The sequence below is a fragment of the Ixodes scapularis genome, unplaced genomic scaffold, assembly GCF_016920785.2.
Source record: "Ixodes scapularis isolate PalLabHiFi unplaced genomic scaffold, ASM1692078v2 PGA_scaffold4__175_contigs__length_147842914, whole genome shotgun sequence".
In the NCBI taxonomy this organism is placed as follows: Eukaryota; Metazoa; Arthropoda; class Arachnida; order Ixodida; family Ixodidae; genus Ixodes; species Ixodes scapularis.
In genome coordinates this window covers 75,736,564-75,808,652 of record NW_024609879.1, presented here as the reverse complement: position 1 = coordinate 75,808,652, position 72,089 = coordinate 75,736,564, and the positions used below count along the sequence as shown (strand labels likewise).

General features: G+C 45.7%; 1 protein-coding gene and 1 pseudogene across 1 annotated transcript; one reads left to right on the top strand and one right to left on the bottom strand.

Moving 5' to 3' along the window:
- Positions 1-66,474: 66,474 nt before the first annotated feature.
- LOC115323948 lies at positions 66,475-67,294 on the bottom strand (annotated as a pseudogene).
- A 1,470-nt stretch (positions 67,295-68,764) lies between these two features.
- LOC115323942 lies at positions 68,765-69,514 on the top strand (the record flags this gene model as incomplete). Its single annotated transcript, XM_029984425.2, has 1 exon — positions 68,765-69,514. A coding segment is annotated over one exon (750 nt), but the record flags the coding sequence as incomplete, so codon positions are not given.
- Positions 69,515-72,089: the final 2,575 nt, after the last annotated feature.

Genomic DNA, 72,089 nt, shown 5'->3' with positions numbered 1-72,089 from the left:
AGCATCTACATACACAAACAACGAACAGAGACACTGACAACCCGACACTCCTACTCGATTACGAGAGAAACCTACTCGGTATATATAGCAGACTTTTTGTTTCAAACGAAGGTCCGGTGACCCCCCCTGTATTTTACATGAACGTAACGATATTACACAATTATTACTTATATAGTACGGCGACATAAATATAATTTGGGAAGGTACACATTTCTCTTAGTCTAGATTATAGCTAAAAGACACCCTATATTTAAAAAAAAATGTTTCGAGCTAGCCAAAATGTAGCAAAATCTGATTTCGTTTTCGGAAGTTCGAGCGCTCAAGGCTGGAATGCGCTAGCGAAGTGTGTGCTTGCTTCTGTCAAACTATAATCCGTTGTATGACGCTCTCAAAGCTGCTGGCTGCAGCCCCCGTCTTGGTTTAGGGTTTGATTTACACGCGCTCCCGTGGAAATGAAATTATGCGCGCTCGAGTCGATTTTATTGACAGCGTGAAGTATAAACCGAATGTAAACGATTTTGCGAGCGACGAGAACAGCGACGGCGACCCGCTTCGCTGACGCTCGGTCACTCGCGCGACGACGCAAGCCGCATGAAAGCGGAACAATGTTTTCTAGAAATCCAAAAACCGAGTGACGCGACGAGCGATAGTAAGAAATCTTCGTAATACGTCGCTGACTCGTCGCTGTCGCCGTCGCTCGCTAAATCGCTTTATGCAGTTCAGCCTTTATACTCACGCTAGTGCCGACCTGCATTACCCGCTGAGCCCAAGCAAGCGATAAGGATATTCAAATATGTCACAACAGTGGCGTGCATTCGCTAAGAAAACATATATCTCAAATTCCTGTAGTTTGACGTCGGGATCCGTTACTTGTTCTGCTGTCACCTTGGCGAAACGGTCACTAATGAGAAACTAGTCAGTTTGTTTTATCAGAAATTATAAAAACCTTATCTAGCGACTGTTATGCACAAAAGCACTCTGGAATTTCATATAAATAGTTTAGAATAAACTGAACACAATCGGTAACTTAATTTTCCAAGCATAATAATAAAAAAAAAATCTTAGAAAACAATGTATTTTTAAGGTGTTTCAAATAAAAAAAATTGAAAAAGGAGCCTTATTTCAGCTGCACTATCACGTAAATACTTTGGGGAAAAAATATCTATTGAGAAGTAGGTTTTGCAATCTCTAATTTGCTTCTTTCAACTTTCCAGTTACTTTATGCATACTTGCAGATTGTATCCTGACAAATCTAGACAAAATTGTATAAAAAGTAACAGTCTATATAAAATTTATAGCTTAATTAAATTCACATTTGTTTGATAATGTTCAATCTTAAATATAAGTTTTAAATTTCACATCTATTATTACAAATGATTGAATTACATGCTGCTTGATGCATGCTGTGCCGCCCCCCCCCCCCCCCCTTTTAAATATATATATCCTGTATATTTGCTGGTTAGTTGTTGTAAACCTCTTAATGTCGTGTTATTTGTTTGTTGTTGTAGGTGTGTGAATGCATATGTTGTACCCCACTCCTACTTGGGCCTTCAATGGCCAGTAGTATCCTCTAAATAAAATTAAAAAAACAAGTGAGCAGTAAAAATCTGGAAGACAAAAGTAAACACAGAGCCGTGCAAAAAGGCATTCAGTATATGAAACAGATACAGATATGGGCCTCTGGCGGTCCATCGGTTCAGCCTCCACACCGCCTAAAGACGGCAGTGTTGCAATATTACGAACCAGCGCACAGGTAGACAGTTACCAAAAATCCAAACACAAAAAACTCACATCAGCGCTGTGCGAGTGCATATTTTTGTGTATTTGAATTTTGAGTAACTGGTCTACCTGTGCGCTGGTTCGTAATTATGCCGTACCAACTCGCCCAATCTGCCGTATTAATAGTGTTGCAAAATACTTAGATCAACTATAATGCTAATGACTGCAGTGTATAAAAGCAAGCTACTCGTCGGAACGAGCTTGACGGTACGAGAATAAAGAGAATGTTTTCACAGTTAAACTCAGAGTCTGTTGCACCGTCTCTCCCGTCCTCAAGATCGAAAGTGCTACAGATTGGTGACCTGGACATGATGATTGACTCCGAGCACCTGCTATCCAGGGGAATGTTCTTCGTGGCCAAGGGCACGGCAATGGCTCTGCCTTTTCGGACGAAAATGCAGTAGGCACATATTCAACTTTCTCAGCCTCCACATCTGCAGCGCCTCCGCAACCACCTCTGCTCTGTCGCATCTAGCACCGGCATCTCCCAGCAATGGGCTGCGACCACCTTGCTTGCCCCACCGGCTTGGCAAGTGAATATTCATCGACATCTTCACACTGTTCACAAGGCATGTTGCTAGCCGACCAGGGTCTCCTCATCGTTGCCATGTCAGGCATTCGCTCTCAGTTCGGTTCCTCATCTTAGGGGATGTTGCATCGGCCCCGCAGTCGGCCGGCATCCCCCTTTCAGTCCGAGGCTGTACACTCCAAACTGATCGAGCCGGACTGAAAGCACGACAGGGTCGATTTCCCCCGTCTGCTGCCTCATTTCCTGACCTCGGCGTCAACTACCATGCACGGCTTCCAAACGCTCTCTTTCCTGCTCTCTAGTATGTCATCCTGCTTGCGGTACATGTCAACAGCAACGACACCTCTCTGGAGCCGCAATCACTTCAACAAAATCGTGCCATTCCTCACAGTGCAGAGCTGAGGGCGATAGCTCTGCGGCAGTCTATCGGTTCAGCCTCGGCATCGCCAAAGATGACAGTGCTACTCATACTCGTCACCACGAGCTCAACGACATGAGAATAAACAGAATGTTTTTATTGCTCGGAGTCGGTCGCAGCATCTTTTCCGTCCACAACATTGTATACTCTATAGGTAGTAAGCAAGAGACACACTTCAGATGAAAAGAACAAATGCTCAGATCACACATGCCGCGGGTGTCCAAAATTATCCATCATGTTGAATATTGTTTTGGTTTTTTTTAATTCTAACAGAAGACAAACATCATTATCGCGCAATCAAAATGAATACTTACGAAACACCTAAGTCGCAGTGTAAGTGCTCATCGCTGAGCTGCGGCTGTGGCATATATGTATTTATTTAAAAGTGCACCGATGATAAAACCTTCAGGTTTGGCAACAATACCGAGATTACAACGGTTGTTGTCCATTATAAAATACAAAAGAAATAAAAAATACCGGAAACAATGCAAGGTACAAATCTGCACAACAGGCTTCCGAATTCAACTACTTCGTCGTACTGGAGTTTGTTACAGTAATAACAGCTTTGGATGGGCTGTGAGGACAGCATTCACACTGAACTGGGTGCCTTAATTGGTGACTATCACCAGTGTTGAGGAGTTGCCACTCCAGAGTTGGAACGATTCCGCACTTCCACAACCCTGGAATCGAATGCAAATAAAATGGTGGCAGCACTGGAATGGAATGGGAATGAAATTAGTAGTTACATTTTGCCCAGAATAGAGTAGGAATGGAATAGGCTTTGTTCTAATGCGAGCTGCTTAGATGCCGTCAAAGGGGCTTTCGAAACGGCATTATTGCACTTAGGTAACTGACGGTTTGGTTATCTGACTGCTTATGTTCTTTCGAGGATGAAAGTGGCAACCCCAGTGAAGCAACCCAAACTGTAGAGTTGTAGGCTGACAAGGGCAATTTACTCGATATTAATCCAGGGTAAGGGTTTTGCACCTCAGCGTTCCAAAAACTACCCGTGCCCAGCACTTTTCAATCTGTGTTGTCACGTGACACGACCCACCGGAGTAACTCGGATCTATTTGGGTAAGATTTGGAACACAGCCAAAGTGTCGTTCCTGGTGCTGCGAGATGCAACCATAAGGCTGTTGGGACCATGTGTGATTACAGCACCAGTTGCAGGCCACCAGGCAGGGACAATGTCACACCGCCCGCACTTCGTTAATACACGTGACTCCTCACTTATTATGTATCCCGTAAAAGTGGAGGACATATACGGTTCTTTTGTGGAAAAGATGGGCGACTTAGTTTTCCTCTCTGTTACGAGGCTTTTACACCTGGTGGTGCGATCAATATCTGCAGTGCCCCCATACCAATTGCCACTAGTGCTATGTGCAACCAAAGCTCAACTTAGTAAAATCAATGATTGCGGGTAGGGTTTTGAATTTTGCAGTTGTCTACGCATTTCACAACGCCAGTTTTACGCCGACGTTATTTTCCGGTAACTTAGTACTAGCTGTCAAGTGCCATTTTCACAATTGGGAGGGATTGAGAGGAATGGAATGCAGCAGTTCAGCCATTCCAGGAGTGGGAATGGGCCCAGTTTTTCCTTTCCAGGAGTTCAAAGGAATGGAATTAGTATTAGAAAATTCCAATTCTCTGCAATGGAGTTGGGTGGAATGGGGAATCTTTTGTTTGTTTGCACGCCTAGAATGTTTGAGATGACTCGAGAATCTTGTTTGTTCGAGCTCGGAACCTTCTAGATACCTACGGGCTTACAAAAAGAGCTTTGCATGGCTGCTCGAGTCAGTCGTCCTTTTGTCGCTGTCAAAGTATGTGCGGTCTTTGTTACTTTATGTTTCTCGGCACAAGTTCGCTGCATTTAACATTGATCTGAAGTTTTATTAATCAAGTTTGTTTTTGTTCATGACATATTGGTGGATGTGCAGGGTAACGCAGTCTATGCCCATAAAGCGTACCATCTGTGAACACGATAACTCTGAAGACGACGATCGTGAAGGCGACGTCCTTGAAATCATCCGAGGACGACTCCAACTCTGACACCAACGACGACCTCAACTATGGCCTCGGAAGCGACCCGGACAATGAACTTGACAAAGCCCCTGGCTACCACACTTAGACGAAAACATCATGACGACTTCTACGCTGATGATGAAACGGACGACAACTCCAAAGACCAAACCCGGCTACAATGTCAACAACCAACCTGACAACGGCCTCGATGACAAACAGTCTTCAACCGTGGTGACGAGACTGATGACGACACTGATGATGACCCAGGCGAAGACTCAAACAATTTCATGGAAGACGATCCCGACTACGGCTTTGACAGTTATCCAAGGGCAATCCGGACGATGACTTTAAAGGGCAACTCCGGCCAAAACTCTAAATTAAAGAAATTACTGGTATCGCTGTAGTGACACAAAATACGACCCCAGCCAAAATATTACGTCCGTGGGATGCCGCATTCTCAACTAATGCCGATAATAAAAATGTGACCCGCCGCGAGCCGCTGCACCTTAGCGGTCGGCTAGCGGGTTGCCGATCACTAAAGCAACATTGGGCCGTGACGTCAGTATCGTTCTTTTTTTCCTCCAAGCGTTACGCGGAGTGCGCTTCTTTGAGCCGCTACCACCGCTACTTGGACTTGTGATTGTCATGTTTAGCCATTGCTTTTATCTGTAGCCCGTGTAGCTTCGGTATAGCCTTTTGTTTATTTGCTTGTGAGGACTCAAAGACTGGTTTTAGCGAGCAACTCGTAGCGCCCAGTAGTGCTGTGGGCTGCTCAAACAACCCGCTGCACAACCCGGAGGTGCTTTTTCACAAGTTTCCAACGTATCAGAAATTGAAGAAGGTGTGGGTAAACGCTGTTCAACGAGTGGACTTTGGCTTTTACGCGCCCAAGGAAAAAAGAATGCAAAAACAGACATGTACAGCCCTAACGCAGCAGCCCGTGCCGGAAAGCCTCAAAGCTTCGTGTCTGTTACTGACCCGCAGCGCGAAAGCGAGAGGGCACCCAGTACTGTACTTCACTGGCAGCGCGTCGTAGAGCAACGCCGCTCCATCCACGGAGCCCCGATGACAATTTAGGCCTAGCGACAGAGTACGGAAGACTGCACACACGGCGACAGCCGCTGAGTACGGTACTGAACGAGTTCACTCGTTTTCCAGTCGCTACCTTTTGGGTATACTAGCGACAAGTACGGCATGGCACACGCACGGCGGCAGCGGCCGCCGAGTACGGCACTGTACGAGTTTACGGGGTTTCCAGTCACTCGCTTTTGGGTATACGCACTAACTCTTCCTACATGTGCTGGATAACTACCACATATACAGAATTAAAATAAAATCAGCTTACCTCCTACCTTTAGACGGCTAGCGCAACAGAAGTAGCTGCTGATCAACCTGCATACTCGTTGAACAAGAACGATCCTGACGTCACGTTCACATAGCGGCTGATTTCTAGTGCTGACAGGGCCTCGAGCGGCTAGTTTCGGTTTTGTTGGCCGTGCCCCAAACAAAACTTTGAGGCGTCCATATCTTTAAAACTACGCACAATAACGAGGAAAAAATTAGACCTTGCAATTCAGGGACGCTGACTGCACTAAAAACAGTCATAATTGCAAAATTGAAAGTATGGTCCGGAGTTGCCCTTTAACGACAACCACGACTACAAACTTGACGGCGACCTTGATGATGAACCCGATGACAATACCTACGGCAAGTGTGGTATCTGTCACGAAGACGAACAGGACGACGACGCCTGGTATGTCACTCAACGAACGGAGGAAGTTTGCCAGCTTGGTAGCATTTTGATGCAAGCCAAAACTTCCTGACGATGACTGCTACAATCTTTGTCACCACGACGCCCAGTTTCAGCCTGGCTACCCACTGTGAATCTAAACACCAATTCATCGTCGCAGCAAGGAACTGTTAAAGTGGTGCTTCGACCTCAAGGTTATTCGCTACATGAGACCCAAGTTGTAAGTCGTTGGCCAATGGCACATCAACATTGTCACGCTGCCCTCTGCGACCCGTAGGCGATTCACGTCTTCCGACTCAACTGAACTAGGTATGCTCGGTAGGACTGTGAAAATCTGCTATTTACGAGACTGTATTTTGACCTAGTCTTGTTTAAGCTGTTAATTTAATTTTGTGTTGCATAAAGACGATGAGTCTTTCACAAGAGGGGAGTAATGCCACGTGCAAATAGCCGAGTCAGCAGCGTGATCGACTCACATGCCGCTGACCCCGCCAGCGCATGTCCTTCTTTCTATTGTTTGCGTGACTGGAATGATGAGACGACTCTAAATTTTTTTTGTTCGAGCTCAGAAACTTTTAGATACCCACGCGCTTACAAAAGTACCTTCGCTTGGCTGCGTGAGGCAGTTGTCCTTTCGACACCATCAAAAGTCTTTGTTAATTTATGTTTCTCAGCACAAGTTCGGCGCATTACACACTGATTTTAAGTTTAATAAAGAAGTATGTTTTTATTTGTGACAATATTTAGATGAATTTTGATAATTCAATCTTCTGATATTTCAAACTAAAGTGTGTGGCTTCCAGGGCCCGTTTGCTCAAGCGCTAACCGCGGCTAAAGTTAACCGCAGTACCTAGGAGAGGGATTTTGAAATCACGTGACTGGCTCGGCAGGAATGCAGGGAAACATGGCGGTGCCCCGGTGAGTGAGCGCCGCTCGCTTTGAAACTAATATGTCGTTGTAGCTGCAATATTGGGCGCGTTAGTCAGCAATGAATGGTGCCAGAGGCTTTCGCTTTGCCTTACCTCATTTAAATCGCAAAGCATGAGCATATGACCTCGCCGCATTTTTTAGATAGTCTTTCGATTCTGGCCATTCCTAAGCCTAAATGAATGCGATAAATGTTAGCATGGCAATATCTTTGGAAAGTGGATTGCCTTGACTGAATCGGCCGGGTATTAATAGCACACAAAAGCAGACAGCGTCCCAATAGACCATATTAAACCTTTCTCTAAATTTCCCAAGCACCGAGGTGCATGCTACAAGTGTAGTTACACTCGTTGCACGTGCTGGCGTCTGAAGTAGTAACTGTTCTAAAGCAAAAAGTCTAAAACAAATTTTGTCTTGCACGTGCGTTGGTCAAATATTTATTATGATTATTTACTTCGAATCTTTTATAAGAGGAAGGCCAGTGCGCGCAGACCGCAGAATTATACTTCCAGCGTTCTTCTCGATGCTTGGGTAATTTAGAAAAAGGTCTATAGGGATGCTGTTTGCTTTTGTGTGCAATCAATACCCGACCGATAGAGTCAAGACAATCCGCTTTCCAAAGATGTTGCTAAGCCGACAATTACCACATTCATTTAGGCTTAGGAATGGCCAGAGTCGAAAGACTATCTAAAAAATGCGGCAAGAGCCTTGCTCATGCTTTGTGATGAAGTGAGGTAAGGCAAAGCGAAAGCCTCCTGCACCATTCGTTGCTGACTAACGCGCCCGGTATTGCAGCTACAACAACATATTAGTTCCAAAGCGTGCGGCGCTCACTCACCGGGGCACCGCCACGCTTCCCCGCATCCCTACCGAGCCAGTCACGTGATTTGAAAATCCCTCTCCTAGGTACTGCGGCTAACTTCAGCCGCGGTTAGTGCTTCGAGCAAACGGGCCCTGGAGTTTGAAATAATGAGAGTCGACTGTAAAACACCATTTTTGCTACCCCAAGTAGCAATTTATTTTAGTGTAATTTCTGGAATCTTTTATTCAGACCGAACACTTCTTTTTCAATAAGCTTGTCGGCATAAAATTTAGACTATTTTTTATAGCCTAAACGTAGCAAGCGTTCAAAACAAATACAACCTAGTGCATCAGATACACAGAAAACACAATATTAGCAAATGCTACTTTTATTGAACACATCTGGAGTTTCTGTTGGATACATACAGCGCTGTGAAGAAGTACACCATTCTTATATGAAAATAAGCTTCCCACCAGTGAAATTTCTCAAGTTGGACAGCCTTGTTGTAAGTCAGGCACGTTAAAGAGAACCCTGCCCAAGTTTTCATAGACACTCTTACGAAGTTGTTTCATCCGTACAATAGCGACTTCAAGGTATATGTGTAGAAACTTCCCAAAGTGCAAACATTATGTGAAGAAACTGCATTTCAAAGTTGACGTCCTCGCAACCCCCCCTATCGGTAGCTGCTCTACCGGCAACAATGAAAAGAACTATAGAAAGACCGCTGAGGCCACATAACGTAAGACATGGTGTCCAAGATTCGCCATGGACAGCATTGTTGGTAGTTGGACTTGTTTGTGCTCACTCTTTTACCCAGTCTGTCGATTGACAGCTATTTAGAGTGCATGATAGGAACTATTTGTGCTGTAGACATAAAAACATGTACATGTTGCCCCCCCCCCCTTTGAATTTGGCAGGCGAGACCACTCGAAAATGTTTGAGAGTAGCTGTGTAGAACTGACATGTTCTAACATTCTGATGACACAATTATTCATATTAAAAGGTATGCTTAACCGAAATTCGAAGCTTGCAAAACAACACTGGGGCGGCAGGCGGGACGCTGCAAAACCCCCAAAACATCACACATAGAGCATTATTTCTAACGGATGGCCGTATTTTTGGAAACATGTGGGATTCAACAAGGCCGACGAGACATGTGATGTCGCGATTCTGATTCCCTCTCCTCTAGGCTTCATCCCCTTAAGCAGGTGAACCGAAGCGGGAATGAGAGAAGCGAGGCCGCTTCCCCTCATTCTAAAGTGTACCAGGAGAAGTATGATGTCACATTTCTTGTTTGATTGTGCCCTTTCCTTTCCAAGAATACGGCCATCCGTTTGAGATATTAATGTATGAGTGATGTTTCGGAGTTTGTAGAGCTCCCATTCAAAGCTTCCGCGGCCTTATTTTATGAAATCCAAATTTTGGTCCAGCATCCTTTTAAACAAGCTTTTTCAAATATTAGCATAATGAACATACAATTGGACAACTTGCTAACTCACAACAGCATCCTCCCGATGATGCCGTACAAAGGTTCTGTCACACGCACCAACCGAGGGGATTGCTGCAAGTCCATCCACCCTCAACTTTTAGTCACCTTTGCGACTGAAGAACTGCCGTATGAGGCCCGTCCAGCCACTGCGCACACAAAGAGAAACACGGGAAATAACACTCAGTGACGAGCAAAGTCTCTGGGCGGAAAGCCCTCCATGACAAATGAGCACTGTAGGGTTACGGCAACGGCGTAATACACAGGTTCTGCTTCTTGGATGCCTTCACCGCTGCGGTGGGTGGTCGTAGCTAGTCGTAGCAGATAGTGTCACGTTTGTTGCTCGTACCAAAACACCAAAGCCGTGTAGTATTCTTGTTGCCGAAGTTCATAAGCCTACGTTCCCGGTCTACACACACTACACAAAGCCAGCCACGAGCAAAGCTAGCTAACCCCGTTTCTGCTTCGGCGACAAGCCGCCAGGGCGGTGACACCGCCGCTGAAACTTCTGCCTCGGCTCTTCAAACCAGGGCCCCTCAGTGCACAAGCATGACACTTGCTAGGCTGCTCTGCCTGTACCAAGTGACACGCGCCCGCATGTTCCCTCTCATAATTCTTCTGACTGTACGTGCCCCGTATTGTACACGGCCATACTGTGCACATGGCGAAAGTTCCCTTTTGAAAGTGCTCCACGGTCGGCTTACAATGCTGCGAACACATAGCACATGACCACTATAGGTGACGACACTTGGGACACTTGCCATCCGTCGTTGTGGCGCAAAGTCGCTTTCTCAGTCGTCCTCACAAGGGGCGAGAAAGGCAGGCACTGCATAAAAAATCAATACATATTATAACACTGGCAGTGGCAAACTAGTTTCAAAGATGATACAGTCATGTTTTCTTAATATGGACACCTCCGTACTATAAAAAGATTTTTTTTCTATAATGTAAGGTGTTTATATGAGAAAATTAAATTTAAAACAAAAATTGGATAACAAGCATAACCAAACAAACAGTTTATTCAGCTAAAAGATAATGAGATGCGAGTTTGCTCTATCGCTTTAGAGCCGTTTAACATGTAGCACTACTGTCGTTTACAAGAACAGATACCCAGGCTGTAAAGTGATGATCGGCTGAATAGCAAAAGATGTTGCACTGTATGCACAAGCCGGATGTAATTGACACTTAGCTGCCGGCAGTTAGGATCCTATAATCTTATGATCGCAGACGGGAATTACATCTGGTGCCTACGGCTGGAATAATGTCTCGCTTCGTAACAGAAAAAGCACAAAAAAAACACAGGATGGAGAAACCGGGTGTCACAAATTCAGGCTTCTCTTCATTTTTTTAAATACTTTTATGATCTTTTTTTTGGACCACTTTAAGTGTTGGTACGGTCAAAAAGGGGGAGTGTGGTGCCACTTTTAATCTCAGTTCGTCCCGTCGTAGTTCCTTTCTAAGTCCCCAACGAATTTGCTCGTTTGCGGAATGGGTTTTTGTTAACGGGCGACGTAGATCATCCCAGGTCACAGTTTGTGGCTTTGACCTCGCGGACGGAGGGGTGCGTATGCTGGCTCGCGTATGGTGCCGATTTGACATGCAGGGGCGCCGCCGGGATACACGCTTTTTGAAGGCGGCGGCTTTACTCAGTCTGCCGCCTGTTGTGTTCTATGTATCGGCGATAATTGATGTTTTTGGACTCGTACGGGGGAATGGATGGGCACATATGTTTGGTTGTCTGAAAAATGTAATAGGTTTTGCCATTTGGGTCGTTGCTGTGTAGCTTTGTTTTTCTTGAAAGTTGACTGACCCGAAAGGCGGGGAAACGGGAGGTTGGTCGGTAGACGAGCCTATAAAAGGGGGTTCGGGAACAAAGAAGGTAGTCCAACCCCAGAGCTGGCCGGGTCGCTACTCAACGTGGTTACTCCCTGCAGATGAGTCTTGGAACGTGTAATTTTTGGCTTCTGCCCTGCCTGTCGGACAAGTGTTTGAGTTTGTTGTGCTGAAGCGTGTGTGGCTGTGTGGTGCGCGGTGTCGACCTCATCAAGCCTCTAATTGGACCGCCGGACTTCGAGACGCCGTTCTTCGGCCGACAACTCCAGACTACGGACTGCTCTGGACTCGGCACCTACCGGAAAGCTAAGCCTGGTTTTCTAGGACTTGTCTACTGCATTCTCTGGCTCTGAAGTACGAATTGTTGAATGTTGGGAAGATTTTTACACAGTGCTACTTTCTGTCGCGACTGTTTTGGGGGATTATCCCATGTGTGTAGCGGTAACGTTCGAGCTCCATCTCGGTTTGCTCTCGTTGTTAGTGTCGGGTTTTCGCCACTGTTTTGTTGGCTTATTCCGGTTTTATGAGCGTCGAGTCTTTTTAGTATTAGTTTCTGGTTCGCAGGGCTCCATAGCTTTGAGCTGGAGTGTGGTTTGTGTTGAGTGCTCTATTGCCGTGTACAGCTTAGTTTTTCACTTTATTAAATCTAATCTTTTGTTTGCTTATCCTCCCTGTGTCATCATCTTTTTCTACTGATTATACACCAGGCGTGGACCTAGCGCTAGTCAATGGTCGAACTTAGCTCTCTTGTTCTTTTCCCGTAATTTCTCGTTTATTCTCAGAGTGGATCATTGAATTATTTTTATTAATTTGAACCCCACTCCGTGACACCGAAACAGATGGGAAAGCACCACAACGTATTAAACTCGTCGAACATTAAATGTTCTTGAATTATACCTCACCCATGCTTGCTACGTGATGAAGCCCAAAGGTTAGTTCAATGCCAATCAATATTAAATGTCTTTAGATGGGCACCTGCTGCCCGATCATGGCCTTTATTGCAAAGCACTGTTCACACATTTGCGAGTCCTGCAGTGCCTTGTGGAATGGTGGGCGATACTTGCCGTTCCGCAAGGCACTGCAAGACAGATCAGGCTCAACTTTTGAATGTCGACGTGCTTACGGAATGCTGCAGCAAACCAATCATTCGCCGAGGGAAAAAGAAAGGAAGCTGCATGCCTCCGTGTGCTCATTGCCAGTGTTTTCTGCTCTGCTATGTACCCTGCTTGTGTGCTGTGATTTGCAAGCCAGCGCGGGATATATTTCCTTGATTTGTTTGTCTGTTCAGCTGTGCGAGGTTGTGATTGAAACAACCAAGAAGTATAGACCGCCATTCTTTTCATCAAGCTAAGGCTTCGCTCATCCGAACCGGGGACGATGACTGCTGTTGTTTACACGATTTTCGACAGCTATGTGGAGTGGCTTTGTGTTTAAAATTGCAATCCTAAGTGCAAAAAGAAGTTACCGCAGACTATATTATTAAAGGTTGATTTCAACTGGCAGGCTCTGGCTACAACCACCTTAATATTCATTCAACATTGTTTGCATTTCTACTTACCCGTGATCGCTTCATTTGCCAAACACGTTAGTGGCCGGTCACCTTACCAATGAAACTAATGTGCTGGTGTCTCCGGCGAAGAATTCCCTCAGGGCTACATGCAATGCACAACCCAGTTTGTAGCCCGTTGTGACTGAAAGCTTTCACACTGGGGAAACGTTGTTGTCACAAACGCAGTCAAAGAATGCGATAGGATTGAGGGAACAGGGGGATTGTCCAAGTTGACTGACTGCATGAGCATATGTTTCTATCGCCACCGTCTTTCCTCCACGCAGGCGACGGAGAAAACGATATAGAGACTCCTCGCGCTTGCCAATGCCAAGTTTCTCTAAAACGTCGAAATACGAGACACCCAGCAGCGAAGTGTCGATATTGCCGGAGAGAGCGGCGGGACAACGATCAGCGCAGGATCGCGGCTTCGCCACTCTTATGCGACGGTGTCTTCGGTTTCCGCTCTCTGCAGCTTCCACCGGGACGCTAGCCGTGCCTAATTGTGCTAGCTTTGAGCACCACAGTTCATAGGGTTCACAGCGCCCGAGCCAAAGCTCGCGCAAAAGAACCGGCGAGCAGTCGAGTCGTTTCCAATCGACGGGGTGGCTAAACGCCGGTTGTGTGAATCGGGCTTAACGCCTGAGCCGGCTTGCTCAAAGCAAATCTAACGTTCTTGAATGTCATGTAATAAAAATCTGAGGCATGCTACATTCTATACAAACTTGATAAAAAAAATCAAACACTCACCTTCGGCTGCTACGTCCGCCGTACCGCTTCAAGGCAGAAGCAACATGGCGCTCGACGTTTTGGGGTGTTGGGCTGGGGTGTTTTCAGTGTTGCTTACACGCCTAGTCGTGTAAACCGAACCCGAAACACCAATTTTTACTACCCCAAGTAATTTTTTGACGATTTATCACTAGCAGAGCGTGTAAAAATATGCTAACGAGTGAAAATGGGGTGTAAACAGGCGAAATATTACATTTTCGCTAACAGTGTAGAGTGGTAATACGTGAGCGGCTAATTTGATAAACTAAGCGTATAGATACGGTTACGGGGACGTGCCAAATATTGGCAGCCCACTGTCGCCGAGAACCGTCACCGTGGCTGCACCTATCGGAAACGAGTCGCTGTCCAGATGCAGTGATCTTGCGTCGAAATCTAGCACGCACTTGTGTGATTTGAGGAAATTGACGCCAAGGATGCACTCTTCCTCGACAGCCGCAACGACAACGGGAAGAGTAGAGTGAAGGCTTCCCACGGTGAAAGGCACAGTGTGGAGCCGATGACAGTCACCATATACCTGTTGCGGTGTGCATAGTGTAGCTTTCAGAGTCCTCTGGAACAACTCGGTTCGCCTTCGTCAAAACTTCCGGCCTAATTACAGAGGTTGTAGCTCCAGTATCAACAAGTGCGCACACTGGCTCCCCGTCGACGTCGCCTTGGAGGTAGATAGAAGTAAGGAGCGGTGCCAGTACACGAGTTGACGTGATTCTTCGTGGAGTTGTTAGGGGCCGGCAGCCAGGCTCACAGCTGGCGCATTGTGCCCGCGTGTGACCCTGCCGATGGAAATTCAAGCAAACGGGAGGTGGAAGCACTTGTGTCTTTATTGCCGAAGTTTGGAGATGTGTGGTGGGTCGTAGAAACGTAGATCGAGACGCCTGCCGAGCAGCTACTACTTCTAATGCACAAGTGTGTGCGGCCCGCAGTGACTTGGGGCATGCTAGGCGATCGGCATTCTGCACCTGAACAGATGAGATGGCGTCAATGAATGTCACAGTTGCCACAGCCTCAACTGTGTCCTTCGGGCAAGCGGGGAACGCAAGGTGTGCAAGGCGCTCAATGTCATCGGCGACGTGGGAGATCGTCTCGGTTGCAGCCTGACGGCGGTTGCGAAGTTGCGCATGATGAAGGAAGCGGAGTGGGCCTTACCCATATCGTTTGTTGAGTGCTGCGACCAAAGCCTCGTAGGAATGGCGGGTATCAGATAGTAAGTGATGCAGCACTGTCAACGCTGACCCGGTTAGATGGGCGGCCAAGGCTTGCGCCTTTTGAGCCGTAGACCGATTGTTAGCGTCAGCGATGATGTTGAACTGTGATATGTAAGGTGCCCAAGGAGCTCTACCGTCGAATGTCGATGGTTTGAGTCGTAGACTTGAAGGTCCCGTGAGATTCTGAACCAGGGGGCTAGTCGTGTGGTGTTCTTTGGGTCCAAGGAATCGGGACTCCAGGCGCTGCAGACGCTCTTTGAGGGAGGCGGTCAGTTCCTGGGTGGATGATGCGATGTCTTGATGAAGCTGGTTCTCTCGTAGAGCGTAGAATGCTTCGGCTTGCTCGAGGTCGTGTGTGACCCGAGTCATGACTTGGGAAGCTGTCGGCTCCGAGGCGGCCAGACTTCCCGTGCCAGTACTTGCGTTGGGGTTCCTTCGGGACTAGGGCGAACTGCCATTGCCCGGAATGAAGCTCCACCTCTGACAGCAGTGAAGCAGATGCCTGCTTTCAAACTCTTTAACTACAGGACAGAACGTCCGTCATCGTCAATCATTCTTGCCCAAACCTCCGTGCGCACCTTCTGTCACGTTGCTAGCTCGTCTTCTTCTTCGGTACAGTATCATGTATTATTAGTGCGAGCGCGGCTTACCACTATCCGATTGGTTGCGTGCTACCAGGACCATATTTGTGTCAAAAGAATGAAGCAAAAAGGACACAAATTTCCAGCACAACTGCGGACACGACTAATGCGACATTAATCAAATTGAGGCGGCTCAATGGCGACTAGTCTGTCAGCGCGCTCTATCCACCGCTTAATTAACTAATGACGATGAAAAATGACTCGGTGAACGCTACGATGAATGTGTTCGCAAGCGTGGGACGCGTTCGCCCTTGGAAAAGAGTGTAGCGGAAGCGCGCGCTCGAAACAAACATAAGTAAAACGAAACGGGGAACCGACAATAAGCGTCCTCCATTGCCGGTGATGATCTTCGATATCCGGCACTCTCTCGTAGCGTTCGTGTACCGGGGACTCGATGAAGAGACGCAGTATTGCTACATTGTGTTAAAGGGGCACTGACACCACAAAGGTCGTATTTTTGGTTGTTGTCTTAAACGATGCAAGTTGTAGTCATAACGTAGGGCTGGGCACTTGATCGATTAACCTACGGATTAATCGATGAATGCTTTAATCGCGATAAATATTTTTCAACCGGTTCATCGCTAATATTTTATCAAACCAAAATTAGGTAAAAAGTAAACGGTTTCACCATGCAGACGTGAACAATAAAACCTTTATGAAGGGCAAACATCGGGTCAAAACGTAGCCTAAAGTAAGCTGTAGGGGCAAGATTTGTAAATCCTCAGGAATACAAAAGGTAACACGTGTCCCGGCCACTTCTACGCCGCTCATGTGTCCGTTTAGCGCAGCAGAGACTATAGTGTGAACAATCAAAGTAAGTCGCTCTTTCAGGATAAGATTAAAGAACCTCTTTTCCTCATGTAGCTGAAGAAATATTATGCGGGCGCGAGTGCCTTTGAACTGTTCTTAGAGGAGCTGTGCAACAATTTGAACGTTGAAAAAGTTTGCATCTTCTGCTTTTGATATTGTTTATCTTGTCACGAACGACAGAAAACACATATTTTTATTTCGAAACGTTGCGATTCCGCCAGGGAATCGCGAGGCGAAAATCATAATATTTCCCGACCTGCAGTCGTGAGCGGTGGCCACGAGAACCACGTGGTATGGTGTCAATGGGGGACTTCTAAAAACATTGGAAGTCGTGCAAATACCTGCTCGATAAAACGTAATTTTTCTATAAATCTTGTCGTTCCAAGATAAATATAAATGCGTTAGAAACCTGGCATCATCGACAAAACTTTTCTTATATGGAGCTTTAGCGGCGCCATCTATCCGAGGTCAACAAAACCCTCAGCTCTCTCTGCTACCGCGAACAGCCGCCAGATGCCGGAGGGGGACGGGGGCAGAGCCAGATGGCGATGGCCGGACCCGGATGAGAATTTTATTCTTTCGCTTTGTTGACTGCGATGCGCAAACACGCGGTCACGTGGTCGCGAGCGGGTGAGTTCTCGCTGCTCACTGATGGCTCTAGAGAGAGAGAGAGCTTCACCGGAACCCCGCGCGTCCCTCATAGACGTCGCAGCGCACCTGACTCGGAATTTTGTGAGGGAGTTGAGAGGTGCCGAAAACCTCAATCTTTGTCAATTTTTAAGATAAGGACTAGGGCATGCAGGCAAAAGCGGTTTTTTGTTCTTTACTTCAGAGAGGTCGAGACACCAAATCCCAAATTATTTAAGCAAAACACAAAAATTGTTTCACAGCTCCTTTAACTACACATCAAGGTTGATTCATCATAAAAATTTCGTATTCCGCCTCTTACCTGATTGTCAGGAAATGAAAAAACAGAAAGCAATTAGAAATTTTGAGAATCGGGCGGCGACTTGCGCCACCTAGCCAGTGTATTTTTATTTGTTTTTTTAACATTTATTTACATAGAGTAATATACTTAGTGATTTATTCTTAAAAGCTATATGCGATCCGTATGATGAAGGGGCCTCAATGCAACCGGGTGCTCACACCTTCCGCCCCACGGGTCGCCCGGATCGGAATAACAAAAATATTCATCGTTCCCTTGACCTATGCCACCATGGAGGGGATCGAGGATTGGCGCTCCCTAGAGGCTACCTCGGGAGCTAACACTGCGTGGCCAACAAACCCTCCGACCGCGGTCATTTCTCTGCCACAGAAGACGACGGCGCGAGGCTCGTGAAAGGTATTTAACGCAATTCTACTTTTCCTAAACGCATCTAAGTAGAAGTAATCTAGTTCCCTCTTGCGTTCAACCTCATCGAAGTTATCTTGGAACGCAAAACAAGCGCATGCCTGGTCACGCGCGGTCGTGCCGGGCCATCCGCGTCGTGTCGGACGGGCGAGCTGGATCGTTCGTGCCCGGCGCGGCGTCCGTGTTCTCTTTTTCTAATGACTCTCAAAACAAGCATTTCGCTTTTTAGTTGATAGATTGATAGACGTGCTGCGCTGCGAAGTTCTACAGAACAAACGCGTGACTAAAAAATTGAAAATGAAAAGGATGAGTTTACATTGAGATGAGGAGAAACACAACGAACACAAACTGCGCCCATTTGTGTTCGTTGTGTTTCTCCTCATCTCAATGTAAACTCATCCTTTTCATTTTCAATTTTTTAGTCACGCGTTTGTTCTGGAGAACTTCGCAGCGCAGCACGTCTATCAATGTACAACCAACTAGCCCAAACCCAAGTCCAAGCTTTATTAAGCTTTTTAGTTGCCCTGTCTATCGCTACAATCATGTACCACATCGGCGAAAGTACAGTGTTGTAGCGAAAGTAAGCGGTGTCTCATTAAAGCAGAGGACGTGCTCAACTGCGATAATGTCTGTATCGTACCTTGCGCGTGCTGCATAAAGCGAACCGAAAAGCGCGTGGTAAATGAAGAGGAAGAGGTTCTCGTTCCTTGCTTCCCCACACCCGGCCCGTCATGTCTTATCGGCAATACTAGACGATACATGGTGTCAGAAGTGCCCAGCCGAGCTACGCACTTCTTTAAAGAACGACAGACGCCGCCACAAGAGCCAGTAGGATCATGGATTTCGTGAAGCCGCCGGGTCCGCTCAGCACGACAGGGGAAATAAGGAAGAACTGGTGCATATTCAAGCAAAGGTTCGAACTCTTCCTGACCGCTTCGGAACCTAGTGGCAAGCCCCGACCTGGGTCATCAAAAGCAGCACTTCTCCTAAGCATTGTAGGCGAGGAAGCAATCGAGATATTTAATACGTTCAACTTCGCAGAAGACGAGAGCAACGCCGACTATGCTACTGTCATCAAGAAATTCGAAGAGTACTGCGCCGCTCAGCACAACGAAATGCATGAACGCTATGTGTTCCGGAACGAAGTACAAGCCCCGGGTGATTCTTTTGAACACTTCTTGAGAGAGCTGAAGAAGCAGGCACGACTGTGCAACTTTGATGCACAAATGGACTCCATGATAAGGGACGAAATTGTTCACGCAACCAATGACGACAAGGTTCAACAAAAGCTACTCTGGGAACCCAGTTTGACCTCACAGAAAGCCGAACAAGTCTGCAAGGTGGGTGAAGTATCAGAAGCACACAAAAAAGTTTGGGCCCGGGAGCAGGAGCACGTTTATCCACTCCAAAAGACAAGCGTGAGCCATGAAAAAAAAGCAGCCCAAGCTCTTCAACTGTGGCAAGTGCGGACGGACGCACGCGCCTCGAAGCTGCCCAGCATTCGGGCTGACCTGCAAAATGTGCCAAAAGCAGAATCACTTCGCCAAGTGTTGCAGAACGTCCACTCAGGTCGGCGAGCTTCAAGACTCCAAAACGCCATGAACCAGCGTGACTGGATAGTTCAAGCACGAGTAAAGAACTTGTCAGTCGAGCTGAAGGTCGACACAGGAGCACAGGCTAACTTACTGCCCTTTGGAACATATTCTAAAATGCATCCGAAGCCGCCACTGAAGCCCAGCAGTGCAGTATTGCGTTCCTATGGCGGGGGCGTAATTAAGCATGTAGGTGTTATGCGAGCAGAAGTGGCACTGGATGACCGAACTGCTGTCCTCGACGTCTTTGTAGTACGCAAGGGACACCAAGCCATCCTCGGGCTACAAGCCAGCGAGCACCTTGCACTGCTGTATCGAGTACAAATCGTGACGAGGAGCAACTCCGAAGGAATCGTCGAAGATTTTCGCCATCTCTTCACTGGCACCGGCTGCGTCCAGCGAGTCTACCGAATGGTTCTGCAGGACGGAACCACACCAGTGGTCCAAACGGCGCGACGCGTACCGCTAGCCCTGCAGGAGCCACTCCGCGAGGAACTGGAACGTATGGAGCACGCAGGCGTCGTCGTGAAGGTCACCGAGCCCACAGATTGGGTAAGTCCACTTGTCATTGTTCGAAAGAAGGACGGAAAGATACGGGTATGCATCGACCCCAGGAAAATAACCGAATGCATCGAAAGGAAACATTACATCATGCCGCGGCGGGAAGATATAGAAGCCGAGCTGTCAAGAGCAAGAGTGTTCACGCGCCCTGATGCGAATGAAGGATTCCATCAAATCCCTTTGGATGACCAGACCTCCAGGATTTGCACCTTCGCAACGCCCTTTAGCCGTTACCGCTACCTACCGGTATATCGTCTGCTTCCGAAGATTCCCAAAAAACTATAAACGAAATTTTTGAAGATCTTCTTGGCGTCCGAGTATACGTCGACGATATACTACTGTAGGGCTCGTCAAGACGAGAGCACGACGAACGCCTAACCTCAGTGCTGCGAACAGCCGAACGCGCCGGACTAACTTTCAACCGAAATAAATGCGCTATGGGCGTCGAGAAAATCGAGTTTCTCGGAGAGGTTATCGACGAAGAAGGCATAAGGCCATGCCCGTCCCCGTTCAAATGCGTGACGGAGCTACCGGTGCCAGCGGACAAGCTCGCGGTTTAAAGATTGCTAGGCGTTGTCAATTATTTCAGCAAGTTCGTGTCGTCTTTATCTCAGAGGACAACACTCCTTAGAAGCTAGAACAAGCAAGGTTCTGTTTATGAATGGACGGTCAATCATGCTGCAGAATGAAAGCAGTTGTGCGAAAGCCTGAGTAAGCAGCTACTGCTATCAATATTCGACCCGTCTAGACTAACAAAGGTTTCATGTAATGTGTCGCAAAACGGGATCGATGCGGCGTTGATGCAGAGCCACGACGGCACGTGGCAACCGGTAGCGTATGCTTCCCGAACGCTCACAGACACGCAGCAGGGCTATTCGCAGATAGAAAAGGAAACGATGGCCGTCGTGTTTAATTGTGAAAGATTTAACCACTTTGTGTACGGCCGAAGGATTATCGTCGAGACGGATGATCGTCCTTTAATTGCTACATCACAGAAAGCGATCGGCGACATGCCGCCAAGGTTGCAAAAATTTTAGTACGGCTGCTGCGCTACGACATTGAAATGAAATATGTTCCAGGAAAGCAACTCATATTGGCCGACATGCTATCGCGGGTGACGACCAGAGGTGACTCAGGTGGCGTCGACACCGACGATGTCGAAGTACACGCTGTAAGTGTTGTTTCTTCACCGATTAGCGATGCCACGTGGAACCAGTCCGCTACAAAAACGAGCCTTGAAAAATCTATACAAAATCTCCTAAAAGAGCTCAAAACTGTAAAACCAATTGAGGGTAAGTGGAAATCGTTTGATGGAGAGCTCTCACAAGTCAAGGGAGTCCATGAAAGGCTGCAAAGTCGTAATTCCGGACAGCATGACAGGAAATGTTGAAAAGAATTCATCAAGGACATATGGGCGTCAATAAGTACAAAGCAAGGGCTCGACACCTTGTGTACTGGCACGGCATGAATTGAGACATAGAAGCGTTCGTGCAGAGGTGTTCGGTATGCAGAAAGCACTCATAAAGTCAAACACGAGAGCCCTCGACGATGCGTCCTGTGCCAGACCAACCGTGGTGCCGCGTAGGAATAGACATCGAGCACGGAGGAAAGTCGTACTTATGCGTAAACGACGCTCTAACTTTCCGGAGGTCGAGTTACTCAGAGACACTTCTGCAAAGACTTTCATTAAGGCAACAGGTGCAATCTTTGCGAGGTATGGCGTACAGGTGGAGGTCTGTTCTGACAATGGCCCACAATTTTCAAGTCACGACTTTGCGTTGTTCTCCAGAACGTACGACTTTAAACACGTCACATCTAGTCCAGGGTTCCCACGATCAAACGGTCTAGCAGAAAAGGGAGTACAGGTTGTTAAACGAATTTTAAAGAAAACCAGTGAAACTAACGAAGATTTTTTTGCTGGGACTTCTTGCTTATAGGACCACTCCACAAGAATCGGGCCCAGCACCTGCCGAGGTACTTCAAGGGAGAAACTGCGAACATCGTTGCCAGACGCCCATGTCGGCCCTGGTCACCAAGTACGCAAGCATCGCCAAACGTCCATTCCAGGGGGCCGCTTCCAAATCTCAACCCAGGAGATGCCGTTCAAGTCAACAAGGCTGCATGGACCACGAAAGCGCAAGTCCTGAGAACTTCTGGGCATCCCCGATCGTACAACGTCATCACGGCGGAAGGGACACTGCTGGGACGCAATCGCCAGCACTTGCTGGCTACCAAGGAGGCATTCCGCTTTGACGAAGATGAAGCCAGCGAAGACGACACACAACGAGATGTCACTCCAACACACCGGTGCCCATCGGAATCCTCTAACCAAGCGCAAACAGCGAATAGTGCTTTGATGGCTAGTGCTCCTAGAATCACGTCACCAAGAGCAGCTCCAAGAGGGTCGCTCAAGCAACACAGACCCCAGCGCTGGTTGAGTTACGACCGGGACTTCTTTCAAGAACCATGAAGTGTTGTTCCGTTTCTTGAAATAATTTGAACTATTCTTGCGTGTTCTCCTGTTTTTCTTTTGACCACAAAAGAAGGGGAATGTATCGTATCTTGCGCGTGCTGCATAAAGTGAACAGATAAGCGCGTGGCAGATAAAGAGGAAGAGGTTCTCGTTCCTTGCTTCCCCACACCCGGCCCGACATATCGGCAATAATAATAATAAAACGTGAAAGCCGTTTACAACTCCCTGTAACACCGAATTAGAGCGCAGCTATTGAGGAGGAGGACGGAAGGGTACTGGGGGGTGAGGTGACCTGGGGGGGGGTCACGTGACCTTGGGGGGTCACCTGACGATGCCGATGATGTCATCAGTGACGTCACTGATGACGTCATCCGTGATGATGACAATGACGATGCGGATGCCGGTGTCGTCATCAGTGACGTCACTGATGACGTCATCAGTGACGTCATTGATGACGTCATCAGTGATGATGAAGATGACGATGCGGATGCCGGTGACGTCATCAGTGACGTAACTGATGACGTCATCAGTGATGATGACGATGACGATGCGGATGCCGGTGAGGTCGTCAGTGACGTCACTGATGACGTCATTAGTGATGGTGACGATGACGATGTGGATGCCGGTGACGTCATCAGTGACGATGACGTCATCGGGGAGGTCACGTGACCTCGGCGGGGGGTCACGTGACCCTAGGGATGATCACGTGACCTCGGGGGGGGGGTCACGTGACTTGGGGGTCACGTGACTTTGGGTGTCACGCGACCTTGGGGGTCACGTGACCCTGGGGGAGGGGTCACGTGACCTTGGGGTGACCTTGGGGGCCACGTGACCTTGGGATGACCTTGGGGGGTCGCGTGACCTTGGGGTGACCTTGGTTACGCCGACGGCGACGCCAACGGCGACGCCGACGGCGACGGCGACGGCGACGCCGCTCAAGCCGGGACCGGGCCCCTAAGAGCTGCGCTCTTATAATAATTGGGGTTGTGGGGATATTTATACAGCGTGTAGTTGGTCTGCCATTATAGTTGCGAGGAGTCACACGCTGTAGATGAGCAATTTAGCCAGTGCAGTACAACCGCTAGCCTGGGGTCTTTAACGTGCACCACGCAGTAGTGATACACGACCGCACGCCGGTACGATGCTCATCCAGATCGAAACGGGCAGGGGTGGGGCTCGAACCCAGGATCCCTGGGTTCTGCAGCGCGAGCTTTCGCTCCACGCGCGTCGAGCTGGGTGTGCGCTTCAGCCCACTCGGCCACCGATCCCCCTTATCGGCAATACTATACTCCGTTTCACCTTATGTTGTACCGCACCGAAGGCTAGAAGCGCGAGCTCAGAGCATTGGCAGCTGCCCTGAATGCGCGAGAGCTTGTGCCGCTGATATGAGCCCCAGAGCAAGGAGCTCGCGCTTGTAGCCCTTGCTGCGGTACATCATAAGCTGAAACAGAGTATAGACGATACAATGTCATCGAGTGCAGCACTGCAACAGAGCCGATGATCAAAGCCTTCTGCCGACAGGAAACCGGTGAAAACTTGTACCCGATTTAAAAGCATGCTTCGAGCACTGCGGTATACGCAGCAAGCACGCACCATATCGCCATACAAACAAATGTTCAGGGAGCGCGGAAACGATGTGCCGTACGCTATTCGCGACTCCAGCAAAACGAACGGCACGTTGCGGCCGGAAAAGGTCCCTTCGCGATCTCTGCTCGTCTCTTCTGGCTTCCGTGTTTACATGTTGAGGGTAGTTTGCGCGACAGAACAGTCCTACCGGTGACTGTGTCGTAACCGTCGTATCGCCTTGTGACCCAGGTTGCTCTGCACGCGATTTATGTAGCCACGTGAGCCAGACATTCTGCGTTTCTCAACGTTCATCAGCACCGTGGAAGGACACTGGGCAGTCCTTTCATCGTTTCCTCGAAGAAGGTCAAGCCTCTGGAACTTCGCTTACCCCACCACATTGCCGCAGGTTCGAAACGTGGAAGATAAAACGCGGGGGAGCAAATTTTGAGGACAATGCTTACTTGCTGGTGCCCCAGCGTTGTTCGTTGAGATTGCACATGGCACGGCACGACCTGGATTCGACCGCCATATTGGCCCAATAGTGGCGTCCCCTATAGGTCACTGGAGTCGCGAATAGGCGAGTGCATGGCGTCGGAGTTGTTTGCCACACAGCGATTGTTTGTGGTGATGACGATGATAACGAAACTTGCCAAGAGGTGCCCGCAGTGCTGTCAAAGCCACGAGCGGCAAAAAACAACCTAATTTCTAGCAAAAAAAAAAAACAAAAAAACACCGAATGGTGTTACGCGTTTGCATTCGCCAATGACAATCATAAAATGACGTCTCAGCATCAACAGACGATTTTTCGTGTACTCTAGTCCCCAGCCAACTAGTGGGCGTATCCATTTCAGACAATGGTTTGCGCTACCTTTCAGTTTATGGGGGCCTTAGTCCCGCCACCGGCGCGAGCTTCCAGACTTGGATGACGCAGCGAAAGGCACGAAGCGCGTGCTTGGCACCGGGCGTTCGAAAGACGCGTCCTGACGTTCTCACTCTGGCGGTGAGATGTTTAACGCACAAACTGAAGGTGACGCAGCCGCATGTTAAACGTCAGAGAAGCCTTGTGACGACGCTACAATCTTTGTCTCGGTCACTAAATTGTCACGGGTTCTGTCGCTGGAGTGAGGCACCCAAGACTGTCGATAACAAACAATGGCAACTTTATACAGGTAGCGAAATAAATAAGGCATACAGTGGCTCACACTCTCGCAAGAATATTAGGAATGTTCCGGCAGAGTTCCACACCACCACGCGATAAGGAGTTCCAAAGGCGAACACTCACGCACTTGGATGACTGCTTGGGTGGAGTCTCGATGGGAACTTGGATGCCTCGGAGGTTGTGCCGAAGTTGCGCCGAGTCCAGGAACGACGAAACTCTCGATAATGACGCCCCGCCGCCTCACAGACTCCCTTCGTTCCGCTTCCCACCGGCCTGGCCTCGCCCCCGATCCTTCGTCTCCGCCGCCCGAGAGAGATGGTCGCTGGGCCTTCTTCCCCTTTTGTTCCCTTCTTCCGGCTTGTCCATTTCCCCCATCGGAGGGTAGATGCCCAGCAGGTTCGGAGGAGTTCATCCGCATTTCTCACCGCTCCCGAAGAGCCCCTCCATTGCTTCGCTCTTCCTTCCCTCTCACATACGCACACACGCCCTCGCGCACATCGGTGACTAACTCTGACGCGCACCTCACAGTTTCGGAGAGAATCCCCATTGTTCATCAGACGGGAACGTCACAGCCTCACCGACGTGGTGACGTCAAAGTTGTGACTTCCCACAGTTTCGGAGAGAATCCGCATTGTTCATCAGACGGGAACGTCACAGCGTCACCGACCTGGTGACGTCAAAGTTCTGAGTTCCTGCATATAGCTTCCGTGAGATCGAACGCGATACAGCTGTCGCAAAACAATACGCCGAGAAACTCACTGACAGGAGGCCACGTAAACGCGAGGAAATGTCAGAAGGCCGAGCTTCGCTTCGAATGAATAGAAGGGTGGATTTAAAGGGTAACTGAAGCAGTTCTGTAGCTGTAAATACATACAAATGAACGTCAATAACCTTCATTTGGCCTCCAGGACAACGAATAACGAGATTGTTTTTTTCGTTCAATTCGGTGCACGGAGGGTGCAGGAAATCATTTTCGAAGTACCGTTGAAGCCCGTTTTTTTTTCCGGAGCGTGACGTCATATCCAGTGTTTTCTGAATCTCCGTTCTCGTGCATTAATCTTCAGCGACTTTCAAAATTATGCACGCTCACTCTTAGGACTAATTTCAAAATGGGTCGGAAAACGAAGTCACGACTGGTGTCAGTGCGGAGAATATACCTGGCAAGCTTGCAATGGTACGCGCTGTCCACACGAGCGACACGCGCTTGGCCGCCGAAAAATCTCGGTATTATGTAAGTACTGATCGGAAGTTTTTCGTAATTTATCGCATTTAATTAGATAACCAGACAAAAAAAAAAAAAAAACGAGCGTTACATTCAGATTGACGTGTTAAAAATACCCTATAATTCACCACCAACTAGTTATTTTTCTTTTAAGTCCTTTTTAGCTTTTTCTTTTTTTTTTAAGTTAGTTGCTGTTGTTTCTTCGCATGCGAGATCCAAACGCCGGGCGCAGGCACTCCGTGTTCGACGAGTGCAGTGAAGACAAAGGCTAGGCAGTATAGTTTTAGGTCTCTACCCACTCTACTCTGTTCACCCTTAAAGGTGCCCCGAGGAGGTTTTCGAGATAGCCTAAGTATGGTGATAACGCACTCTTTGGGCTCTAAGCATCCTAGAAATCCATGAATCATAACGATGCGCCGCCGATTTCCTTAATGGAAAACGAACAAAAAATCGACCACACCGAGGTCATCTCCGCCGATGGGAAGAGCATTGTTCCGGCAGCTAGGACAACATGTGAACAATGAAAACGCTACATTTCGTTTAGATTGCAAACGCTGTTATTACAAAATATGTAGGCTTATGTACAGGGTGTCACTAAAGAAAATTAGAAAATTTACACGGTCTTTTTTACCGCAAAAATAAACTAGGCATCGCCGAACGCTCATTCTCCGCCCAAAGGTAGAGCTAGAGGTCACAACCAGATGCCAAAGTTTCAGCCCGATCCCATAAATTAATCGGTAGTTATAAGTGATTTTCTAAGAATTTCAATCGAAAAATGGAGGCCATTTTCGCCCGTTTTCGGTTTCTGGTGCCATAGAGCTCCATGTGTTCGAAAACACCGTCGGCCGCCATTTTCCCATTGAAATTTTCAGAAAATCACTTATAACTTTTGATGAAGTTACCGGATCGGGCTGAAACTTTGGCATCTGGTTGTGACGTTTATCCTTTGGGCGGAGAATGAGCGTTCGGCGATGCCTAGTTTATTTTTGCGGTAAAAAAGACGGTGTAAATTTTCTTTTCTGACACCGTGTAGATGATAAAATCAAATAAGAGAAGTCGAAAAAAAAAATTTCGCGGTGAGGGAACATAATACTGCCCCCCCCCCCCCCCCCCCCCCCCCCCCAATAACCATCTCAAAAACCGCGCACTATTATTTTAAATATATTTTTGTTGTCTTTTGCGGCAGTGTTGCTTCTGCTCGCCAGCTCTCGAGCGCTCGCTCGCTGGGTTTAATTAGAGTATACACTGTACTTGACTCGTAGTCCGGGCTGTATAGGCAATGAGCCGCGCGGATTGCGAGACATCACTCTGCGGTCTCTACCGGTCGGAGGGGCGAGGATCCTTCGCTCGCTATTGGCCGACAGTGGTCCTGGTTTCGGAACATGATCCTCCCATTGCCGGAGATAACCTCGGTGTGTTGCGATCTTGGATTGCTTTGTTTAATAGCAAACTCGGCCGCGTATCATCATGATTTAGGAATTTCTAGGGTGCTTAAAAGCCAGCAGAGTGAGTTATCGCCATATTGAGGAAAAATACTTTACTAGGGGGAATACATTCCACTCCTCCCAAATACAATAGCCTCGGCGCGTACAAGTTTTCGGGGCTTGGCGAGATCCATCTATCGGGCGGTAAATGATGATATTGATGATGGTTGCTCTACAAACCAAAATCATTGTTGGGGAAATGCGCGAGACACGTGCGCGCGCCACTTCTAAGAATAACATGGCGTCTAAACTCTAGCTCAGTGGTGTGCTAAATACTTTGCTGCGTTGTGCCGCCATGATCTTCCCCAGCGTTGCACGTTGCACGTGCCTCGTGCATCGGCGCACCTTGCGCTACTTTTGAAACATGAAAGGGCTTCGGGTGGAATCCGAGACGACATCGCCACGGCAGCCGCGAACATCCACGTGCACTTGCGCGTGGACTGACGCAGACCTCCCCCCCGTCAGGGCTGGATTCGGCGCTGTAGGCGTTCTGTCTCATGCAAATGAGCAGAGTGGAATGTATTTCCTCAAGTAAAGTATGTGTTGAGGCGATCTCAGATACCTCCTCGTGGCATCTTTAAGGGGGATTTAACCGTTCGTCACTCAAGGGGCCAATTTTGCTACACAAACCTGAGTTTCAGGAATGTACGATAGTATTCATTCTTTTGGAGGTTACTTGTAATAGCGTAATGAAGGTTGTACGGCCCTTGGAATTTTCTTTTAGAGCGCTGGAGATTTTTAGAAAAATCTAGAAATACGACCGGTTTGACTGTTTTTAGCGCGTTTTGAAGCATTCTTGAAAATACAAGTATTTAGAAGACAAACGTGACGAAACGCTTGGCCGTACCTACTAGGGGTGCCTTTAATCTCAATTTTAAGACCATGAAGAGTAAGCAAAATATTCTTGTATTTGCGTATTTGTGTAAATAAAATCACACTGTTAATTTTATTTCCAACTTGGTAAACAAGATGACGACATTAGTACTAAATGCCTCAAACCGGAGATTTTCTTTCTGTTGCTGCTGTTGTTTTTCTCTCTAGCTCCCTTTCGACCGTGATGTCTCGTTGCTCGTGGTTTGGTAGCATGTGTAGCGAAAGCTCACGCTGTAAAGCTCACTGATCGTGGATTCAATCCACCGCCTCTGCCCGTTTCAATCTGGATGAGCACCGTACCGGCGTGCCGTCATCTCCAACGACGACACCAGATGCCTTCAGAGCTGACTAACTTCCCGCAGTGTAAACATAGAGACAACAGAATTACAACTGAAGGCTCCGTTGGTCGGCACTTTTTGAACGTTGCAAAAAAGTGTAACTATAGTCAGTGACAGGTTAAGAAGGTAGCGGCAAATGCCCCTTAAAGGGAATCAGATATCCCTCCGCCACCTTTGCAACCAATAGCGTCCCACCGTTTCCGTGACGTCGCGGACAACGCGCGAGGAGGGTCTTGCCTTTCTGTACATATTTGCTTTATCTTTTTACTTTGACTTAGCATTGTGGAAGCCACGAGAGGGAGATTAGAGTTCTCCCCCACCGACGGAAACAAATACGACTTTCGGGGATTAGCTTCCCCCCCGATGGATACAAAGGCTGCTTTCAGGGGCTCGGTTCCCTCTCCGATGAATACAAAGGTCGCTTTCTTAAAAAGTGGGATCGGAGACAAGTGGGAATCCATTGAAGCGGAACAAGGAGCGTTTCCAGTGAACTCTTCTTTCGACTGCGGAGAGATTTGAAACAGGCGCATCACACTTGTGCGAGGAGCTTCTCCTACCTTCTTGACTTGTAACCGACTGTAGTCATCAGCAGGCTCCTAGCGACGAAAGGGCTGGCTCTGAAGACGCTACTTTTGTTGATTCTAATTTTGTGTGTGTGTGTGTGTGCTATGTTAAGGCGCGTGGTCAAACGCTTGAAAACGCTACAAGCTTGCCTCGTAAGCGCCCAAAGACCGTGCAGGGTTGAACAGAGATATCCTAATATGTAGGGTGCCTTAATGTCCTTCTGCTTAGGGTGATGCCACCCTTTGTAGTACCTAATGCCGACAGCTAGCGCACACGGGTAATTGTGCGAAAAAATGGCCAGTTGTTTCCACCCTAAGCAAAGCGCACATGGAGGCACCTTACTAATATGTACTTGAAAAAAAAATAGTTAAATGAGTTGCAAAGAAGGCTAAAATACTTATTCCGAAGAACATTTATTTTATGAAACATTATTACATATATTTTCATTTTCTGTAGACCTTGTTTGGTGGCTAGTGGATGTGAAAAAAAAAAGTATGATTTCTAATTTTTTTGAAAAATTGCAATATATTTTTTTAACCAACAAACAGGTGCTTACTCTGAAATGCAAATTGAATTTTGACGCTAGTGTTTTGGAGCCCGATACCATTTGTTTTGCAAATTTAACACTTTTTGTTTTGCGGATTACTAAGAAAACCAAACGGGCCATCAATAGGTAGAAAATACATTTCGACCTAAGGTGAGGCACGTTTCTTTTTTTTACTCTCTCTTCACCTTTCTAATTTTTAGGCAAAATCAAATGGACCTCTAAATAACTTTAGTGTCTTCATAAGTAAACTCGGGAGTTCTCTATGCTTTTGTCCGTTATGAACATCTCTTTTAACAGTGATCTTTCTATGTCACGGTGGAATGAAGCGGTGCTACCTTACCTGTCTGGAAACAAATTGGGCTGTGTACGTTTATACAGCCTAGAACATAGTCTGCCTCGACGGGCGACCTGTCTCCCAGCTGTAGGTGAGCAATTCAGCCAGTGCAGTACAACCGGTAGCCTGTGCCTTTAACGTGCATCATGCAATAGTGATACACGACCGCACGCCGGTACGATTCTCATCCAGATCGAAACGGGCAGGGTTGGGGATTAAACCCAGGATTCCTGGATTACACAGCGCGAGCTTTCGCTCCACGCGCTCCGAGCTGGTGTGCTCTGACCCACTCGACCACCGATCCTTTTTTTTTTTTCTTTATAGCACTCGGCCACCGATCCCTCTTTATCTGTCTGGACCACGGGTGTCGTAAAGGCTGAACTCCATGGAGCGAATTATGCGACGAATAACTGACGAACGTAGCTTTTTGAGCCTGTGCACGAGGTTTGATACTATATAATGCACTCCGTGTTGTCCTTCTTTTAATATTTTTTATTATTTATTACACAACTTTTGCGGGTCATATTGCTGTGTTTGATTCAACTAGAAGTAACTTTAAGCCAGGGTCACACTGCTAATGCATTATACACAAGACAGTCTGCAAATATCAGTCACCACCATATCCGTGGTTTAAATGCCGCGTGCCCGGTGTCTCCTAGAACTCGCTGCCGTGCGGCATTCGAAGCTCTGATTTCGTGGTGACTCGCGTTTGAATCTGTCTGCAGACTCTCTTTTGTATCATTGTCTAAGCAGTGTGACCCCGGCTTTAGGGACAAAATTATGCTGGTGAGACACGACCACCTCGCAATGATGTCGCTATTTTGTTTTTGTTTTATAAACTTTGTGCTAGTAGTAGGTACTGATTCAAAACATAGGCCGTCATCTTCTAAACGTCTAGTTTTTGGCACTTGTAGCACATACCACCGTACCCATTATGCACCTTGTGATGTAACTTAATCTATATGCAAACGGAGAATGGGGTCTGAAGAAAAAGAACTCCGGTTAATTTATAAATTCCAACCTTGTTCCAAGCTGGTTTATTCGGTATTCCAACCTGGTATATTTACAGATTCCAAGCCTTGAAGTTTTAGACTAGACGCCAAGTACTTTGCTATGTAGTGGCTTCAAGCAGTTTCTTTCGATACGCCACCGTGACTGTCATAGTCATGCGTAAGTTAACCAGGAATGGCTGTACAAACTTCTCCGTTACAGTCTTAGAATTTTCGTTTCATGGTCATCTTTTGTAGACCCCCCCCCCAAAGAAAAATGTTTTAGCTTTGTAATATATATATATATATATATATATATATGTGTGTATATATATATGGTCGGTTTCAATTGAATTCGAGCAACGAAGTGCAGTCATCTTTTTATTTTGCTTCAAAATTGTATATTTCGTGGCGCATGTTACAAGAAGAACAATCCTCTTTATTTTCATGTCCTGGCATGTTTAGTTTCTGAGAAAAACAAATCTTAAGGAAGCGGGAAAGAACAATGTTTTGACAATTGTCGCGTGTGGCCTATTTGAATCACTCTCAATCTCAAAGTTTTCAAACGAGAGCGTCTATATTTTTAGTGTGATATATGTGCACGAGGTAAAACGACATTATTTCTACTATTTATTATTCGTCGCTTCAATGTTTGTAAAAACCCCCAAACATGGCTGCGCGAACAACTGTAACCTAAATTGCGGATTTTTTTTGAGTCGACAGTGTTTAGTATTGCTTTCATAATGATACCACGTATATTTGGTGGTACCAAAATGGTACCACCAAATAAGCAAAGTGTGTATTTTTATCATGTACGAGTACTGAGAAATAAATTATAAAACAGAGAAGTTTCTTACTTTCATACAAATTCAGCACACTGCATACAAAAATGCGAGCGGCATTATATAAAACAAAAAAAATTAAGAAAAAAAAACGTGCAAATGCAAAGAGAGGATTTGCCCCCTGAAATCGTTTTCTCAAAAGCAGTAGTTTACCCTCCTCAATGTGTCTTGTAATCATGTCACCTTATGTAGGAAAAATAAACTTCAACTAAACTTCTACTACGAACTTTTTTACCAAGCTTGACGAAATCATGTTACACACGCAGCGGACAGGCGGTACTTTTGCCTTGCACTTGTCTTACTTGCCATATTTTTATCGCTACCTTAGACAGCTGTCCTGTTTTCTTCCTTTCGCCCCTTATCTATCGTTTTACGCATCGCCCGGGCTGCGCCGTTGTTTTTAAAGTGAAGATTTTTTTTTACAATAAACCCCTTACACCCAGGTATTTGTCCATTAATACGTCCGTGCTGAAGCGCATTCATCATGGCAGGGCATGTCAGCACAACCGATTGAATTACCATTGCAATTTATAAATTATAAATATGAATAATTAATTTGATACGCTAGAACCGGAGGGCCTTAACATCTCTAAAGGAACATTACCGTCGTTTTTCCTTGATATTTAATATAGATCCATTCGGAACCCCATTGCCCTTTTTTTATACGAGTGAATATTTTAGCAAGGGATCACCATATTATTACACCAGGTAAATGTTGGCTTCAAGCCATCCCCATGAATAAAAACTGGTTTTGCCTAAAGCAAATACTTTTCTTTTTTTTTATTCTAATTTGATAAAGAAGGTTTATCGTTGTTTTTTTTTGTTGTTTTGTTTCTAATATAGCAAACCACTAACAGCCATATTCATTTAGCAGATATTTTTCAAGTCGTAAGTACTTTTTAAAGGTTTCTTCGCGTGGCATTTTCATTCCGATGAAAAAAGAATTAAGTTTATCGAGGTTTCTGGTTGGAGTGAAGGACCTGCTGGATCCCGAAACGTCTCCGGCTTGGGTTCCTACGATCGCCAAAAAAAAAGTGAAAGCCGTTTACAACTTCCTGTAACGCCGAATTGGAGCGCAGCTCTTGAGGAGGAGCGGTGGAGGGTATATTCCTCCTCCTCCCTCGTGATCATGCCTGCTAGTCCTCCTCCCATCCTGCTCCCCCTCCCTCTCCTTTACCACCTCCTCGTCCTTCAAGCTCCTCCCCTCCCCTCGCCTCCGCCTCCTCGTCTCTCCTCCCACCCTCCTCCACCTTCGTACTGCTTTCCTCCTTGCCGCTCAAGCCGGAAAGGGTCGCGTAAGAGCTGTGCTCTTACGCGACCCTTTCCCCCCCCGAACCATACTAGACAATGAGGGGAGGAGGAGGAGGGTGAGGGGGAGGAGGGCAGAGGTCCGGGGGGTCACGTGACCTCGAGGGGACGGGATCACATGACCTTGGGCGGGCCGTCACGTGACCGACGGGGGGAGGGGAGTCACCCCCCGGGGTCACGTGACCTTGGCGGGGGAGGAGGGGAGAGGAGGAGGAGCGGAGGGGGAGGAGGAAAAGGGGGAGGTGCGACGCCGACGTCAACGCCGCACAGGCTGGAAACGGGTCATGTGACCCCCTCCCCCCGAGGTCACGTGACCCGCCCGGACCATACTACACAATGAGGGGAGGAGGAGAAGGAGGGGGAGGAAGAGGAGGAGGGGATGAGGAGGGGGAGGAGGAGGAGAGAAGGGGCGCGGTTACGCCGACGCCGACGCCGACGCCGCTCAGGCTGGAAACGGGCCCCTAAGAGCTGCGCTCTAAAAGAAAAACCACAAGGATGATAATATCAAATACCGTTGAGAATAATACAGGAAACTCCGGGGTAAAATGGGAAACGGAGGTAGAAAGCGATCCTGGCGGTGTGGAGTAGAGAACTCTCCACTTTCCCCGGAAATGAACCAACTAGGTCTGTCTCACTACAGAAATTTATAGTCTATGAGATATTCCCAATTTTTGATAGAGCATAGGGAGAATAAGCTCGTGATATTGGACCTCTTGGTATTTTTATGTCAAAATGCAGTGTGTTGTATAGACCAGTCAGGGTTTGTATAGCGATTTTGTGCAGTCTAAATGATTATTCACCTTTTGTGAGCTTGTTGATTTATTTGTTTTATTCCTACCGAAACATGTCTTATTATGCCCTTGGCTCCGAGTGACCATAATTGGCAATAGGCACCAATTTTTTATGAGACCGACTTGAAATGACTCCAAGTGACTAGAAGTGATTATTATTGATAATTATGTGATTTTTTTGTTTGCTTACTCTTATGAACTGCTTCAAGTAGCTTTTGTTGGCTATTAGCATCTTCTTTGACCAGACAGACCTTAAATGCCTACCAATGGCTATTGATGAGATAATTGACCATTGTCTCTCTCGGAGTTGATGAATGCATATGGTTTCAACTTGCTATTATTGGATATCAGCCTCCACTTTTATATATATATTTGATAGATATGGGCTACAAATATTAATGAGTAATGAAAACTGAGCTATTTCTGTTTATAAGCTGGAATAACTTCAGGTGGCTACTGTTGGTGATTAGAATATATTTCTGACCAGATTGGCTCAATGGCTACCAATGGCTGTTAGTCAGTATACTAGCAATTATCTGCTGCCTGAGTGTTTATGAATGAGAATGGCTTCAAGTAGCTAATATTGGCTATAAGCACCTATTTTGGAATAGATTGACTGCAAATGGCTACAAACCGCTATTAGTAGATAACTACTACTTGAGCTATTTTTATATTTACGAAATGGAATGGCTTCAAGTGGATAATGTTGGCTATTTGTATCCATTTTTGACCAGATTGAATTGAAACAGCTGCTGATGGATATTGATGAGATCATTAAACAATTATGTGCTATTTCGGTACTTAAAATGAGTATGGCTTCAAGCGGCTATTATTCGCTTATGCATCAAATTTTAGATAAATTTGATTGAAATGGCTACAAATGGCTATAGTGACTAGTGTTGATATTTATGGGTGTTTAGTGTTTACTAACTGGAATGACTTTAAGTGGCTATTGTTGGCAATTAGCGTCTATTTCTCAACAGATTGGCTTCAAACGGCTAGCAATGGCTATTAGTGTGTATAATTGCAAATTATGTGCTATTTCAGTGTTTATGGATGAGAATGGCCACACTGGCTATAAGCATTTATTTGTATTGCAATGACCAGTTTTGGCTACAAATGACTATTAGTGACTACTCTTGATAGTTATGAGTGATTTTTGTGTTTACCAACTGGAACGGCTTTAACTGGCTATTGTTGGCTTTTATCATCTGTTTCGGACCAAATTGGCTTCAAATGGCTAGCAATGGCTATTAGTGAATATAATTGACGATTATGCGCTATTTCAGTGTTTTTGGATTGAACTGGCTACAAGTGGCTATTACTGGTTATAAGCATTTAGAATGGCTTAAAATTGCTACAAATGGCTAGTAGTGACTACTGTTGATATTTATAAGCAGGTTTTATGTTTACTAACTGGAATGGCTTTTAGTGGCTATTGTTGGCTATTAGCATCAATTTCTGGCCCGATTCGCCTCAAATGGCTTGCAATGTCTATTAGTGAGTATAATTGACAATTATGTGCTATTCCAATGTTTTTGGATGAAACTGGCTACAAGTGGCCATTACTGGCTACAAGCATTTAGATTGGCTTAAAATTGCTACAAATGGCTAGGTGACTAGTGTTGATAATTATAAGCAGGTTTCTTGTTTACTAACTGGAATGGCTTTTATTGGCTATTGTTGGCTATTAGCATCTATTTCTGGCCAGATTCTCCTCAAATGGCTTGCAGTGGCTATTAGTGAGTATAATTGAGAATTCTGTGGTATTTCACTGTTTATGGACGAAACTGGCTTCAAGCGGTTATTATTGACTATAAGCATTTATTCTTTATTAAATTGGCTTGAAATAGCTATAAATGGCTATTAGTGGCTAGTCTTGATAGTTATGAGCAATTTGCTTCCTGTTAGTGCTTGCTAACCGGACTGGCTTTAGTAGCTGTTGTTGGCTATTATCATTCATTTTTAACCAGATTGGTTTCAATAGGCTAGCAATGGCTATAGCAAGTATAATTGTGTATATTCATGAGTAGCTATTCATAGCCATTGAATGGATATTCATGAATAGCCATTCATAGCCATTCAAGAATATTCATGAATAGCCATTCATAGCCATTCAACTGATATTCGCGAATAGTTATTCGTAGCCATTTGAAGCCAGTCTGGTAAAAAAAATAGACGGTAAAAGCCAAAACTAGCCACATGAAGCCATTTCAATTTGTAGACAGAGAAATAGCTGCTAATTATAAATACTAGTCACTTTAAGCCATATGGAGCCAATTCAAGCCACCGAGGGCAGGAACAGATGAGTATAGCCAATAATAGCCAATCCAAGCACCCAAGTCGAGAATAGAAGCCTATAGCCAATAATATCGAGTTGAAGTCATTCAAATCTATATACACTCCAATTGCATAAATTGCAAATAATAGTTGCTTATAGCCATGTATAGCCATTTCTAACCAATCTAGTAAAAGTATATGCTAATAGCCAATAATAGCCATTTGAAGTCATTTTCAATCATAATCACCGAAATAGCAAGAATTGTCAACTATATTCACGAATAGCCATTCATAGCCATTTGAAGCCAGTCTGGTCAAATATAGATGGTAATAGCCAAAAATAGCCACATGAAGCCATTTGAGTTCGTAGACAAAGAAATAATTGCTAATTATAAATACCAGTCACTTTAAGCCATTTGTAGGCAATTCAAGCCACCGAGGTCAGAAACCCATGAGTATAGCCAATAATAGCCAATCCAAGCAACCAAGTCGAGAATAGAAGCCTACAGCCAATAATATCGAGTTGAAGTCGTTCAAATTTATGCACACTCCAATTGCATAAATTGCAAATAATAGTTGCTTATAGCCATCTATAGCTATTTCATGCCAATCTAACAAAAATACATGCTAATAGCCAATAATAGCCATTTGAAGTCCTTTTCAATCATAATCACTGAAATAGCATAGAATTGTCAACCATATTCACAAATAGCCATTCATAGCCTTTTGAAGCCAGTCTGGTAAAAAAATAGATGGTAATAGCCAAAACTAGCTACATGAAGCCATTTCAGTTTGTAGACAAAGAAATAATTGCTAATTATAAATACCAGTCACTTTAAGCCATTTGTAGCCAATTCAAGCCACCCAAGTCAGGAAAAGATGATGATAGCCAATAATAGCTAATCCAAGCCAACCGAGTCAAGAATAGATGCCTATAGCCAATATTATCCAGTTGAAGTGATTCAAATCTATACACATTCCAATTGTATAAATTGCCAATAATAGTCGCTGATAGACATGTATAGCCATTTCAAGCCGATTTGGCCAAGAACTGCCAATAGCCAATAATAGTAGACACTTGAATCCATTCATAATCAAAACATCATGAATATTATCTCACTAATTGTCACTAATGTTCATTCTGAAGCGATTTAAGGTGATATTGTTAAGGTGATATGCTATTTCTAACAATAGCCACTTGAAGCCATTTTCATTCATAAGTATATAATAGCAGAATATTGCGACCAATAAGCACTAATAGCCATTTTTTGGCAATTCGAGCCAACCAGGTCAATAACAGATGCTTATAGCCAATAATAGCTATTGGTAGCCAACTCAGCTTGCATAAAATCAAATTAGTCGAAATAGTGACTGATAGTCACTAGAAGTCAATTGGAGCCCAAATCCGCCATATAATTTATAAACATGATAATATAGACAATAATAGCCTTATGAAGCCAACTCAGTCTGCACACAATCAGGTAAGTCGAAATAGTGATTAATAGCCATTGATAGTCTACAGAAGTCATTTGAACCCCGAATCTGTCATATAAATAAAAAATATGATTGTATAGCCAATAGTAGCTATTGGAAGCCAACTGAGCCTGTGTAAAATGAAATATGTCGAATTAGTGACTGATAATGATTGATAGTCACTAGAAGTCATTTGGAGCCCAACCCGATCTAATAACATATAAACATAATCATATAGCCAATAATAGCCATATTAGGCCAATTCAGTCTGCACACAATCAGGTAAGTCGAAATAGTGACTAATAGCCATTGATAATTACTAGAAGTCATTTGAACCACGAATTTGCCATAAAAATAAAAATATTATTGTATAGCCAATAATAGCCATTGGAAGCCAACTCAGCCCACACACAATTAAATAACTCAAAATTGTTACCAGTAGTCATTAATAGTCAGTATAAGTCATTTGAACTCCGAATCTGCCATATAATTTATAAATATAATAATATAGCCAATAATAGCCATATGAAACCAACTCAGTCGTCACACAATCAAATAACACGATATAGGAACTGATAATCATGGACAATCACTAGAAGTCATTTGGACCCTAAATCTGCCATATAATTAGAAATATGAATGTATAGCCAACAGTAGCTATTGGAAGCGAACTTAGTCTTCACACAATCAAATAACTCAAAATAGTGACTGATAGTGATTGATAGTCACGGAAGTCATTTAAACCCCAAATCTGCCATATAATTTATATACATGGTCACAAAGCCAATAACAGCCATATGAAGGCAACTCAGTCTGCACAGAATCAAATAACTCAAAATAGTGGCCAAAAGTCATTGAAAGTAACTAGAAGTCTTTTAAACTACATATCTGTCATGTCAAATTTTGATCAAAAAGCCAAAATTAGCCCTTGAAAGCCAACTCAGTCCGCGCGCCATCAAATAACTCAAAATAGTTACAAATAGTCATTGTCACTAAAAGTCATTTGGAACCGAAATTCGCCATATAATTAGGAAATAAAATCAAATATCAAATAATGGTCATTCAAATCCAATCTGAGACATAACATTACAAATATCACGAAATGGTCACTAATGGTCATTAAAGTTTATCACAAGTGGAACTACCCAATAAACAGCTGCTTGGTCTATATGCCCCGAAATAGCTTAGGATACTGGCACAGAGCCATTAATAGACCTTCGAAGGCAATCTAGTTTATACTTGTCCAAATAACTCAGAAGTACAATCCAATAGTCATTGCAGTCATTAGAGGCTAACCAGGCCCCCAAGACGACAGGTAATGCTGAACCGGACAATATTTCTAATTCCTTATAAATACTGACTCTTCGTTAAACAGCCAGTGTAGCATTTACTGGCTGTAATTACTACGTCGTGTAGCATTTCCAGCCTCATTGGAAGTGCATCTGATATAATTTAAAATAATGACCCATAGAGCAATTACATATTTTAATTGCTGTGCTTTCTTTCTAACTGCAGACAGTCAGTCACTACAGCAAGTAACAGCCAGTACCTTTAGAGTGGTCCATAAACTGTCAATTTAGTAGAAAGCAACTAATTGCCAGTAGGTCATTTGTACCAGGTGTAATACATAGGTTCATATAATCTAAATACTTGGTGCTAATATGAAGCGCGCCTCATTATTAGAAATTACGTGTATCAGCTCTTGCTGAATTGAAATCGGCACACCGATTTGCCATATATTCACAATTCCTGATAGTGTGAAGAGAAAAAATAGTGTAGTGAATGACTGTTATCCTTTTAATTTCGAGCTCATAGTTTACCATCCCACACCGAGAGATGGCAGCACTTCTCCGTTTCCCGACAACCCCATGTATTTTGGCTCGAGTTTCCAGTATAGGTAGTCAATGGTATTTGAACTATTTTGAATACAAAGAGTACTTGCTGCAAATTGACCTAATATATACTTATTAAAGGCATTGTCCGGTCAAATTTTATATTCGAGAAAACAATTGAATATCATTTTTATTGCCTCGAGACGGATCGTGCGTGCAATATCTGAATTTTATATGCCCCTCTGTCTGAGTGATTGAATTTATGCTGCTTCTATCGCATTCTAGCGTAAACGCTGCTTTCGTTGGCAACATTGAAGCCCTGACGTCACAAAACACAAAGCGAGCATTTTTGTCTGCCTCAGCGTGCTTAGTTTTTGTTGTTCTGCTCGACTTGTTTCGTTGTTGGGCGAGATTTTTGTTGCGCGGTTGAGTGCCGCAACCACCGGGCAGCACGTGCGAGCCCCAAGACATGACGTTCCACACTTTTCCTCGAGACGTGCAGTGTCGAGCGAAGTGGATCGTCGCCGTGCGTAGGGACTAGGTTTCCGTCAAGATCGAGATCCCGCTTATGCAGCAATCATCTCACAGAAGAGAGCTACGAGCTGAGCTCTAAAGGACAGAAGGCTCGTAAGCTGAGGTGTGATGCTGTGCCAACGATATTAAACAACGTCCATCTACTCCTCGCCCAAATCGGATCAATCAATATGATTATGCAGCGAAACCGAAACCAACTGCTAGGCCATCTGGAAACGATACCAGAAGCTGTATTTAGTACGCGTACAGCCCGATTCTGTTTGACCCGCGTGCGAAAATGGAGCGTGACTACGATTCACCAAGCTCGTCCAAGTCAAGTGACGGCATGCATTTGAACGATTCGCCGTTTTTCTTCGACCCTCGGACATCGCCTCTGAGGGAACGACCCGCAGCCTCATCACCGATCCAGTGGATCCGCTGACATGTGTACCCAGATGCCGCTTCGTGTACTCAGGTGCCGCTTCAGAGGCGAAATCTGCATCCTTTTCTTTGCAAGCGCCCCTAGTTCGATCGGTGGCCGTCGCAGTTGTGTTTGCTCGAAGCTTATGGCTGTCGGCGAGTAATCTCCTGCTAAAAGGCGTGACTTTTCATTTACATGCTTGGGAACTGCATTAAAAGAACCGTACTTAAGTAGGGTACAGCCTAGGAGACTATATAATTCGAAACAAAATACAAGACATCCATCGACCGACGCTTGTTATCCAGACCATCCGACAAACCTTTGCGTTTTGTGACGTCACGCAGCACCTATGGATGTCAGCCATTGACACTGGGAAAATTCGGGGTGCAGTTTCATACATACGCTCATGAAAGGTTTAATTGATAACGGTAGATCATATTGTCACCACCCGTGACAATATATCAAACTAAAAATGACGTTTGTCTACCTGAAGGCTCCCTCGACGTAACGAGCGCAAGAACTGAAGTACTTCTGGTTTCGACCGGACAATCTTTTTAAGGCGAAAGCCTTATATGTGGCATGACGAGAAAGGCGTCGGCGTTGTGCCCGAAGATGGTCAAAACAGTACGTCATCAAGCACGCGCTCCACAAGGTCAAAGCCGACGCGCCTCAGCAATAAAAAAACAAAACAAAGAAAACAACAGCAACGCATATAATTCGTCAGGGCAGCCGTGAGGCTGGCGGAGGCGCCGCGCCTGCGCAGTGGGTGAGCGGGCGTGATGTCACCGCCGGAGTGCCGTGTGGAAAAGAAAGACGTGGCGCGCTGCCTGTAGAACTGCGCTGCGTGTAGGAATGCTTTTGCATTCCTTCACATAAGCAGTCTTAAGGGTCGTTTTTTACTCAAAAGGAATTGAATCCGGAACATCTTGATCCGCAAACCAATGATTTACCTCTGAGCCAGCTGAACAAGCTTTTTATGTTAATTTTAGGACACTCCTCCAGAAGAGAGTCTTCCTACGTGAACGCAGCAATATCCGCACGTGCTACGTGTGGGTACTTCTGCGTAGTGCGTCGTTATGTTGCAGTAGACGGTGAGGGCAAATAATAAATATCACGTTCTTCATCCCTCCCTGAAATGACTCTGATGTATTTTAAATAGATAAAACCAATATTAACATATTTTATGCATTCTAGTCTTTCAGAGATAAACGTCGCTGCCAATTCTTGATTGCCTGCTGCTCCTATATGAAGAAGTCTGGTTTTCTGTCATCTTTACAAACCTGGACATTGTTTTATTCTAAGTGGAATAAAGTTCTAAAATTATAACATTCAATTTTTTTGGGGGGGATATCAATGACTAACCTAAATTTATACTCATAACCGAGAGATACTGTATGAAAGAACAGAACGTGGGCGAGGGAAGTACATTTTAAAACAGTGAAACAACTGAATCTAATCTGTTGTATTAAAGGACATCTAGAACGAAGGATTCAGGGCATAGCAAGTTAGCGCATGAAGAACCACCTCTCATTGTTATGTCACAATGACCAGCCCCTTCTAAACAAGATCATCCGAATATTACTCGTCTAGCACGCATGCGGTTTAACATTTTCTTGAGATGAATCAACTTTGTCAGGAAATGGGAAAACAATAGAGACCCATATCTAACGATGACCTTCAGGAGCGTGAGAAACATCTTGAATCTTTGAAAAGGTGACGAGCAAGAAGATAAATAGTTTTAATATTATCTGAATAATGCTGAAGTTTTAAAGAGTATATAAATATTATATCAACAAAAATGGTTGTCCTTGTATTGTTGAGGGGCAGCAAACATTGGCCACATGATTCTGCTGAATGTATTCCTCGTGTTTTGTAATGTACGAGGGGTCTGCTATATTGATTTAGGGTACGAGGGAGGTGGAGAGGGACTTTTTGTGTTGCTTGACTGGCTGCATTGATTCGTAGCGTCGGTTGCACTCGGACTTAGTAAGAAAAGCAGTATAGCTCAAAATAACAGCGCAAGTATGGATTACATACAAACACGAGTCAGCACAGGTCGCAGAAACAATCACACATAGTGACACAATCACATCAGACGAAACACTCACACAGCGCTGACTCACAACTCAATCTACAGGGTGCCTCAAATAGTAGGCAGTCTCTTTAGATCGACCGGAAAACTCGGCTTTTTTACCTATCGCGCTACCACTTTGTGCAGCTTTGCCCGCAGGTGGTGCATTCGTTCCTATAAAATTTTCAAAGAGCGAACTTACATGAGTAAAAAGTAAACAGAGAAAGAGTCTTAGGTTCTATGAAACGCAGCGAAGCCGCAGGTCTTCGAACAATAGTGCGCCGTTTGGCGCGGGAGACCAAAGACGGCACAAGTGGTCGCGTCGCCAATTGCTGCCAAGGAACGATCATATGGCGCCGAGAGCAGGCGTCATTTGCAGACGATCGCGAGGAAACTGAATTGGTGCATAGGTTTTTCCGCCAGACTTAAGAGGGAAACTTTACGCTCGCGCCGTCGCAAAACCGGAGGGGACGGGCACGTAACAACTACCACCGTAACAAAAGAAAAATTAAGAAAAGTCTAATTTTCGAGCTCAATTGACTTACCATGCACTACGAGGGCCTACCCATTTTTTATATATATATATTTTTTGTTGCAGATACCGGTCGCTTACAGGTTTGTACATGTTTCCAGATTTCCAACAGACTCCCTTGTAGTAGAATGCCCTTGTACCAGCTGTGTGGCAGGCTCTCCAAGCCCTGTTGAAAACACGTTTTGAGAGTGCCTCACTCGCACACCTGGACAACTTTTTCGAGCTTAATAATGACCACATACTGGTTTCCGTGCAGTGTTTTTTAGATGCGGAGCATCTCTTGCTCCGGTCTATGTCCCGCGGCGTCGTAGTCCGCACTCACACTACGCATGCGCAACTCTCCTCCTTCCCTCTCTCCAACAGCTGCGCGTTACTCTCTCCGCTCTCTCTCTCTACCAGCTGCGTGCACTTCGCGTGCGTTCGCTTCTACTCAGACCACGCGCGCATGCGCAACTCTCCTCCTCTAGTCCCCTCTCCTTCAAGTCTGAATATAAGCAGCGGTAGCGCGCTGCGCGCGTTCAGGGAGGAAGTGGCCGAGTGGGCTAATGCGTCTCAACTCGCAGCGTGGAGCGAAAGCTTGCGCTGGGAACCTCCTGGGTTCGATCCCCGCCGCCCCCGCCCGTTTCTATCTGGATGAGTTTCGTACCGGCACGCGTTCATGTCATCATTACTGCGTGATGCACGTTAAAAACCCAAGGTTAGCGGTTGTACTGCACTGGCTAAATTTCTCATCTACAGCTAAGAGACCGATTACCCGTTGAGGCGCATCTCCATCAAGGCTGTATAAACATAAAGAGCAAACCAATTTCTGCGCGCGTTCAGTTCACCCGCTGTTGACTCAACTTCACTCCGTTCTTCCGATGAAGTGTGATGGAAGCAACTGTAACGATACGCGACACTCCGCATCACCCCATGGTTACCCTCGGGAAGATGTATGTTTTTTTGTTGTTTTTTTTTCATTTTTTTACCACACTTAACATGTCATAATTACTGGGGGCCCGGACATACTCGCCGGGCCCCCAGTAATTATGACATGTTAAGTGTGGTAAAAAAATGAAAAAAACAAACAAAAAAACATACATCTTCCCGAGGGGAACCATGGGGTAATGCGGAGCGTCGCGTATCGTTACAGTTGCTTCCATCACACTTCATCGGAAGAACGGAGTGAAGTTGAGTCAACAGCGGGTGAACTGAACGCGCGCAGAAATTGGTTTGCTCTTTATGTTTATACAGCCTTGATGGAGATGCGCCTCAACGGGTAATCGGTCTCTTAGCTGTAGATGAGAAATTTAGCCAGTGCAGTACAACCGCTAACCTTGGGTTTTTAACGTGCATCACGCAGTAATGATGACATGAACGCGTGCCGGTACGAAACTCATCCAGATAGAAACGGGCGGGGGCGGCGGGGATCGAACCCAGGAGGTTCCCAGCGCAAGCTTTCGCTCCACGCTCCGAGTTGAGACGCATTAGCCCACTCGGCCACTTCCTCCCTGAACGCGCGCAGCGCGCTACCGCTGCTTATATTCAGACTTGAAGGAGAGGGGACTAGAGGAGGAGAGTTGCGCATGCGCGCGTGGTCTGAGTAGAAGCGAACGCACGCGAAGTGCACGCAGCTGGTAGAGACAGAGAGCGGAGAGAGTAACGCGCAGCTGTTGGAGAGAGGGAAGGAGGAGAGTTGCGCATGCGTAGTGTGAGTGCGGACTACGACGCCGCGGGACATAGACCGGAGCAAGAGATGCTCCGCATCTAAAAAACACTGCACGGAAACCAGTATGTGGTCATTATTAAGCTCGAAAAAGTTGTCCAGGTGTGCGAGTGAGGCACTCTCAAAACGTGTTTTCAACAGGGCTTGGAGAGCCTGCCACACAGCTGGTACAAGGGCATTCTACTACAAGGGAGTCTGTTGGAAATCTGGAAACATGTACAAACCTGTAAGCGACCGGTATCTGCAACAAAAAATATATATATATAAAAAATGGGTAGGCCCTCGTAGTCCATGGTAAGTCAATTGAGCTCGAAAATTAGACTTTTCTTGATTTTTCTTTTGTTACGGTGGTAGTTGTTACGTGCCCGTCCCCTCCGGTTTTGCGACGGCGCGAGCGTAAAGTTTCCCTCCTAAGTCTGGCGGAAAAACCTATGCACCAATTCAGTTTCCTCGCGATCGTCTGCAAATGACGCCTGCTCTCGGCGCCATATGATCGTTCCTTGGCAGCAATTGGCGACGCGACCACTTGTGCCGTCTTTGGTCTCCCGCGCCAAACGGCGCACTATTGTTCGAAGACCTGCGGCTTCGCTGCGTTTCCATAGAACCTAAGACTCTTTCTCTGTTTACTTTTTACTCATGTAAGTTCGCTCTTTGAAAATTTTATAAAAACGAATGCATCACCTGCGGGCAAAGCTGCACAAAGTGGTAGCGCGATAGGTAAAAAAGCCGAGTTTTCCGGTCGATCTAAAGAGACTGCCTACTATTTGAGGCACCCTGTAGATTGAGTTGCGAGTCAGCGCTGTGTGAGTGTTTCGTCTGATGTGATTGTGTCACTATGTGTGATTGTTTCTGCGACCTGTGCTGACTCGTGTTTGTATGTAATCCATACTTGCGCTGTTATTTTGAGCTATACTGCTTTTCTTACTAAGTCCGAGTGCAACCGACGCTACGAATCAATGCAGCCAATCAAGCAACACAAAAAGTTCCTCTCCACGGCCCTCGTCGTCTTTGTGAGCTTGCCCTAACCGGCTAAATCAAAACGCACACTGTGAATGTGCCGTGATCAACGGTTTTTAAAGCGCAGCTCTTGGGCGCCCATTTCGACGTTTCGCGGCGTCGGCGTCGCCGTCGGCGTAATCGCCCCGCTAAACTTAGCGGGAAATTGAATTCGTGTTGAGGTCACTTGGCGTAATTTTTCCAGCTAACTTTAGCGGCGGAACTGTGGGAGGAGGGGAGGGTACGGCGGAAAAGGATGGGATGGTACGCAGGAGGAGGAGGGGAGAGTACGGGGGAGGAGGAAGACGAGGAGGGGAGGAAGAGGAGGAAGAGAAGAGGAGGAGGGGAGAAGGAAAGGAGGATAAAAAGGAGGAGGAGAGGAGTAGGAAAAGGGGGAGGAGAATCAGAGAAGGAGGGGAAGAGGAGGGGATGAGAAGAGGAGGGTACGGAAGAGGAGGGGCATAATCTCCTCTGCGTAGCCTTTTCTCCTCCTCCTCCTCGTGTTTAAATTTTTCTGCATGATTTGTTTAGCCACTGTGGACAAATGCGCCTTGACGATGCACGTTTGTCGCTACTTGATTCGCACCTTCGGATCGCAGCATCGGCTGAGCTCGGACTTCGTGTGAAGCGAAATGTAGACAAAACACGAGTCTGCCTCGCCTTGAAGGGCAGGCTTAGGGAAATGGTATGAAATATTTTGTAGGAAGGCGGCGTCATTTTATATGTGTTCGGACCGACGTATCTTCTAGACAAAACCTTGCTCCTGGAACAGATTTTTAATATTTGTCACTCTGAAATATCGTTGGGGTTAAAATACAACAAGCTTCATTTTCATTCAAATAAATCCAAACTTCCATTGTTCATATCGTCGCTAGTTAAGCCCCAACGTCCTTAGGAACCACAAACAAAAGTAACAAAATTAACCGCCTTCAGGGGTCTTGGTAGTTGTGTTTCTTCACCAAAACTGAGCAGTGTGCACGTTCAACGCCACCTAAAATAATCAAAGCCTACTAGAATTGCAACATCATCAAAGTGAGATCCAGTTAAGAGTCACACGTGACCTTAGCTCTGCGTAAGCGTTTGAACCCGATACAGAGCCTTAAAGGACTCTTGGCATCGAGCTCGAGTCTGAGTTAGCGCCATCCGACTATCTTGGCGTTCCAATGGAGGAAGAGTGGGGCGTTCGCAGACCTTGATTATTCTAGAGAAAATTGGCCCGTGCCTTCGACACAGGCGAATAGAAAATGTTCCCACTCCTGTTGCTTCAGTGCACCGTGGCTTCCGAAAGAACACGCTTGGTACCTGCACAAGCAGTGCATTATGAATCGCGTACTAGCGTAGCTCGAAAAAAGTCCCAAAACTGTATCACTTCACAGATGTTTCATTAACGTCTTCGGGCGCCGCTTTGGGGCTGGCAAAAAACTTCTGTCTGAATCTTTACCAAACTTTCACGTTTAGTTTGTTGTAGTGATTTACCGACCTGTAGAATATTTCGTAGGGAATAATAAATATTAGAAAGAAAAACCCTATTTTCCCGGCGAATCCTACAGAGATTGTGGAAACGTTTTGGATCTGCCAGATTCCATGTCGATTTACTCGAAATATATTTTATGTTCTGTTTTGTTATCTCAAATTGAGCTCTTAGAGGACACGTTTATTTAACAGACATCTTGACCTGAGTCGAAGCCGCATAGATCTCTTTAGAAATATTCAAATTGGGGCTTTTAGTTGCAACAGGTCCAGCGCCGACAACTTCACATGGGAAATTTAAAAACAGGAACACATATAAAAATAAATATTTACATATATAAAATTAAATTATCAGTTACATTTGTACGGTACAGTGCTAACAGAGTCAATACCCAAAGCAACAAGATGCACCTCTCCCCTTCCTCCCTCCCCGGGGTAGCTCCGTCCCCGGACCAGGCAAGCACCATCAAGATACTTTCATATTAAGAAAGTCTGCAAGATCGCCGACATTCTCGCCGAGTGTTCTACTTAGTGCCCCAGGCAAATAACGGCCACGCCATGTTGTGGCGGTTATATATCACACGCTGGGGTTGGCAATGCAGAAGCAACGGTTGAGCTTCGGGTAATCTTAAGGTGCGACTATGCCCCTCATTGCTTCGATTGTGCACGATCCACTACCCGAATGTTCGCAAACCTCCCGATGACGTATACAACGCAATACTCGCGATTTCGTCAGCTTCGTTTGCAATGGAGGTATTGAAGGAATACTCCGCCTTTATTAACGAAATTATACTGTAAAAGAAGTTTCTTTTGTCAGCGGTGCTGCGTCTGAGTATGCTTATGCCACACTGCTTCCAATAAACTTGTGTCGAGTTAGAAACATTCCAACATAACATTTGGAACGCGCAAAAATTGCACAACGCTCTTCTCAAAACATTTACAATGGCACCACCTTTGAGAAAAAAATAAGCTTTGGCTGGACTTCGACATCAACTTTTTTAACCATGAGCTTGTGAAATTCAGGTCACACACACAGAATAGTGGCAGGTCTTCTGCCTTTCGCTTGTCTTCTTTACTTCTCATTGTTTTGGGTGTAGGAAAGTGACGCTTTCCTTTTTCTTACCCTTTGTCTAACCCTCTAGCGATCACCAGTGTGCTGATTTTCTTGCAGCTTCCATTGTTGTTTGTCATCTGCTAAAACGCGAATGTGACTTTTTGAACTGAGGGCATTGGTGGACGAGTGTGTTTGCGCGGCACAGCTGGGAGCCGGCGGGGGAAAGGTCGCGCTGCAGAACTCAGGGCTCCTGGGTTTGTTTCACCCTCGTTCTTTTGAACGGGATCAGCATCGCACTGGCATACGTTGGCGTATCCCTACTGCGTGGCGCACGTTAAAGATCTCCGGCTATCTATAATATTGAAGAGACAATAATGTCTCATCTAATGCGGAGACAACAGACGCCCCTTGGGGCTGACTAACTTCCCTCTGTATAAACACTCATACCTTTTGAACTAAAATAAAAAAAATAAAAATGTATTATAATTCTAATTAACGCGTGTCAATTTGTAAGCAAACGTAGACACAGCAACACCGACGATATTGTACATGATTAACGGAAAATAGCGCTGTAAGACAAGGACAAAGAGAAGAAATATATACACTACAGGACAGGCCCTGACTCACGACTGTATGGTTTACTAGAGAAAAACAAAGACAAAAACACAAAGTTCTTCACGCGTGTGTTCAGCACAGAGCCGCCACAATAGCGGGTACGCCAGTTCACAGTCTTACGAGTGAAATCTTCACCGTTCTTGTTAGAAATTTTAACTCTTTTTCTGATAATGCCACTGACGCATGGCTCACACTATCACTTCCCCGGCTGAAGACATGGTAGCCCCCACGCATGGCTGTGTGCCGAACGCACGTGTGAAGGATTTTGTGTTTTAAAGCGCAGCTCTTAGGCGACCGTTTCCGCTTTTAGTGGCGTCGGCGTCGCTGTCGCCGTCAGCGTAACCGCACACGTTTCATTATGGGACGTCACAAGCATATACAGCAATTCAGTTCCCCGCTAAATTTAGCGAAGAAATTGATTTGGTGTCTAGGTCTGTGATGTCCCATAATGCATGAGTTCACATTCAGTTTCCGCGCTAAATGTAGTGGCAAAGCTGATGTCCCGCGGTCCTGCTCCCGGTGGTCGCGGCGCGAATCCATCCCCTTGCCTCCCTCGTAGAACGGAGGCAAGTACGGCGCACCTGTGTTGCGCGTCTCAGCCACTGGGGAGTAGGACCGCGGGCCCGTAGATGCGCTCTGATAAGGAACCGAAATCTAGAAACGCGTCCAAATGGAGCATTTTTACAGAACGCCGTAAAACGCTGTCTCGACGTTGTATCCTTCTAAAAAGAGTTTATTTAGTGGTTTTCGATGATGCTCAGCAAGTTTCTAATTGGAACATTATCTCAATTTGCACCAATTAGAAATTTAATTAACAAATTTGACTTAATTACCCGACTGATAGTTGCGACTACCTCCCTATACTATGTTCCCGTGGCCATATAGCTCACCTGCACAAACCGCATAATTGTAGCTGTCACGGATTTTCTTAGACAAATCTGAAAGAATAAAAAACCGTATATATATATATATATATATATATATATATATATATATATATATATATATATATATATATATTATATATATTTCTCTCAAATTTTCTAACTTGGTATATCATAAAATCAACATTCCTCAAAAACTGCGCTCTAATTTCGCATTATAGAGAAGCGTAAGCGTCTGTAATTTTTGTCTGGGTTTTCTTCTAGTAAATCACATACTTGTAGTCGGCGCCTATCCAGTCATGTATGTTTCTTTTCCCCGTTCTTGTCTTAAAAAGCTGCTTTCTACTAATCATGTAGACCAGCAACCAACTATACTCAACTCACTGCCGCAATACCGAAGATATTGTTGAGGGCAATTCAACAGAGTCAACAAGAGTAGGTGGCAAATTATTAAAGTAGCAGGATAAATCATCTGTAGTAATGTGGTGAGTAAGCCAGTCGGTATATTGACATCTTAAAGTACGGTGTTGTAATATTATGACTGTCGGTGTCTCGGTTTTTTTTTTTTAAGTCTTTTCCTTTGTCGGAGTTGGGCGTCACCGCCGACACGGAAGGACATTTTTTTGTGTCTGATTTTTCTTCTTTAGCAGTTCACTGGCGGCTTATTTCCATGTATGCCCCCAGTACGCTGAAAGACCGGATTTCGTTTTTTTCTAGCTTACGCCGTTTTGTAGATTGTGATTGGACGGTTGTTCTGTTAGGTGATTTTAACTGCGTTGTCAGAGCAACAGACAGAACGCCGTCTCGACAGCGCGCTCATAGAAGTGCGGCAGTTCTGGCGGAATTGCTCGGAGATTATTTATTTATTATTACAATACCCTCAGGGCCCATAGGGCATTACAGAGGGGGTGGGGCATATAAGAATTCACTCAAAAGAAAATACAAACGTAAAAGGCAGTGATTAAAACACAAATCAATTCGACAAAATATTAACCAAAGTGATTAGTAAGCGCTTCTTTAAATTAATCAAGTGATGGGATAGCTGCTAAAGATGCTTGAAGGTGGTTCCACTCAGAAGACGTTCTTGGTATGAAGGTGTCGTTGTATGCTGATGTCTCAGTGAGGAATGCCGACCTTGAGACGATGATCAATGCGTGAAGAGATATATGCGGAGTTAAGGAATAACTCATCCTTTAGTGAAGCGTTGAAGTGATAAATTTTGTAGAAAAGGCATAGACGAGATATTTTTCGCCGTAAGGAAAGAAGAGGCAGGCACAATGAGGTTTTCATAGATGATACACTAGCGGTTCGATGATAGTTAGAATAGATAAAACGTACTCCCCGATTTTGAACAGCTTCAACGTTAGTCACAAGCGTTGTGTGACCGGGGTCCCAGATTGATGAGGCGTACTCTAATTTTGAACGAGCTAGGGTTCTGTACAGAAGCAATTTTAATGATATTGGGGCTAAAGAGAAGTTTCTTTTCAGATATCCAAGCATGGAGGTAGCGTTAGCGATAATATGATCAGTATTTAATTTCCATGAAACGTTAGAAGTAATGTGAACACTGTGAAATTTCTAACAACCAGTAGGTTGTTAGAAATTGAGTATGGTGATGGGGAGGTGTTCCGACGGGAAACCCTCATGGATTTGCATTTGTTAGTGTTAAGAGTCATTTTCCATAAGTTACACCATTCGGATACAGCACGCAGGTCACATTGAAGTAGTGTGCGTCAGAATCGTTAGTTATTTCACGAGAAATTACACAGTCATCGGCAAATAAACTTATTGAGGATGATACACACAGTGGTAAGTCATTTATATAAATAAGGAACAAAAAAGGTCCTAAAACGGAACCTTGTGGGACACCAGAGGTAACAGGACTAAGGGAAGAATTAGTTTCATTCGCACAAACATATTGAGATCGATTAGTTAGGAAACATGTAATCCACGGCAAAACATTAGGATCAATGTTAAGTTTGCTGAGTTTAAAAAGTAATAATTTATGAGAAACTTTATCAAAAGCTTTGGCGAAATCAAGAAACACACAGTCAACCCATGGTCAACCCACGGTCAAGAATGGAAAGTAGGTCATTAGTGAAGGACAAAAGCTGAGTCTCACAAGAAAGATATTTTCGAAAACCATGTTGTGAGGGTGAAACGAAAGAATTTGAATCTAAGAAATTAACTAAGTGAGAATAAATAATGTGCTCTAAAAGTTTGCAGGGGGTGCTGGCTAACGAAATGGGTCTGTAATCAAGAGGATTATGTTTGTTACCTGTCTTGTGAAGTGGAACCACCTTCCCTTTTTTCCAATCATCCGGTAAGACACCAAGGTTGAGTGACTGCTCAAAAAGTTTTGTAAGAAAAATTGACATGTAATGTTTAGTGTTCTTAAGAAATTTAGAGGTGATGTTGTCAACACCACACGAGGAAGAAACTTTCAAATTATCAATCAACTTTACAATCCCGTCGTAATCAAAAGCAAGCGGATCCATGGAAAAGAATGCACAATCTGGAGAAATAGGATAATCTAAACCATCATTATCAGTAAACGCCTTAACAAAGACTTCGTTCAGAATAGATGCACATTGAGCTTTCGGAATGTCAACACCCTCAACATCAGTGAGCGACACAGCCATTCCTTTAGGCCCGTTTATAACACTCCAAAATTGTTTAGGGCTATTTGCTAACATTGAAGGAAGGGTAACATTAAAAAAAGTCAGTTTTGCTTGCTTGATGGCTGCCTTATAAGCATTGACAACAGATTTATAAAGCTCCCAGCGCTCAGCGAGGACAGACAACTTTGCAGCGCGGGAAAAGCGTTTTTTCTTATTAGCAAGGCGTTTAAGAGTTACATTAAACCACGGAGACACGTGGTTAGATACAATATTCCTACACGGAATGAATGAAGTAATTAGAGAATTTACTTTGTTTTTAAACATGTTCCAATTAGTCTCGATCGTGCGATCTGACAACGCAGGCAGAAATTCGTCAAGAAAGCAAGCCAACTCGTTATTTATTGCAGCGAAGTTTGCTTTGCTATAATCGAGAAAGTGCTTGGTAGATTTGTTAGCAACATGCGAGGAAGCTTGCAGGCTGAAATTCAAAATAGCATGGTCGCTAATGCCCGGTAAATAAGTTATAGAAGAAGCGAGATTAGGGTCAGTTGTAAGAATAAGGTCTAAGACATTGGCCGTCGCATCGGTAATCCGAGTAGGCTCAGTGACACATTGAAAAAAAGAAGAATCAGAACAGAGACTAATAAAATCCGAGTAATCAGAAGAGCTACTAGATGCACCGGGAAACGGTCCAGACCAGTTGATCAAGGGAAGATTAAAATCACCTAGTAAAAAAATGGGTGCAAGGGGGAACCTTGAACAAATCATATTTAAAGCATCATGCAAATCCAAGCAAAAATTTGCAGGGGCGTTGGGAGGACGGTAACAAACGCACAAAATAATATTTCTATAAGCGCACTGTATGCGTACGCAAACAAGCTCCAACGGGGAAACAATATTCACGTGATAACATTCAATGGCTTTATTCACTGCGATTAAAACGCCTCCCCCACGCCTATCTGTTCTGTCACACCGATAAAAATTGTAGCATTTAACACAGTCACAAATTTCATTGTCACGAACAATACTTGAAAGCCACGTTTCTGTCAAAACAACAAGATCGCTTGATGATGCATCAATAACTATTGACAGGTCATCGCGGTTGCGGACTACGCTTCTTATGTTAGTAAAAAGAACTGAAATCTCATTTGGCAAAGAAAGGGAACTACGCGTGTGTTTACCGGCGTTTTTTTTTTTTAGCTCAGAGGGGAAAGATTCAAACGCGCTATCTCTAGTTAGTTAGGAGGCGGCTTCATAAACTTCGTTTGTGTTATGGTCGAACAAAAATTGCTTATCGCCGATATACAATTTGTCGGCACGAAGTTTTTAACGACCCCCCTGGGTACGAGCGAATTCATGCAGCCGTTTTCTGGCAAGTTGAACATTTCGTGAAAAATCCTCGCTGATAGAAATACCCGTATTTTGTAGCTTGTAGCACGACCCCAGCGCCGCATCCTTATGTTTAAAGAAGGAAAACTTTACAACACTAGGCCTTTTCTTGCTGGTGTCGAACTTCCCGATGCGGTGAGCCCGTTCGATTGTAGTAGGGTCAATTTGTACGTCAGGCTTATCTGAGCACACATCCAAAACCAGCTTTTCCGATTGAGCCCACGTTTCCTTAGCCGAGTCATATATGCCAAAGAAAAGCAAGTTGGATCGACGGGAACGACACTCTGCGTCATCGGAACGACGCTTGAGAATGGCCAATTCCGAAAGTACCGACTCGAATTTCGCCTCAAGTTCGTCTGTCGAGTTCATTTTCGATTTGCAACTTGCGAGATCACTTTCAATTATTTCAACACGCTAGGTGAGAGTGGTTATCGAGTCATTTGTTCGTTTTTGTTCGTCCCAGATTTTTTTGAGCTGAATCAACACGCTTGCCTGGCCGGAATGCATTTTGCTGACAAGCGACTCTATTTTCGCTAGTGACTCGGCTTCAGGTTTAGTCATGGGACCAGGGTTACGCTCTATGTCTCCACTAAGAAGTAACAACAAGTCAAGAAACCGCTTCAGACACATCCGTGGGCACGGCAAAACAAGACAAACGTAATTACCCCTAACGAAGTACGAAAGTTTTTGCCTACTAACCTGCAGAGCAAATAGGAGCGGCATGTTAGGTGTCATTGTCGTAGCATTTTCGCCGTGCCCACTGTTCGAAAACGCCTGCGGGAAGGCTTTTGAAGGCAGTGCATAGAGATCATATACTAAATCTAGAGGAAAAGGTCCGCCATTTTCCCATACATTCTGGCTGCCGCAAGCGGCGGACCATGCAGGCAGACCCTCTGGGTCCCAAACACGGTTACATCATCAGAGCAGTTTCGTGAACTTCAACAATCCACGAACTTACCGGTGGAAAAATACTCGCGTTCCTTTCGAAGGTTTCTTTTTGCATAGCGCGCAGATGTACGGTCTCGCGTTAACGCTAAACTAAACCATATACCCGGCTTCGCTGGTGGGGCGCGGCTGGGCGCGGTTGAGGAATACGAAACTGCGCAACCACCAGATTTCCGAGATTTCGACAGAAGGGAAGTTAATGCAGCGTAATGACTTTATTGCTTTTTATAAGCGTTAGAATAGCTCAGAATTTAGTTTACAACGTTAAATTATCACTGTTTATATTGCTGAGAGTTTTCACTCTTCGCGTTTACTATGGCAACGTTGCTTTCTTTCTCTCGTGTTCTGTCGCTCTCTTTCGCGATCGTTCACTCGGGACCCAGGATGTCGGCGCACGGGATTTGCCACTCCTCCTCACCCACCTTTACCCCCCTGAGGCAGTGTGCTTGATGTCGATGCTGGTGGGGCTTGCGTGTCAGGCGACACTGGCGGCAGAAATCCTGGTATCGCTCCAGCTTTGAATTAATCGCCATCGAGGGGGGCGGCCAGGGTAATCAGCGGTGCTGTCTTCGTCATCACGGGCGTGGCGTTGGTCGCTCTCGGGTAGAAGGATGGAAGGCCACCGTCACTCGCCACTAGAAGAAACTGCAGAGCAAACATGAGCTGTATGTCAGGCGTCATTGTCGTAGCATTTTCGCCGTGCCCACTGGTCGAAAACGCCTGCGGGAAGGCTTTTGAAGGCAGTGAGCTTGATGTCGATGCTGGTGGGGCTTGCGTGTCGGGCGACACTGGCGGCAGAAATCCTGGTATCGCTCCAGCTTTGAATTCATCGCCATCGAGGGGGGCGGCCAGGGTAATCAGCGGTGCTGTCTTCGTCATCACGGGCGTGGCGTTGGTCGCACTCGGGTAGAAGGATGGAAGGCCACCGTCACTCGCCACTAGAAGAAACTGCAGAGCAAACAGGAGCTGCATGTTAGGCATCATTGTCGTAGCATTTTCGCCCTGCCCACACGATCTGATAGAGGCTGGTATCGTTAAAAACGACACTTGCGAGATGCGCTTTACCCACTTTCAAGCTTCATCTGATGCTCGGTTGGACAGAGTGTATGTTTCAAGCCTCTATGGCCAGGTTGTTAACAAAGTACCGCGTCAGGCTCGTGTTTTTTTCTGATCATTGTCTAATTTAAAGAACAATCGGTGAAAGAGCACAACCGAAAGCCAAGTTCAACGGGAGGATTTTTAAGTTGAGCATAAACCTCCTGAAGGATGATGCTTTTCTTGAAGCAGCACGTAAAACTTTCAGAAACGTTTTTGAAGGGAGAGTGATAATTTTGAGGCGTGGGAACTCGGCAAGCAGGAAATTAAGATGATCGCTACAGAGAGATCTGCCGTTTTGGCGTTTGCGGCGCGCAGCAGTCAACGTGAAATGAACAGGAATTTTCTAACACTTTTGAAAGCGGAGTGTGAAAGGCCGGGCGTAGGTTTTAAAGACATAGGAAGCGTTAGAGCACAAATAGACGAGTTGCATCGCGGACGGTACCGGGGTGTCATTGTTCGTGCTCGGTCAGTAAAATACGCAATGGGAGAGCAATTAACCTACAAAACGAGCCTTAGCGGAGGAAAAATGCTACGCACTCTGCAATGAAATCGCCGAGATCGACTACCAGGGTGTAAGTAGCAGGAGCCCAAACCATATTCGGAAGGCTTTTGTGAACCATTATAGGAATCTTTCTGAGAGCCAAGCCTACGGTAGGAGAGATCCTATGGTTTTCGGGCCTTCTTAAGGCCCTCCCTCAATAAGACGCAAAGGAGCAGGAAAGGCTGGAACAGCCTGTTACGCTGCAGGAGGTGGACAGGGCGATCGACGACTTGCCGAGCGCAAAACGCCGGAGCCAGACGGGCTGGAGGGAGAGTTTTACAAAAAGTTTAAAAACATGGTGGCTAGTGTTTTCCTATGTGTAATCTCCGCAGCATACGAGCGTAAGGGGTTGCCACCGTTGTTAGCCCGAACGTATACTGTTTTAAACTCCAAAAGCGACGATGTTGACAAAGCTTAGAAAAGTCACAGGTTATCGACCGATAAGGGTGTGCAACGTTGATTATATAGTTTTCGCAAAAATTTTGGCGCGCCGTTTTCAGAGCATCGCCTGCCAGATCATAGGCGAGCACCAGACTTGTGGGATTCAAGGACGCTCTATAGGAACAAATGTTCACGTTGGGCGTAGTGTTTCGGAGGCATGCGACAACGGCATAGATCAAGTCAGTAAGCTCCAAATAGAGCTTGACAACACGTTTGACCGCGTTAAACAACATGTTCTTTTTATGTGTTGGAGCGCGCTAATGTAGGCACAGTCATCTTGGAAGGGGCCGAAATGACATATAGGGGTTGTAGGACAGAGCTTATCGGTAAACAAGGAGTTAACCGTAGAAATTAATGTCCGGTTATCAGTCAGGCAAGGCTGCCTTCTGTCACCTTCGTTTTTTAATCTGTATTTGGAACTGTTCTGCTTGAGTGTTTTAGGCAACGAGGATTGTCGTGGTTACCGGTTGGGGGACGATGCCGGTGATATAGCAGTATTTTGCAGCGAAAAGAGAAGCGTTAGTGCTGCCGTGGCGTTGGTAAAATTGTTTTGTGAGGCCACAGGGGCCGCAGTAAACTGGGAAAAGTGCCGTGGATTTCGGCTTGGGGCGTTGGCAAAAACGCCTTCAGTTTTTAAAGGCGTCAGCTGGGACCGGGCACCGTACACATATCTCAGCGTGCCTTTAAACTTCTAGTGTGAAAACAAATCCTAGTGGTCGGGTGTAGCCACCGACCTCGGCAGGCGCGCCTCTCACTGGAAGAGGCGGGACCTGTCCATTTTTGCTCGCGCGACTTTTTGCAATGTTTTTCTTATAGCCAAGTTATCGTATAGACGATTGCAAGCTGGGCGACTGGCCGCCGCCATGTCTCTGCTCGAGCAGGCACGCCCGTGCGATTACGAGCTTGCCAAAGCTACGTTCACCCGCGCGTTGCACGCGCTTGTACGCATGGGGCACCACTTGTGGCGCCATGCTTGCAATTGTCTATAGCTTGCAAGTAATTCATTGTGCCCGCATGAACGTGCAAAAGTTTCTCCGCGTTTTTGCGACATACATCTAGAACTTGTCTTGGAAGCCCATGATGCGCGACAATCTATTTCATCGCGTCAGTAATGGCGGGTTGGGATTATCGCATTTGTTTGTACGACAGTTGGTCTCATCTTTCTTTTTTCTACGCGATCGAGACCAGCCTTTCATACGCGCGTTCATTCAAAACAAAACTGTCACCTCATTTGCTGACCTTTGTTGTATCAACCTACGGCGGTGAGTCATCAAGGCTTTCACAGAGAGGTAGTCGAGGCTTTCCGCTTTTTGTTTTCCCACTTTTCTTAGGAGTATTTGTCTATGGTAAGCAAGAAGACGCTAAAACGTGACTTGGTGTTAAGTTTGTTTCCTGCCCCGCTGTACAGAAGTGTCATGTGCAGCCATGGTCGCGATGTACTCAAACGTGTTTAGCGCATGTGTGTACACCCGCTGTCAAAACTTTGTTTTCAAATTGCATAGCAATACTCTGCCAGTTAAAGCCTGGCTGAGAGAAAAGGGCGTGGGTGTATTATGGCCGGGTGGACTGTATGTTGTGTAAACAACCCGAGACCGTTGAGCAAGTTCTTATTTTCTGTTAAAACGCAGTTTCTTTTTTTTTTTGGGGGGGGGGGAGGGGGGGGGGGGCAGGGGGGGGGGGGTCGTTCTTTAGCGTACGTTAAAGAAAGAGTTCTGTATCATCCCGTCGGGCATATGTTCTTCGAGCGTAAGCAATGACGGTTGTGTACCTTTTGATATGTTCTTTCTTTTAGGACTGACATAGTTTTTGCGGACTCTAACCAAAGTTTTATTGAAAAACATATAAACCCGACGTTTCGGGACCCACTCGGTTCCTTGGTCACGGGTGACTTAGGTAGAAGCGCAGTAGGAAAGGTCCCCACCGCGCCTCTACCTACAGTCATCCGTGACCAAGGAACCCAGCGGGTCCCGAAACTTCGGGTTTATATGTTTTAATAAAACTTAGGTTAGAGTCCGCAAAAACTATGTCAATTTATCCCTAACCAGACAGACCTCTGTCGAAAATGTTTACGTTTAAATTCTTTTAGGTCTGTGCAGTATATGGCGGTCCCGTTTGGCAGTGCGTCACGCCGACCCCAACACCAAAGAAGTTCGGTTTTATTTCTTTGACCTTGGTAAACAAATAGGAAGTGTTTTTTCCTTCCCTGAGCCTAAGCCCGAATGGCTAGGCCTTCGCAAAGAGCTATTGGAAATGAAAGCTTTCTAACATGCCCTGCAAAAGCTTTGCAGATAATTTTTATTACTATTTGATATGGTTCCCTGCTTTATGCAATAAAGAAAAAAAAACGCAAGCGCGTGCGTGACCGAGTGGTTATCGCGCTTGACTTTCGCGCGGAAGGTGTAGGTTCGATTCGAGTCACCGGACTGTCTTTTTATATATTCTTTTAATTTGGCCTTCTCGTAAGTTCGAGAGCATTCTCGTCTGATCGAGTTCCGAATACCCTAGGCACCGAAAGTTCTAGGCCAAATGATCCAGAAACCCACGAGGTTACGTAAGGGACTCCGCAAGGCGAGCGGAGTTAGTCTCGCTCCAGCGATCGATCCTGCTGTTTCGCCGACATCGACGCTACCTTTCTTTTATTTTGTTTTGTTAACAAGTTCCCCTCATTAGACGATTAGTTTCTTTAGTTATTCTTCGCCTCATCATTTGTTATTCGTGGCAATATGCCATAAAATTAGCATAGATATTTTATAAGACATTGCGTTGTTCACGGTAGTGAATCTGATTAATTTGAGAAACTAAGATTTTCTTAATAATCAACATTAACAGGTTTGGTTCTTCTTATTTAAATTTGTAGGAGGAATAGTTCCTTGAATTAGAATATAATTTAAGGTAGTATCCGAGTAAAAATACTATATGATAAAAAATTTAGAGTGTCTTCTTTGGCAAATTACAGGCGTCTTTATTTTTCAAATTTTTAACATAGCATATACCTTGTTCATGAAGAACTTTAAAATAAGGGCGGCCACCATGAGGTAGGACACGAGGACAACAGCAGGCGTCCAGGCCTCGTATAGATCCAATCTTGGTGCCAGTCTACAGTCCGCCAATTCTAATTTAGAATTTCTCTGATGAGAAGAAATCGGACGGAAGCAATAAAAATCGCGCAAATGTGAAGTCAAAAATAAGACAAGTCATACCTTGCAATCAGCTTTGTAGATGTTTTTTTATGCCACTCCAGTCCACTCGTCGGTAGGGTCGTTTTCTACTGCGCGCACACAATCTTTCAAGAAAAACTTGGATAGCAATGTTGCGGCAACATTCCTCCGACAACATAAGGACTAATCGAGCTACAAACGACCACAGCGTGTAGAATCCAAGGGCTGTAGCGATCTTTTCTCCGCCACTTCCTAACAACATTGAATACGCTTGTGCTCCTCTATCTCACCACCCGAAATAGAAGAAAGTACCCGGAAATCACACGACGTGAATGTCAACTGTGTAAATCAACTGATGCCAAGTGCCCCTGGTCCGGGCTAAGGTCGGTCTTTCAATTTCAAGAAAACACACAAACAAGCAGAACGACCCAGACGTTTCGAGGGAATACTCTCTCTCAATAAAGGAGGGACAATAAGTAAGTGACGGGCAGCAAGGCCGGTAATTAGGTTTAAATGAAAAGAAGGGAGGGAAATGGGTTCGAAGTCGACAACCTGCAAGAGTGCATCTGGAATTTTAAACGATTCGAATGAGACAGGAAGGAAACGTATGCTTTGCGGGAAGCAGGTGAGGTTCGGACAATCGGTTGTGAGTCGTAGGCCTGCGAGCGTTTGGGGTGACAATCGCCAAAAGCTGTCCTCAGCAAAAAGACCTCGCTCCCTCCGCCGGACGAAGAAAAGGAAAACGCTTTATAGACGCCGCGTTTCGTTGCATCTGCGTGCACTGTGGGCGATGTACGAGATACGGCTGGTGCGTACACAAACGTCCCCATCCTCCCAGTAAAGGTCCGTTCACACTCTTTGCGACTGAGTAAGACCGAGAGATACCAGACCGGTTTTTAGGCTACTTGCGATCTCTTAGGACAAGCTCCGCTGCGCCGCATCCGGTCCTAAGAAGTCGCAAAAAGCTTAAAAACAGGTCTGGCCTCTTTCAGTCTTACTCGGTCGCAAGAGTGTGACCGGCGCTTAACTGTATCAGCTTGGCCAAGCAGGGCCACCCAAAATTTTGTTTATTTATATTTTTCCCCCTCCTGCCCGAGACGTTTTCTGTAGCAGTTTTTGCTGTGCCCTTCCCGTACCAGGATTTGCGACTCTCACGAGTTGCGAGACGATTTGGTGGCCATGTTTGCAATATTTTTGCACAAAAATCTGACAAGTAACTGTAACGACACTACTTTTTACAGTTTCTTCCAAAAACAGTGACCCTGTTACAGTTCAAAGTTCTTTTCACTAAGCAGTAAGCAGTTACAGTTACAAGTTACTGAAAAAAGTAGCAAGTTACCGGTAACGCGTTTCTAGTAACTACTCCCCAAAAATGGCCACCGCAACATAGGTAGGTGCCGCTTGGACCGTTTATTAATCGTTGCACGGGAACAAGGCAAGGACGAGAACGATCATGACGTAACGTCGGCCTAGCGACTGATTTCCAGTGTTGACGTGGCCTCGATCGGCTAGTTTTGGCTTTGTCGACCACTCCCAAAAGGAAACTTTGAGGCGTCTACATCTTTAAAGACGAGTTCACAACTTCACACCGGCGATGCGATGTAGTCGCGCGATAACTTTCATCGCAAAAGCGACCATCGCGAAAAAAAAGCGACGCGATTCGAGCGGCCGCTAATTGACCCGATTTTCTGCGATGCGGCCTAGTCGCGGAGCGGCCGAGCCAATCAGCGGCGTTCGGAGCGAGAGTTCTCGAGAAGCAACCATGCGCACCTCGTTCGCGAACTCCAATATGACCATCTCATTTTTTTTTTTTTTTTTTTTTTTTTTTTGCGATGTGATCTAGTGGCATCGCGCGTCTGCTCCATATCGTCGAGAAAAATATGGCATCTTGTGATTCAGGGACGCCTGCCTGCGCTAAAAACAGTAGTAATCCCAAAGTCAAAACTCTAGACCGGAGCTGCCGTTTAGAGCTAATCGGGTTAAAATATACCACGAAATACACCTCCGGATTTGAAGGAAAACGAAAAGAATTCTGAAAACACGAAACCCTAACTATACCGCATTCTGCGTGCAAAAGTTCTTTTCTCAGGTGGACAGAATGAGCTGCACTGTTATTTTATACATATCATCCGGGAATATATAAAGAACAGAAATTACAAATGTGCTTTGAACAAAAACGTTTCTGCGATTTACGTGCGATGGATGCCCTTTTCACATAAGTAATTCATGACTTGCACTGAGTTCACAATATGGGCCATTCTCGTGTTTTTGTTGCTGAGAGCGTTCTTCCTCCAGCATGCTTTTTGAACCGTCAAAACTGTTTTATTGAAAATAAAAAGTGTAAATGATTACAGCAGTTTGCGATGACGTCACGCCCAAGTCATATAAAGCGTGGTGCAAGCTTGGCTGGATTCGTGTTTTGTGCGTGTTTCAGCTGTTAACGCGCGTTTGCAAATAAGCAACCGAAATTGCGCGAAATCTGGAACATATCAGATTCGTTTCATTCTATTTTTTGTTTCAGAAACCGAAGGAATTTATTTCACAAGACCATGAGCCTTTTTTTTTTTCATATAGTATCTGTGTTTTTTGCGGAATAAATGCATCAATTTGGTTTGTTTATCGGCAGGGAACTATTTTTTTTTTGTGTTCCAAATGTTGCGCGATTTTGGTTTTTTTTTTCAAACTTACATTTCAATCCTTACAGTTGATGTATCTTCGAGTTAGTTTTCTTTGAATGCTGGACTATTTATTGCATTTATGTTATATATCTACATAAAAAATAAACTACTGCACGTCCATTGTGACCTTTTGAAGCCTAAACAAATGGGAACAAAGTTGTCACACGTATAAGACACGCGGTGCCTGCTGCTTTCAGAAGTCGCGCTATTATTATTTCTGGATGAAAACCTGTCCTTTTCATTTTTGCCCTTTATCAATATTTTTCTGCCGTACTTTGACGAGCCGAATGTTATTTGTACAACAATCGTGTGATCTCGGGCTCCCATGAGAACCTGAAACCTTGTCGGGGAAAGGGCATACCAAAAGAAGAAAAGAAGAAACCTACATAAAGATGGCCCTCAAGTGCGTGAGGCCTCGTCAAAAATCAAAGGAGACGAACGACAAACTTTCTGTTTTGTTTTATTTTAGTTGAAAGGATGCCAAATAATAAATAAGTATATATACGGCCAGAAAACTGTCTTGGTTATAACGTTGAAGGAAAGAGAACAGTGATCATGGTTCTGCTGAAAGTATTCCTCGTGCTTTGCTTCGTGGCTTATGGTAAGTCGTTTGCCCGAGCTACAATATTAACTTTTTTTTTCGTCTGTTTCTTACTCCGGTTTCTCAAGGAGGAAACTGAAACCTTTTGTGTCACTTGATGCGTACGCCGGTTTCAACAGTCAGTATTTAGAACTTATTGCCTCTTGAGGACCATAACAAGGTGTTTTCATCTCAATTCATGGTCGGTTTTGATATCGAATATTTATTTTCACCCAAGAATAAATTTTCGGGAGTACTCTTAAAATGAAAAAGAGTGCGAACGACAAGCTTGGCGGATCGTTTTGTTTTCAAATTATTAACAATTGAAAAAACCGACCAGAAACCACTCGCTATTTTCTCAGTTCTCAAAATAAATAAAGCACTGGGACTCTTTTGTGACATTCCTGAAATAAGTTTCATTATGTTTAAGAAATATTAGAGAAAAAGCTATTTTATATGTTTCAATAACTTTTTCATAATGTCGAACTCTGTTCCATTAACGAGTTTTGGCAAATCAATACAAATACTATATTTTATATTAAATATTTTATGTTAATATAATATGCTACACTTGAAGCAAGAAAGGCACCGAAAATCTAGCAAATTCCGAATCGATTTACTCCAAAAGACAATTTGTTAGTTTTCTTATTTTTATTAGTAGCAAGGCAGAATTGTGAAAGAAGAGGAAATATAAAGAAATGATGTATATTATGTTGTTTATATTTCTGCAATAAAACCTTGAGCCTTGTTGGATGTGCGTTGTTAAATGGTAAGCTTTATTGCGGAGCAAATAACGTTCTGGAATACATTCCGGACAATTTTACTTGTTTTTAATGTAACGAGTTAATTAAAGTATTCAGTAATAAGTAAAAATCGCCATAATGCTGGACAGATTAGCACCTATGCCAGGACGCTGTCACAACGATTAGATATTTTTCTTGATTGAAGTGACCACTTAGCTCTTCTCATTGTGAACAGGGCTTGCGGCGCTCTTTTTGAGCGCCTTTTTATATCGGGCTAAAAACGTGAGATTTTATCGATTAAAATATAGATTTTAGATTATTAGATTTGCGCAAATTTCTTCAATTGGTTTTGCATCTAATATTAATTGACGTCAATACTGCAATCAGAACATGACCCATACAACTAAGAATTAAAGTTAATGAACGTATCTTAGTTCATTATCCAACTTATCATGACGATTATTTCCTCATCTAATCGCCGCCGAGACTGATAATTACAGGGTGAAAACGATGCTCTTCGAGCTCTCACACATTAAAAAAGAAATCGGTTCACATAAAATTCACACACCCTGTATAGTTTATTGTAAAAAAGAAACCGGACGTTAGCGAGTTTGTTCTCCCGGAAGGAACGCTAGGGCCCAACCACTGCATTCTAAGGCGTCCAGCGGGGCTATGCAAGACGAGGACGGGGCGGCACGAATGGACCACGACGTCGCCGCCTACGACCCGCTGATCAATCGCAGCAGGTGGCGACGTGGCGACGTCTCGGTTCCTTCGTCCCGCCTAGTCCCGCCGTCTCGCATAGCCCCCCTGTAGTACAGTCTAGTACGGACACGGGCGAATGAGCATGCTAAGCGTCCTTTTTTGTTTTTATACTAAAAAACAGTTTTTAGCTATTTTTTTTTCGTTAAAAATGGAAACGTATGTACTGTCGGGAGCATAAGTATGGATAACACCGTAGCGCCGACCGAATTGCATCGCCGCACTTCCTGACGGTGTTCCACCCGCTGTCGAGATCCACGTAGTGCGCACGCGCGTCCTTTCTTGTTTGCTGGCCTGCTCGTTGGCTAGATTCAATGCGACGCGCTCCGGACTAATTGAACTGGCGATATCCTTATTTTTTCGCTGTTCGCTCACCCCTCTGGGCAGCGGCTAAGCGGCCGAGCTGGCGTCCATTGCGGCACGGGCAGTTCACGCGACAAGGCGACACGTCAACAACAATAGTTTCATTTTTGCATTATTTTTAAAGGAGTACGGAAACGAAATGGCGTGATCGCGATCAATCTATCTTTCACTTCAAAATCAGCCAGCGAAAAGTGCAATGCGTATCGCGCACGTTGTGGCTCGTACGGAAGTACCGATGTCAACAACGTTTATTGCATGCACCGTATGCCCTAGCGGCGCAGCTGCCGTGCCAATTACAAAGCTGATTTGGTACCAGCTAGTGACGCTTTGCTACATCTTCTCTCTTTTAAACAAAATAAAATGAACCAAGAAGAGGAAAAAAATTTACAAAAAAGAAATGATGGAACAGGCGATATTACGCTTGTACGATCGCGCTTAAAGTTCTGGTCTTGGGTATCTGACGGGGCTCCACGGTTGTCTTGAACTCCTCCTGAGCTCCTGGGTTGGGGAATTTGGTGATGGTGGGGCTCCTATTGAGGGTTCTTCCCTGACCTGGCGGCCTGTGGATTCAGCAGCCACAGCGGTGACAAGTTACTGTTGCAGCGGCAGCAATTCATCAGCCGCCGTGGTGATGAGTTGCTGCTGCCGAGGCGGCAACACGCGCAGGTGCTCTTTTGTTCTACGTAGCACACGCCGGTCACCAGTTTCGATCACAAAGGAGCGGGGAGGCTACGCACGCTTTATGAAAACTGCTGGAGACCACGTGCGTGAAAGGGTGTCAATTGTAGACACCTGCTGACCACCTTGTAGTTCCGGGAGGGTCTTTGTTCTGTCGCAGAAGGTCCGCTGCTTGCTGCGGATCTCTTGCAGTCGGCTGGACACCTCCTTGGGCGGTACGATGGCATGTTCCAGGCAGCAGTCAGAAACCGGAAGCAGTGTGCGTGTCTGACGACCGATTAGCCTCTCTACTGGTTACGTGAGCAGGTTATCCCTTGGGTTGTTGCGTCATTTCAGGAGGGCGCTGCAGAAGTCAAGGGTGTTGTAGGAGCACCTTGCTAGCAGTTTCTTTTCCTCTTGTACGGATCGCTCAGCCATACCGTTGGAGCGAGGGTGGTGAGGGCCATACGTGACGTGGATGATTCGAAACTTACTCCCAAAGTCCTTGAAGTTTGAACTATTAAAGGGGGGGGGGGGGGGCTCGTTGCCACGGCACAATGTGGCTTGTATCCCATGAGTAGCGAGACGTCTGCACAGGTGGATACCACTGAAGCTGCCGTGGAGTGTCCCAGTTCCTTCGTCTCAAAAAAGAAAGTAGATGTCAAGAATTATCAAAAACGTTTGATTGTTGTGGTAGAACCAGCCTAGCCCGACAAGCTGCCACTGTAGGTTGGGTAGTTTTGGGCTCAGTAATGCTAATCTTGCGATTCTAGGCTTATGCTTTGTGCAGACCTCACATGACTTTGCAAGAGCTTCAATGTCGCATGACATGGTCGGCCAATACACTAATACCTCGTCAACTCGAACACGGCTATCTCGAAATAATGGTTAAGTCGTAAAATTTCCTTGTCATCGAATGAGCTCCCATAGACACAATGCATTTTGCCTTTGCTTAGCTCGAGAGGTTTTCAGGACGGACTTCGGATATCTCCAAACCTCGTCAGTTAAAATCGCAAAAAAAAAACACAAAAAAACAACAAAAACTGACTAGCAAACTTTCGCGAAGTGATTAAAGGGACACTCACAGTGTATTTATGCTCGCCGAGGTTTTTAGTTGTACATGACATATGAGAGCCCAAGTACCCAGAACACAATTTGCGCCTCGAAATGCTGTTTCTTTCCGCCCGAAAACCGCCGATCAAGAACTGGCCGGTTCGAGTCACGCTCACTCTCTTTTCCGTGGTCACGGGCCGTTTTCTTTAGGTATTGAAGCGACCACCAAAATTAATCAAAGTCGTTGGTCACGGAAGACACACACTCAGTATTAAAAATAGAAAAAAACATGAAACCCATTTTTTGTGGCTTATAAATAGCTGCAGATACCCTGACTGAAAAAAAAAAATTCCACAGTGAACCGGAAGCCTTCTATGCGTGCGTCCTTTCGCGTGTCGTGGGACCCGCGGGGACGGCGATGGCAGCGGACGACGGGCGTAGGACCTCTACTTCAGAACTGTCGTTCGCGGTACCTGTGAATTCTGTTTGCCTTTGAAAGAGAAATTTGGGTCTGATCAAAAGAATTATTATTCATCCCGTACCCGCCCGACTACCAAGCCGATTTGCACGAAGGCGTCGCCGAGCCGTCGCTCCCTCCTCCTGGCTGAAGACATCGCTCGCGCAAACGTCAAGCACCGCAAGAAGTGTTTACTTCGAGTTGGATATGTACAAGTACGATTTCTTTACTAGGAGCGAATGTCGCCAATGCGTCGTGCTTCCCGATTTCGCCCCAGAGTGCTTTTGGTGAAGAAAAATCTGCAGCAAACTTTCTAACTTACAGTTTACGGGCTGAATTATTACTAAGGGAAGAGATCCCCCACTAAAGAGATGCCCCAGTAGCTCATTGTCAATTCTGTTACCGACGCTCGCAGCGATCGGTCGACAGGATGGCGAGCTCCAACAGAGCGATGAAAACGGCCGTTGCCGGCCGCGGTATCTCGTCTACTGATGATTACAATATACTTCTGCCTTCTCTGCCTTCTGAAGAAGTCACTGCGAATTCTGGTTCTCTACACTGCGACGTAACCGGCCGTCCGTACCGAATTGAGGACTTTCGAGAAGAACTGGAACGACTGCAAATCTTCGGCGACGTGGCGTCTTTTGGCGCCTATCAAATGAACCACGTGTGGCTCGTCACCTTCCACTCTGCGTCAACGAGGAACCGGCTGCTTGCCGCCAAGGAACTGACTCTCAAAGGCCAGCGATGTATCCTCATAGACCCGAAGAACTCGGAAACCTGTCTGAAACTTCACTGGGTACCTTATCACGTCCCCGACGACACAGTTCGACGAGCACTTGAGCGATATGGAAATGTACACGAAGTAACCCGTGAGACATGGAAAGCCCAAGGTTTTCAAGGGGTCCAGTCAACAACAAGGCTCGTTCGGATCACTCTAAAGGAGGGCGTCAGTAAAGAAAGCAAGAAAAGAAAGAAAAAAAACGAAGTAAAGAAACTTCGTTTCTTCGGCGGCTCTGCACTCGTCCTAGTGCCCGGACGAGCCCCGCCTTGCCTCCGGTGTAAGAAGACCGGCCACATCCGAAAAGACTGCCGCGTCCCCCGTTGTCACCATTGCCACCGCTACGGCCACACAAGAGAAAACTGTGTCAAACCTTACGCAGTGACAACGCCCGGACAACTCCCGGACGAGAACACCGACCTTATTATAGACGAAGCGGAAGCCGAGCTAGCTGCCAATGCGAACGCCTCCGTAAGGACGCTTCCTGCGGCGCCGAGGATTGCCGAAACGCCGACGGCTGGAACCAGTGAACCTTCTCCACAGGTCGAGCTCCCCTCGGACGCTCCCTCTAGGGAACCGCAGAAAGGCGGCATGGAGGCGCCTGTTGCAACGCCTGGGGAAAAGTCGCAACTTACAGCCAAGGTACCGGAGCCAGATGGTGGGTTTTCTGACAGCGAAATGCGGGACGAAGCCATGGTAGCGGGAGCCGCTACACCAACCAAGCGACCGCACGAGAAAGACCGAAGCCCTGGGGCAGAGGACGGTATGCCGACCCAACAGCGTTCGAAACTGGTCACGCCGTGTCGCGGACGGCGCAAGCCGCTCACGCTCCGTGCGGCTCTGGACAACCGCTTCGAGACGGACTCTTAGCACAGAACCTGGCAGGAACCTTCTACCGCGGCTCGTAGTGAGTGCTTCTCCTTGCTAGTTCGAGCGCGTCAGTATAGGGTTTTAGGTTTCCTACTTCTTTCTTAAATAACAAATAAAAAAGCGGTTTAATGCATTAACCCTAAACTGCATGAGCCTGATTGTGCGGAAGAGAAAACTATGGGTACTCAACGAACTACTGAAAATAAATGCCGATATTGTGTTCTTACAGGAGACGAAGCACGCCTCTGATTTACAGGTACAAGAAATGGCCTTGTTTTTTGAAAAACACTTCAATCTTTTCCATTCTAACGCTGTCGCGCACAGCGGGGGAGCGGCTATTCTCATTCGAAAAGATAAAGCTTTCACACTACTTTCCAAGTGGGTAAGTGATAAGAGTGGAAGGATCTGTGCAGTAGATATTCTGTTTCGCGGTGATATCTTTAAACTTGTTTGTGTGCACGCACCAAATGCGCCAGCCGACAGCAAATCGTTTTTTTATCAATTTACGGGAATAATTAGACACGCCTGCAAAGACAATACTGGCGGCAGATTTCAATTGTTTTAAAAGCACGAGATTGCTCCAACGGGCTAAAATCAGACTCCAGTGTCGTAGAGTTGAATAAACTACAGCGAGATTTTGATCTTCAAGATGTGAAAGAGGTGGCAGCAGCACCGGGTTTAGAATATACCCATTGGCCGGGCACTTGTCACGCCCGTCTCGATCGGGTGTACTCTTCAAGTGAATGCGTGGCGACTGCTGACGCATACTCGGTTACCCCTGTTGCCTTCTCCGACCACGCAGTCGTTTCGGTCTGTTTAGGAAGAGTCACGCGCAAAGAAAAAAGAGCCTCGAGCTGGAGCTCCTGGAGAATGAATAAAAGCCTTCTAAAGGATGAGACTTTAAAGGAGTGATGCAACAATTTTTGTACTGTGCACAAATACCGCTTAAAACGGATCCCTAACGTTAATGTCCTATAAAACACGCGTTCGTTTTTCACCCCACGCAATAAAAGTCCTAGAAAAAAATTTAAGAAAAACGAGCAGCGTTCACCCCCTCAACTCGCAGCCAGAACAAGCGGCCACATGATCTGGAGCCGATTATATGCCGCCAGTGTTGATCATAGCCACGCGTTGGGGTTGGCATAGCGCAGGACACGCGCTGAGTGTCAGACATCAATATGGCTCGGCTGTTGTCGTCGTTGCAGCGATTGGACACGGGTCACAACCCGAATGCTTCTCGAGCTAGCAATTGTCACGAGCCCAAGTCGAGTGTCCACGCAATGCTCGGGTCCAGTCAATGAACCGCATTCAAATATCGTCACTTGGGTGTACTGCGATCCCCCAGCTACGTCATCAAATTTTGCAAAGGAGAGATGGAATGAAAATGATCGCTTTTGTCCTTGAAATTACACCGCAACATAGGAGTTTCTTGGCCAATGGCGTTGCGTGTGAGTATCCTTGAGTCCCACTAGTGCCAGTAAGCTCGTGTAGAGAGAAAAACATTCCAATTGAATATCGTTGCACAGCTCCTTTAACTAAACAAATAGAGAACGTCATCCGGAATACAATCGAAGTAGGCGTGTTAGATGCCGTCAGCTGGGAATTGCTCAAAGCAGAGGTAAAGTTAATTACTTTCTGGTTCAGCCAAGAAAAGGCTGCCCGAGTGCGAGCAGAGAGACGCTCCCTAGAAAATACTCTTCGAATCTTAGTTCGTGAAGAATACCACACTCCCGGAGTATTCGCAGAAGATATTTGTGAATGCAAATTGAGGCTGCTCTCGCGTCTAGAGGAGGAGTACCAGGGAGCGATGGTGCTATGTAGGCTGCATGCGCTACAGCTCGAGAAAAAACCGGTTAAACTCTACAAAACTAAAGAACGTTTGCCCGTACGCCGCAACCAAATAACATCACTACGGGCTGGAGATGAGACTGTGTCGGAGCAAGAGCGAATAGGGAAAAAATTGGTTGCCACGTTCACAAAACTGCTGGGAGAGCAAAATGTTGCAAACGGGACCTGTTTCGAGGGATTCTTGGAAGTTATGCCTGAAATTCCTTCAGAGATCTCGGAAAGAATAAACAGTGAAATTACGGGAAAAAAAATTGAGGAGGCGATTAAAGATCTTAAATTTAGGAAGTCACAGGAATGGACGCCCTAGGATCAATGTTTTATAAAAATTTCGCGAATCTGCTAGTCCCGCTGCTTCGGGCCGCATATCAAGATATTTTATTTTCAAAAGCGATTTGCTGCCTCCGTCGAAGCGACAAGCATTAACTGTGCTTATCCCGAAGAAAAACATTGCCTCCAGCGCCACGAGTGTAGCCAACCTGAGACCAATCAATCTACTAACCATATACTACAAAATTCTGGCGAAAATTCTTACCAAACGTCTGGAGGTGGGATTACGCGGCATCGTAGGAAAGCACCAGCCCTACGGACTTAAAGGCAGATCCATCATCACAAACGCGCGCACAATGAGAATCATATGTGAGGCAGCGGAGGCAGAACAGTACCCAATTGGAGTACTGCAAGTAGACCTCAGCAAAGCGTTCGACAGAATGTCACACTACTTCCTTTT